The 69,630-nt window shown below is 40.3% G+C and overlaps 1 protein-coding gene across 1 annotated transcript; it reads right to left on the bottom strand.

The window, feature by feature from the left end:
- Positions 1–18,904: 18,904 nt before the first annotated feature.
- On the bottom strand, positions 18,905–60,388 carry LOC140496321 (cysteine-rich secretory protein LCCL domain-containing 2-like). The gene is made up of 15 exons (XM_072595930.1): positions 60,166–60,388; positions 59,140–59,424; positions 57,721–57,839; positions 53,328–53,460; positions 51,514–51,629; positions 49,220–49,320; positions 44,697–44,843; positions 35,168–35,228; positions 33,709–33,775; positions 32,900–33,033; positions 32,118–32,161; positions 31,189–31,261; positions 30,133–30,208; positions 23,925–24,058; positions 18,905–20,863 (listed from the first exon to the last, which is right to left on the bottom strand). The coding sequence occupies exons 2-15, from the start codon at positions 59,362–59,364 to the stop codon at positions 20,812–20,814; spliced, it is 1,482 nt and encodes a 493-aa protein (XP_072452031.1). The 5' UTR covers positions 59,365–59,424; positions 60,166–60,388; the 3' UTR covers positions 18,905–20,811.
- Between the last annotated feature and the right edge of the window lie 9,242 nt (positions 60,389–69,630).

Here is a 69,630-nt window from a genome sequence, read left to right on the forward strand (position 1 = left end):
TTACCATCAAGGTGGGAATCTCACTAGGGAGCAACCTAATTGCTTACATTAATATCTAATTATGACCCAGTTCCACCTCATATACATGCAGATTACTAATTTACCAGGCAATGGAGAGAAACGAGATGATGACAATTCCCAACATGAATGGTTTAGCGAGTGCTTGGTGTCTCCAGCTCGCCACATCCTCCTCCCCAACATCTCAGGGCACACTCGGTACCTGCACCTTTCGTCCATGGAGGTTGGCATCAGAGCCACACCTGCCTCACCACATCATCATGGCATGTCACTGAGTCAGTTATAATGCAGTTCACCACTTCATTCCTGCACTTGGGAGCTCACCAATGCTTTTTCGTTGCAATGCTGCTGCCAGGCCCTGTTGTACATAGGAGCAAGTACCCATCTAATGTACCACAATAGGATGCATCTCAGGGCACTTAAATTTCTCCCTTGGCATACACTCACTTTGCACTTACTTAGATGCTCTCAGCATCCCCACCTTGACTTGCCTTTTTATCATATTGCAGTTTCATTCAGAACTTAAAGGCTCCCAATATCTCTGTTTTAACTTGTCTTTTTTACACAGACAAAGTCAGACAGCATTTCCTCGTTGCCAGCAGTGCTTAATCAAGGGGGTGCACCATGGTATACCAATATCAAATTTATGTGCCGACCTCAATGCCAACCACCTGCACATTAAATATATTGAATCAAATCACTCTGTCCCAAAGTCTAAAGGGATTGGTCCTCAGTTAAGGGGGACTGACAAAGCTCAAGGGGTCCCCATTACATAAGTCAAGGGCATCATCAATTTCAGATTAGGAGTTTGGACATGGTCAGTTGGTTGTTTTGAGTGGGCAGGGTCAGGAGTTCCATATCATTATAATCCATGGATTAAACCACAGTCAGACATGAGTCCAGTGCCACCAGGGAGCTGCACAGAGATCTACCCCATGAGTCCGTGCACTCATTAGTTGGGGCTGTCATTGTTAATCAGTCAGGAAATGGAGCCATGGTTAGTCCTGATGGTCCGTCCACTGAAGGTGTTATCAGGATCCACTGATGTGCTGAGCCATTTGGGGAAGTCAGTTGTAGGATTGGAGGGAATATGTTAGGATGCAGAGAAGATAATAATTGTGAAGGATGACAGCTCAACTTAAGGAAGAAGGTCAATCTGTGAGACTCTTGAAAGGGCAATTACATTCATAATGCACTTACAAAGGACATCTTATGATATCTGCAATCACCAACTATGCCATCTGTAAATCCTGGTCACAAACATCGGTCATTATATTATTTACTATGACATTGGTCATTAGAAATCGATCACGGGCATTTCAGTGAAGCATTAGGAATCACAGGTGACCTTTAAGGTCTCACTTACAGGCCACATTTTAACAAGACAATCCAAATCTCAGTAGAAGGATACAAAGCTGACTTCCTCTCATTTTGAACATTATATGCAACTTTGGCATTCTTGGGGTGATGGGGGAAACAAGGTATTAGTCACTCTGATGCATTAACAGTCTACTTCTGCCTTTATGGAATATGACTTATGCTACATAGTTCAGAATAAGGTTCTTATGTCAAAGATCCATGTTGTGGCATTCCAGGACACCTCGTTGTTAGAGTCCTCCATAGCCCAATGGAGTGGGGGCTATGGTAAACTGTAATTTTGTGTCTAATGTGACAGCTGATTCTCATATTACAAACAGCCTTTTTTTTCTGATATTCCCACCCAGATTCCTGAGAACCGTGACCAATGGATCTGGTTATAGTAGATGCTATCATTGCCATTGCTGTGATGCAATGAAAACTCGAAGATATTGAGGAGGTATAGTAAGTCAAGGACCAACAGTAACCTCCAGCAGATGCTGAGGAACCTCCGCTTGGTGAATTTGCAGCTGAAAATTCTCTCAGAAAATCAGAGGAGCTGTAAAAAGCCCATGGTCTATTGTCCTCCAAGTCATTTCCTCCAGATGAGAAAGGCACCACAGGCTGAGACACCATCATAGAATTGGTGTCGTCTGCTGGAGCAGGATTTACAATCTGTAGGGGTGAGGGAGTAACCTACTCTGGTGGCTGGCAAGGTGAAAGCGGAAGTAAATTTTTATACAACTCTCTGCTTCCAAAAATCCAATGGATGCCTATGTGGGATCTCTCAATCCTCAAAAGTTTCAAGGCAGTTAAAGATGCAATTTGTGCCAGATTATACTACTTCATCTCCTTTCCCCATGATGAGGATAGTGCTGCAACCTGGGCTTTGCCAAAATAGCTGGCTTCCCCTCGGTGCTTACGGACTGTGCATGGATCTCTCTGAAGGGCACATTTCATAACATGACTGACTTCATCAAGAGAAAAGGCTTCAATTTGGTTAATGTAATTAATAGTACCACCTCTTAGAAATGTGGGCCAGGTATTCTGAGATAGCTTCTGTTTCATGGATGTCTTACAAGAATGGTTGCTCAGAGACAAAAACTGCCTTCTGCAGCTGGGTTGATGACTCCATTTCACAATCCCCAAGTGAGGACGAGCATAGACACAATATAGGCGAAAGTGAGGACTGCAGATGATGGAGATTAGAGTCAAGAGTGTGGTGCTGGAAAAGCACAGCAGGTCAAGCAGCATCTAAGGAGCAGGAAAATTGACATTTCGGGCAAATGCCCTTCATCAGGAATGGCTTTTGCTTCCTGATGAAGGGTTTTGCCCGAAAAGCTGATTTTCCTGCTTCTTGGATGCTACCTGACCTGTTGTGCTTTTCCAGCACCACACTCATAGGTACAATATGAGGTTTGGATTCTTAGATTGTTCTGGGTAGGCCACGCAGTACACTCCAGACAAAATGTGCCACATAATTCTTGTACACTGTGCTCCGCACAACCGCAGCAGGCAACGAGGGCATGCCAAGGACACTGAAGATCTAAGAGGGCAGCAGCATTCTTCCAAGGAGAAAGAAGAAGACATTGTGAAGGAGTTCATGACCTTCAGCATGATAGAGTGCTGCTGCATGAGGCATAACTAGCCGGAAAGAACTTACTTAAACACAGGAAATGCTGAGAGACCCAACAGGCTTGGCAACATCTGCAGAGTGAGAAATAGAATTAGCTTTTTGCATCTGATATAGCTCTTCTTCAGAGCCTCCTTTCAGTTCTGAAGTATGACTCAAGACATTAACTATACAGACAGACCTGGTGAGTTTCTCCAGCATTCTCAGTATTTTCCCTTTATTCAAGGACTTAATTGACATCTGCTAACAATAGACGAGAGTGGGGAGCCTTAAGTGCACGAATCTAGAAGGTTCCAGCAGCAGTGAATATTTCCATCACTGGCCAGCACACAAGAGTGTCATTGTGGTTGTGTACCTAATCAGATGGGCAGCAGATAGTTGCTTGTGAAAATTCATTAAGGCTCACAGAGAGAAGCCCTCCAAGAAACTCTCCAAAAGTGACACTTAGCCAAATTTTGGGAAAGTTCAGCTCACAAACTCTGTTGCTGTCTTCACAAATGCTGTTGAGTTTCTACAACATTGTCTAACTTTGTTTCAGATTTCTGGCATCCACAGTATTTTATTCTTAATTCACTCTTATTTTTCAGATGGACAAGTTTTCAGCTCATAACCTCATCAGGTCAAGGGTTTGATGCCTGGTCCACAGGCTAATATCACAGACATTTCAATGCAGTATAAAGGGAGTACCAAGTTATAAGATACACTGGAACCCATATACAACATTAAAGTGAGACCACAAATGCCTATTCTGATGGCTTAATTAAATGTTAAGAATTGCATGGATAAATCACATGATATATTGGACAAACCTTTCTCCTTCAGTTAACACCACCAAAGCATCTTCATCTATGTCTGTGTGCAAAGTTTCTGTGTGATGGCCTGTATAACAGGCATTCTGTTTCAAAACTATATATGAAGAGCTCAAAGCTGTGAAGACAGTTTGTATCAATCCAAGCCTTTTGTTATAATCTTCTCTTTTCTTATCTGAATGTTAAAAGACGTTGAACTTTTTGACAGTGATCTGATCAAATTTTGTGACTGCACTGGAAGGTTGTCAGAAGAGGTCAAAAAAAATTAGAGTTAACTCTAAAATTCACAGTGGATCCTCATCGAGAGAAAGAAAAAGATAGTGTAATAGAGTTTTGCCAGGGAACATAGAATCCCTACAGTGTGGAAGTAGGCTACTTTGCCCATCAAGTCCACACAACCCGGAGATACTAAACAAGTATTTTGCATTAATGTTTACTGTGGCGAAAAGTATGGAAGATAGGGAACATGGGACAATAAATTGCTTCCCTCCCACAAGCCTGATTCAGCCTTTTCCAAGGATGCCTACCTCTCACAAGCTTTATTCCATGTCCAAAACATCGATTCTCCTGCTCCTCAGATGCTTCCTGACCGGCTGTGCTTTTCCAGCACCACACTCTTCAACTCTGATCTCCAGCATTTGCAGTCCTCACTTTCTCCTCGTTGAATATAACCTTATTGCAATGTCTCTTTCAAGGATGCCTACTTCCCACAAGCCTCATTCCAGAAGGGCTTATGCCCAAAACATCGATTCTCCTGCTCCTCAGATGCTGGCTGACTGGCTGTGCTTTTCCAGCACCACACTCTTCAACTCTAATCTCCAACATCTGCAGTCCTCACTTTTTCCAATGTCTTGAAAAATGTCAATATTACTGAGGAGTAGGTGCTAGACATCTTAAAATGCATAACGGTGGATAAATCCATGGGACCTGATCAGGTGTACCCTAAACTCTGTGTGAAGCTCGGGAAGTGATTGCTGGGCCCTTTGCTGAGGTATTCATTTCATCAATAATCACAGGTGAGGTGTTGAAAGACTGGAGGATGGCTGGCATGGTGCCACTACTTAGTGGTAAGAAAAGCCAAAAAATTATAGACTGGTGAGCCTGATGTCAGTGTTGGGCAAGTTGTTGGAGGGAATCCTGGCGGACAGGATTGAAATGTATTTGGAAAGATTAAGGATAGTCAGCTTGGCTTCGTGCATTGGGAAATCATGTCTCACTAACTTGATTGCAGTTTTTGAAGAAGTGACGAAGAGGATCGATGAGGGCAGAATGGTGGACATGATCTACATGGACTTCAGTAAGGCGTTCAACAAGATTGCTCATGATAGTCTGAATTAACAAGATTAGCTTACATGGAATACAGGGAGAACTTTCCATTAGGATACAAAACTGGCTCGAAGATAGAAAACAGGGTAGTGGTGGAAGGTTGCTTTTCAGACTGGACGCCTGTGACCAGTGATGTTCCACAAATCAGTACTGTGACCACTGCTTTTCATCATTTATATAAATGATTTGAATGTGAACATAGGAGGTATGGTTTCTAAATTTGCAAATTACATCAAAATTGGAAGTGTAGTGGACAGCGAACAAAGTTGCCCCATGGTACAACGGGATCTTGATTAGGTGGGCTAATGGGTCGAGGAGTGGCAGATGGAGTTTAATTTGGATAAATGTGAGGTGCTGCATTTTGGAAAAACAAATCAGAGCAGAACTTATACACTTAATGCTAAGGTCCTGGGGAGTGTTGCTGAACAAAGAAACCTTGGAGTGCAGGTTCATAGTTCCTTGAAAGTAGAGTCCCAGGAAGACGTGATAGTGAAGACACATTTGATATGCTTTGCTTTATTGGTCAGAATATTGAGAACAGTGAGGACTGCAGATGCTGCAGATAAAAGTCAAAAAGTGTGGTGCTAGAAAAGCACAGTCAGGCAACATCCGAGGAGCAGGAGAGTTGACATTTTGAGTATAAGCTCTTCATCAGGAATCCGATTCCTGATGAACAGCTTATGTTAGAAACATCAACTCCCCTGCTCCTCAGACACTGCCTGGCCTGCTGTGCTTATCTAGTGCCACATGTTTTGGTCAGAACATTGAGTGTAGGAATCGAAAGGTCATGTTGCCGCTGTTCAGGATATTGATTAGGCCACATTTGGAATACTGTGTGAAATTCTGGTCTCCCTGTTCTAGGAAGGATGTTGTGAAATTTCAGAGGTATTCAGAAAGGATTTGCAAGGATGTTGCCAGGTTTGGAGGGTTTGAGCAATAGGTAGAGGCTGAATAGGCTTGAGCTGTTTTCCCTGGAGCGTCAGAGACTGAGAGTTATGGAGGTTTATAAAATCATGAGAGTCGTGGATAGGGTAAATAGACAAGGTCAGTTCCCCAGAGTGGGGAAATCTAGAACTAGAGGGCGTAGGTTTAGGATGAGAGGGGAAAGATTTAAAAGGGACCTAAGGGACAACTTTTTCACACAGAGCGTGGTGTATGTGTGGAATGAGCTGGCAGAGGAAGTGGTGGAGCCTGGTACAATTACAACATTTAAAAGGCATTCGGATGAGTCCATGATGAGGAAGGTTTTAGAGGGATCTGAGCCAAAAGCAGGCAAAAGGGAATAGATCAGTTTAGGATATCTGGTCAGCATGGACAAGTTGGACTGAAGGGTCTGTTTCCATGCTGTACAACTCTAAGACCCTCTGAAGAGCAACCCACCCAGACTACACCCCATCTCTGAAGCCCCACATTTCCCATGGCTAATCTACACAGTTGGCACATCCCAGGACATTTTATGGTCAATTTAGCATGGCCAATCCACCTAATCTGGGACGAATCCAGAGCACCTGGAGGAAACTCATGCAGACACAAGAAGAATGTGTAAACTCCACACAAACAGTTGCCTAGAGATGGAATCAAACCCAGGTCCCCGGCACTGTGAGGCAGCAGTGCTAGCCACTTACCTGCCTGCTAGACCTTGAGGTTACATATTGGATTGTCATGCGAAAACATTTAAAATGTGTAGTTTTCCTGTTCCTTTTTCAAAACAAGTGAGTTTGGCTCGTGCACAAATTTTGGGGAGAAAACATTTCAGGCAACGGCATTCACGGTATAATTGCAGGACTTTACGTGCACAATGGATGTTATCCATTTTATGAGAATGGGCTTTAGCTTTTAAAGGTGGAGTTGCTGACACAAGCAATGAATTAGAATGATTGACTTGGCCTGTTTAATACACCCAGAGAAAAAGGTGAATAGGTTTTCTGCTTCCAGCTCCCAGGGAACTGATACACCAAGCCTCAAATCAGCTATAAGAAGGCTCAGTGATCCAGTAAGGTTTGACTCACTTAGAATTTTTTTCTTTCCTGTCTCTCCCTTCCTCAGAGGAAATACCTTGCCTATTGTTGGCACCTAACCTTAATTCCAGAGCAGAACTCGGACAATCGGCAAATAGAGCGTTGTGGCTCTGAGTCTGTGTTTGACCAATTTGAGCCACACCACATCGGTACACCAATGTTCCATGCTACCAGCCCACTAGACATCATGAGGATTGAATGACATCCATTTCCTGGTCCCTCTGAAACACGTCTGAATCAACTAGAGTTGGCAAAAGAGGTCAACACAAGTTCAGGCTAAATGGATTGAAATTGAGTGTCAGCTGCCAGACAGTTCACAGAGTCGCAGAGTCAAAGAGTCCTATGGCACAGAGACATGTCCTTTGAACAAACAACAAAGAAAATTTACAGCCCAGGAACAGGCCCTTCGGCCCTCCAAGCCTGAGCCGATCCAAATGTACTGTCTAAACCTGTCGGTCAATTCCTAAGCATTTGTATCCCTCTACTCCCCACATACTCATGCATCTGTGCAGAGGCATCTTAAATGAATCTACCGTGCCTGCCTCTACCACCTCTGCTGGCAACGCTTTCCAAACGCCCACCACCCTCTGTGTGAAATACTTGCCGTGTGTATTCCCCTTAAACTTTCCACCTCTCACCTTGAAAGCATGACCTCTCAGTATTGAATCCTTCACCCTGGGAAAAATCTTGCCCCTGTCTACACTCTTCATGATTTTATAAACCTCAATCAGGTCCCCCCTCAGTCTCCTTTTTTCTAATGAAAATAAACCTAACCTATTCAAACTAATCCATGCCGACCAAAATGTCCATTCATGCTAACACCATTTTCCTGCACTGGACCCATATCCTTCTAAACCTTTCCTATCCAGGTATATATCCAAAGGCCTTTTAAGTGTTGTTAATGTTCCCGCCTCAACCACCTCGCTGGCAGCTCATTCCATATACATACCACCCTCTGTGTAAAAATGTTGTCCTCAGGTTCCCTCTTATTCTTTCCCTTCTCACCTTAAACTGATGTCCTGTAGACATTGATTCCCTAACCTTGGGAAAAAGGCTGAGTGCATTCACCCTATCTATGCCTCTCATGATCTTGTATACTTCTATAAGATCCCCCCTCAGTCTCCTACATGCTAAAGAAAAACGTCTCCTAGCTTGTCCAACCTCTCCCTATAACTCAGACTGTTCAGTCCTGGCAACAGCCTTGTAAATTTCATACACACTCCTTCCAGTTTAATAACATCCTTCCTATAGCAAGATGACAAAAACGGAACACAATACTACAAGTGTCAGCCACTCCATTAGTTGATCTGCCATTAGTCGCTATAAGCTTTATCAAATAAAAAATTTATTTTTAAAAATCAGCAGTTTTTCACAACTCAAGTCCCAGAGTTAAAATACAACAACAAGTTACATTATATTACCTTGAGGCTACAGCGCAGCAGCCACATTCAGACTAATGGTTGTATGCTAGCATTTATGCTCGACATGAACTGCCTTCTGTCCTGTCTGAACCCCCTTCCACCGTTTTAAGTTGTTTACATATTATATTAAAATATTGAGAATATAGAACTACTGCAGAAAAAATAATCAGCATTCTAAAATATTATTGAAGATGCCACTCGTCATTTCGTGGTTACAATGATTTTGAAACTCTTGAATGGGACCCAAGACTAGTAGATTGGTCTGATTGATTTGATTCATTGTCACATGTACATAAGCACAGTAAAAAAACTTTGTTTGTGAGCAGTACAGGCAGATAGTGAGCAAGGACATACAGATCATAGAGTGAAAAAAGACTTAGACAGACTAAGGCATACAGGTTACACCGTACAGGGCGTGATCTTTCAAGACTTAGAATTTAGGTTTGAAAGTGTACAACAGTGATAAGAAATGTTAGAGTTGGATAGGCTGTAAGGAGCTCACAAGGAGTCACCCGATATCGGCACCATCTTGAATCATTCTCTTTACTTCATATCGAAGCACATTTATTTGAATCTTTCATGTGTGGAGTTTGCACATTTTCCCCGCATTCGCGTGGGTTTCCTCCGGGTGCTCCGGTTTCCTCCAACAATCCAAAGATGTGCAGGTCAGGTGAATTAGCCATGCTAAATTGCCCATAGTGTTAGATGCATCAGTCAGAGGGGGTGGGTTGCTCTTCGGAGGGTCTGTGTGGGCTTGTTGGGCCAAAGGGCCTGTTTCCACACTGTAGGGAATCTAATCTAATTTAGAAAACTGCTCTTTACTCCAGTTCAACCATTCAATTGCAAAACAGAAAAACTGGCTTAACCTGACAGAGACTGCCTTGAGACTCACTTTTATAGAACGAGTTGATTTTAAGCAGATTTTGTTTCATAATCAGCTGTACTCAGCACTAGTCCCTTGTGGTATAAGAATTTTTTGAATCTAATGAAGAATATTCGGATGAGTGAATAATTGCTACTTTTTCTGTTTAAAAACATTCTTTTTATCTAAATGTATGTAGCTAGGCCAGGTCACCCTGATTGACCTGTAAAAAGTTAAAAATCACACAACACCAGGTTATAGTCCAACAAGTTTAATTGGAAGCACTAGCTTTCAGAGTGACGCTCCTTCATCAGGGGATAATGGAGGGCTCAATCGTAACACAGAATTTATAGCAAAAGTTTACATTATGATGTAACTGAAATTATACATTGAAATATAACTTGATTGTTTGTTAAGTCTGTCATCTGTCAGAATGACCATGTTAGTTTCACTTCTTTCATATGTAAATCACAAATCTTTTTTAAAACTTACATTCTCAGGTTACCTTTAACAATTGGTGTCAGCCCAGATAATGTGTTGAAGGTGTTCACCCCCTGTGTGCTGTTGTCTGTGCCATAATGTTTAGACTCATTCTAATCTAAAAAATGAGTTAACAGAGTCTTACATGAATCCATGCAGTTTTTGAGCAAAGTACAATGTAACTCTGCAAGTACAAATTCAGCCCACCTGATTCAAACCACAAATTCAAACCCCCGATGAAGGAGCAGCGCTCCAAAAACTAGTGCTTCCAATTAAACCTGTTGGACTATAACCTGGTGTTGGGTGATTTTTAACTTTGTACACCCCAGTCCAACAACAGCATCTCCAAATCATGACTACCATCGACACCACTAACTGCCGACTTAAAGTGGAGAGGATCTCCAAGATGATCGCACACATCGACACTGACATCAAGTTTCTACAGAAATGCAGGCAAGCAGGAAAAATCCTAAAAGGATTACGGATCACGAACCCATTCAAGTCAGACTAAACAGAGAAACTTTGACACCGCACCTCTTGCAAACTCCTCAATCATCTCATGCACCAACTCTACAGCAGACGCCACAACCTTGAAATTCAGATGGAGTTCACACTCTCAGCCTGCACTCAGGATACAGCAGTACAATTACGCGACATTGCCAAACAGACAAGGCGACAAAACTACACCACGTACATGCACACCAAGAACAAAAAACTGGAGAAACTTGGCATTCTCACCAATAGTAGTGAAGCCCCCCTGGGTACCACAGTGGATAACATTATCACCACGGGGAAGTCGATTGTCAACTTATAGGATCACACCCTTTGACTGGAAGAGATTGAAGTCCTGAGCAAGGATCTCAATTTCTGCCCCACCACCAAAATGGACCCCTTGGTTCTTGCAGCAGACACGGAGGAATTCATCAGATGAATGAGACTCCGGGAATTCTTTCAGGGTGCCTGCAGTGATCCCACTGAGCCCACTGATGAATTGGAACAGTCATCACAGGGATCTGTAGAGGAGCAACCAAAGAAGGTGTCAACATGGACCCCACCGGAGGGCCACTGCCCTGGGCTTGACATGTATGCTGAAACCGTCAGGAAATATTTAAATGGCAAGTTCATTAGCTGTACCTACAAGGTAGAGCAAAACATCACCCGTTCACAACGCAATGCCATCCAGGCTCTCAAAACCAATCACAACATTGTCATCAAACCAGCAGATAAAGGAGGAGCCATTGTCATTCAGATTGAACAGATTACTACAAGGAAGTGTACTGACAACTGAACAACCAGGAACACTACAGGCAACTACTGGCTGATCTGACCAAAGAACACATCCGTGAACTAAACACATTGATCAGGACTTTGGATCCAGTCCTTCAGAGTTCCCTATGCACACTCATCCCACATACTTCTTGCGTAGGCAACTTCTACTGCCTTCCAAAGATACACAAAGCCAATACACCAGGATGTCCCATCGTATCAGGCAATGGGACCCTATATGAGAACCTCTCCGGCTGTGTCGAAAACATCTTGAAACCCATTCTACAGGGGACCCCCAATTTCTGTCGTGACACTATGGATTTCTCACAGAAACTCAGCAGCCACTGACCAATCAAACCGGGAACATTCCTCGTCACAATGGATGTTTCAGCACTCTACACCAGCATCCCCCACAATGACAGCATCACGGCAACAGCCTCAGTACTCAACACCAACAAGTGCCAATCTTCAAACACCATCCTACAACTCATCCACTTTATCCTCGATCACAAGGTCTTCACCTTTGACAACCAGTTCTTCATTCAGACACATGGAACAGCCATGGGGACCAAATTTGCACCCCAATATGTCAACATCTTCATGCATAGGTTCGAACAAGACTTCTTCTCTCCACAGGACCTCCAACCAACATTATACACCAGGTACATTGACAACATTTTTTTCCTCTGGACCCATGTTGAGGAGTCACTGACAAAACTACACAGTAATATCAACAAGTTTCATCCCACCATCAAAATCACCATGGAATACTCTCTACTATCTGTCTCATCTTGGACACATGCATTTCCATCAAGGATGGACACCTCAGCACCACACTCTACCGCAAACCCACAGACAACCGCACAATGCTATACTTTTCCAGCTTCCACCCAAAACATATTAAAACAGCCATCCCCTATGGACAAGCCCTACGCATACACTGGATCTGCTCAGATGAGGAGGAACATGATGGGCACCTGGAAGTACTCAGGGATGCCCTCACAAGAATAGAGTACAATGCTCAACTCATTTACCCCCAGTTCCGACATGCTACAGCAAGGAACCATAATGACCTCCTCAGGAGACAGACACGTGCTGCAACCGACAGGGTACCCTTCGTTGTTCAGTATTTCCCAGGAGCTGAAAAATTACACCATGTTCTTCGCAGCCTGCAATACATTATCAATGAGGATGAGCACCTCACCAAGACCTTCCCCACACCTCCACTGCTCACCTTTAAACAACCACCAAACCTCAAACAGATCATTGTTCATAGCAGACTGCCTGGCTTTCAGGACAACTCCATACAACCCTGTCACGGTAGGCCCTGCAAGACGTGTCAGAGTGTGGACATGGATACCACCATTACACGTGGGGACATCTCCCACCATGTACGTGGCAGGTACTCATGCAACTCAGCCAACGTTGTCTATCTTATATGCTGTGGGCAAGGATGCCCTGAGGCATGGTACATTGGGGAAATCGAGCAGAGGCTATGGCAATGGATGAATGGGCACCACACAACAATCAACAGACAGGAGGGTTCCCTCCCAGCTGGGGAATACTTCAGCAGTCCAGAACATTCGACCTCGGACCTTTGGGTGACCATCCTCCAAGGTGGACTTCAGGACAGTCAGCAGTGAAAAGTGGCCGAGCAGAGGCTGATAGCTAAGTTTGGTACCCATAGGGAGGGCCTCAACTGGGACCTTGGGTTCATGTCACATTACAGGTGACCACCATTGCACTATAAACACACATATACACACACACACACACACACACACACAGTCATACACAGTCACATACACACACACAGTCATACACAGTCACATACACACACACAGGCACTCCTATACACTCACACACACACAGGCACTCACACTCACTCCTACAGACACACACACTCCCACACTCACACATGCACCCTCTCACAGACTTAGACCCCATTTACACTCACACACTCATATACACTCTCTCTCACAGACACTCACAACCCCCACCCCAGACACATACACACACACTCACATTCCTACAGACACACACACTCCAACATCCACCCTCTCACATACTTCGACACTCTACACTCACACACACACATATGCACTCTCTCTCACAACTCACAACCCCCCACTCCAGAGAGACACACACACACACACTCACACACACTCCTACAGACATACACTCCCACACTCATATATGCACCCTCTCACAGACTTAGACCCCTTTACGCTCACACACACACGTACAGTCTCTTTCACAGACACTCAGAACCCCCCACCACAGACACACACACACACACACACAAACCCACATGCACACATACACATATACGTTTGTGGGGTGAATTTGTACTTGCAGAGTTACATTGTACTTTGCTGAAAAATTGCATGAATTCATGTAAGACTCTGCTAACTCATTTTTTAGATTAGAATCAGTCTAAACATTATTGCACATACAACAGCACACAGGGGGCTAACACCTTCAACACATTATCTGGGCTGACACCAGTTGTTAAAGTTAACCTGAGAATGAAACTTTTTCAAAAAGGTTTTGTGATTTACATATGAAAGAAGTGAAACTAATATGGTCATTCTAACAGATGAGAGACTTAACAAACGATCAAGGTATTTTTCAATGTATAATTTCAGTTATGTCACACTGTAAATTTTTGCAATAAATTCTGTGTCTGACAATTGTGTCCTCCACAACCATCTGATGAAGAGCAGCACTCCGAAAGCTAGTTGTCCAATTAAACCTGTTGGACTATAACCTGCTGTTGTGTGATTTTTAACTTTATACACCCCTGTCCAACACCAGCATCTCCAAATCATGACCTGTAAAAGATAGTCTTCTTGAAATTTGACACTTATGAATGACTGGTCAGAGAGCTTAGGAGAACAGTTAAGACTTAACCACATTAACTTGGGAGATGATTCACATTGAGATCAGCCACATATGGGCAGTAGGTTTCCTTCCCTGAAGGACGACACAGTTTTACATTAGCCAACAGCTTCACAAATAAAATTTTCTTACAATTTAAAACAAATAAACATTCACTACGATCATTAACAATAAAAATTATAATTTATTTAAAATTTCTCTGTTTGACAACAGTTATCACAAGTAAGGAACATGCAGAAAATGCAGACTATTTATCCATTTGTTGTACCAAGATAATAATAAAGTAAGTAAACTTTTATATAGAAAATAGTCATGTACAAGTAACAACAGAACACCAGGCTGAGGTAGCAAAGAGCCCAACACTAACCAATACCCTGAAAATGCTTCAGACAGAAACATTATGTAGACATACGGGAGAGAATTTCTTACAATTTTTGTGTTTTCTCATCAGTTTATATAAATCCTACTTTTATCATGAAAAGGCTTTTATTTTCAATCTGAACACTTAACAATTTTAAATGATAGGAGAAAGTGAGGACTGCAGATGCTGGAGATCAGAGCTGAAAATGTGTTGCTGGAAAAGCACAGCAGGTCCGGCAGCATCCAAGGAGGAGAATCGACGTTTCGGGCATGAGCCCTTCTTCAGGGACACCTCCCACCATGTACATGGCAGTTCCTGAAGAAGGGCTCATACCTGAATCGTCGATTCTCCTGCTCCTTTGAATGCTGCCTGACCTGCTGCGCTTTTCCAGCAACACATTTTCAGCAATTTTAAATGATAGTATAGTTTACGTCTTCAAACATGCTCAAGCACAATTAATATTTGTAATGAATAACATTAAGGTCTGTCAATTAAATTATAGCCTTTTTAAAGCGTTGGAAAATACATTTATTGTAAAACTTGCAGTAGCCTGGCATTTCTAAACTGTCCACTGCTTGAAGGCTGGAGATATCTAATTAAACTGATTCTTTTTAGTGGAATGATATCTGTGACATTACATTAAACCTTGACATAGCTAAAGGGTTCTGTCACTTTTAACATATAATTACTTGGGCCAGATCCAGCAGAAATGTTAAAAGTATCGAAACACTTAGCAGAGGACGCACTATAAAGCAAACCTGTTGGAAACAGTCAAATGTAATTATGGGAATGATGAATTTATAGGTGGTTAAACTCATGTCTAATGGTTAAGATGGTGACTCTTAAAATAAATAGGAGTACAACTGACTATTGCCCTGCAGCCAACAGTAGGTAGAATTATTCTAAAGTGAAAAAATTTAAATACTGTTAGGAACGAATAATCTGAATCTACATTCTCCCGTGGAAGTGTGCACTATCCTGAATTTTGGGCTGCTCACAAGTTCTAGGCTCCCATTTTCTCAGACTGTGAGGGAAAACTCGTAAAACTTGTGAATGGATCCGATTTGGTTTTGTTTTCTATACTTCAGAGTACTGCTCTAGTACAACCAGTACATTCATTTCCAAGTATTGCTTCATTTTTAACTCTTTTTTTGCCTCTGGTTGTGTGCTGGCAATGGAGGATGGCTGTACTGGAGCCACAGGGAGAGGAGGAAGTGTTGGCCAGTGGTTGGGAATAGGGAATTCCTACAATTATGCAGCCAGGAGAGTGTTTCACAACCTTGGGAACAGATCATACCTCGCATCCACATTCCAGATCACAGGGGCCCTCAAATTTGCGTGAGACATTTTCATGCTTTGCTCCCCACTGTCAGTCTGCTTTAGCTATTTACATTTCCACTGGGAAGATAGGTCCTATTTATCATCCAGTTTGTATGAAAGGTCATCAATCTGAATTGTTAACTATGTTTTCTCTCCACAGCTGCTGCCAGAACTCAAGAGTATTTTCCAGCATTCTCTATCAATTCAGATTGATACTTTGCTCGTGTTCTCGTTTAGTTAGTTGATTTATATGAAGAAGGAAGAGTTTCAATGGGTCTTCCCTCAACCTGGACACTTTTGTCAATACAATTTTAGAGTGTGACTGGGTAGAATGCTGTGTCAGGATGCTGAGGGGGGGGTGATGAGATGGTTGGTGTTGGTGGGGTTCTGGAGGTGGGGGAGAGCATTGAGGCAGGTGGAAGGATGTTGGGTGGGTGGCAATCCCGTCACCTTCCCAACTCCACCCCGATTAAATCTGAGACAAAGGGGCAGTAGATGGGTTTCCTAACTCACCACTGACTCACATCAATAACAACTGATTCACTACTTGGTCAGCAAACAGGAAGAAACATGCCAGTGTTGCTTGCTGGATCCCACAGGGCAGGGGGATGCCATGATGGTACCTCCTCCTTAGGTGCTCAGGCTTGTTTGAGGGACCCGACATTGAAAAAGTGGGTGAGATGTGTTGCCTGGTCTGCTGAGACCCACTCCCCCGGGCCTTGCAGCTGAAACCTCACCCTCTCCTTCCTTTTGAACCCCCATTCTCTGACCCCTCTCTGGATATCACTCACCTCTGGCCAGGGATGGGTGTCATTTCAACCGCAGTCAATGCCTTCCCAGTTTCACTAATGCCACTGGCCTATATTTAAATTCTTTCACAGGATGCTAAATCTAAGTCTAAACAATCTAATGTGGCAAGGTGAGCATTTATTGCCCATCTCTAATTGTCCAAAGGGTAGTTAACAGTCAACCACATTGCTGAGGGTCTGGAGTGAAATGTAGGCCAGACCAAGTAAGCACAGCAGATTTCCTCCTTTAAAGGACATGATGAACTAGATGGGTTTTTGTAACAATGGCTATATGGCTAGCTTTTAATTTTATTAAATTCAAATTTGAACTTACGTACCCCAGAAAATTAGCCTGAGGTTTTGGATTACTTAATCCAGTGCCAATACCATGACCCTATTGCCTCCCTCTGTTTGGCCAGTAGTTCCTGTTGATTTGGATTTTGTCTCTGGTCCTTGATCCTGTGAAAGGCCTAGCTTTAGTTGGCTGAGTTGAACAACATGCAGTGGGCCTTCAGGAAAAGAGGTACTATCGGGTCCTCATCTGCTCGCTAGCCCATAGTTGAGATCTTGATTACCTCAACAAGAATCTACCATGTACACATTATATTTTAAGTGCATCATGAACTTTGAGCATTGTTCAATTTATTTTCAATACCAGAAAGATAATTTGGTACCTTTTATTAAACAAAACTGGATACTCTCTCCTAAAACAGCTTTAATGAAGAGCTGCTTATAAATTTTAAAATGAACTGTTCAAGGCATTAGGTAATTTTAAACTATATTTCCAGCAGTATTTTCTGAGCAAGTTCAACTTGAGTCTTCCATTCAGCATCTACAAGCAACTAAATGGGTGGATTTTCAATATATTCCACTTTAGTTCATGTTTATGTCATTAAAAATAGTTTGAAGAGCACCCATTTAAACTATAGCTAGATTTTATTTGTGTGAAAGTTTCAAAAATCATTGGAGATTAAAAATAAAGGAATTATTATTAAACAGTGAATACCATTCATACAATCACCATTAATCTTTGGAGGTAAATCACCAAGTCTCTGTCAAAATTTATTTATATCTGGGGAAAACATGGAAAATGTTGAACAGAAGTGTCAAATTTTCTTTATTTCCCAGATTTCTTTTTCAAATTGTGCAGAGTATTACATGAACTAAGATAGGAAAAGCGATTTCAAATTAATTTAATATGCCCTCCTTAATAAAGTAAGTTACAAAATAAATAAATGTGCTATTTTAGCATAACACCCTTTTGGTCACGATAAACCTATTTGTTACACTGAATATTTGAAAATAATGCACTGCTTGTTTTTGTTTGTTCATGGAACATAAGCATCAATGGCTGGCCCAGCATTTACTATCAATCATTAATCTCCCCATGAACTGAATGGTTTGTTAGAATCAATTCAGAAGACAGTTAACAGTTGCTATCGGTCTGGAGTCACACTTGACCAGATGAGGTAAGGACAGGTAAGGGACCTTCCCTCAAGGACTTCTGTCAAATCACAGTGGTCAACATTAGGCTAACTTTTAAGAGTAGACTTTCTTTTAAGGTTGAATTCAAATTTCAACATCAGCTGTGGTGGGATTGAAAATTGAATGGCAGAGTATAAACCTGGATCCCCAAAGCATGAGACCAGTGACATTACCAAAATGCCACTACCTCCTAACAGTAACACTGAATGTTTGCAGAGGCACTGTATCTGCAGCAGTACAACTCAGTTGACAACTATTGTACACAGACAACAAGCACATGCTCGATCACAGTTGCAACAATTGTAGCTGTGTGCAAATTTCCTACAGGTGGTTGGAAAATGAGAAAAATACCCCATGCAACTCAGAATGACTAATCACCTGGTTCCCTTGCTTGGAAATAGTGTATGCCCCAGAGATCATAAATAAGGGACATTGTGTTTTTAATAAGAGTTACAGAAAAAAATTGTAGCCTCTGTCAGGTGTTAATGGACAGAGTACAAAATAGAAAATAACACCTCCAGGAAGTCTGTTAGAAACTCTGCACAATTGGAAAGATTTGATGACATAAACATGGCAAAGTACTTTATGTAACCATATGACTTGAGCTCCCTTCCAAACACAGTTTAGTTTCTTAATAAACAAACTTGCTATCTGCTAACCCTTTTACACTTTCTTTTCAATTCGAAACATTACAGCCAGCAAATCTTTCCATTTAATTCCAGCTCATAAAACTGGTACAGGTGTAAAAAATGTTGAACCAAGATACAAAGGGGTCGCTTTACAGAAAAATGACATTTTATTGTGAAATAATGCACTCTATTTTATAATGTATTAAAAATAGCTGTTGCAGGTCATTAGTCTATATAGTTTTATATGTATTTATTAAAAATATACAATGTAATGCCATAACAAAAATCAAGTGGTTGAGCAGCTATCCTCATCCCTGTTGTCAGAATACAGCACAATAAATTATATTTAATAGTAGCATCAGAACTTGCACATGCAAAAATTAATTCCAGAAACATCTTACAGATGGTTTGCAACAGAGAGAAAAAAAATTACATTTTTATATTGAAGAAATAAAAGAAAATAAAGCTACAGTGGTGAATCCAATACATTAATCCAATATTCATTTAATATTGCATCTGTTTGTCATCGCATTGTCATTGTTTATTTTCTTAAAAATTACTCGTTACTGAGAACTTGGTTTTGAAATAACATCCCTGCTATCTCCTCCTCACTCTCAGCCTTCCAACCATAACAACAGCTTGAGTTAAATAGATGAACTGTTAAGTCCATAACGGCATCAATTACACATAATTCTTTACTGGAAAATGGTGTGGCAGGGTCTCTATGACTGAGCAAATTGTGTTTTAAGTATATGTAAAAATGTTTTGACAAGCACCAAGTAATTATATAGAATAGGAATTAAAGTTGTGAAAAGAATATTTTTGCACAAATAGTTCTGACGAAAGAGCACAGGCCTAAACTATTAACTCTTTGTTCTCTTCACAGATCCAGCCAGGCCTACTGAGTATTTCCGGCACTTTCTGATTCTATTTCAGATTTCCAGCATCCGCAGTATTTTGCTTTTGTAAGACTTCGCATAGATTTAGTTTACCTTTTAATCAAGTTTACATGTGGAAAATTAGATGAACAAGGTTGAAGTTCAGACTTGTGTGTGGTCCTCATTTAGTCTGAGCCAGTATCTACATAAGTGGCACAGCCACAGGACACTCACAAGCTCCAGTGTTATGAGGCAACATCCATATATCTGTATAACTCATTCCTTGTTCACTGTAATTTGTATAATTTACAAATTTCTTCCTTTATCTTAAATCACGTGCCATGGCCTTGCTATTAATAATATCATGACCTCGTGGTTGGCAAGTTCAAAATGAGCCTGTAGATATCTGATAGTTTGGGGCACATTCCGATGTCAGCACAGATTGCAAAGATACAATTTCTCTGAGTTGATAGACTGAGAATAGAGTTTACATACATTAGAATCTTACAGTTACATGTTACAATAACCTTTAGCACAACTGGTTATTTGTCACGAAAATTGTTCAAGGCAAATGTCATGCTAATAACTTTGGAGGTGTAACTCAATCTCCAAATATCTTCAAAGAAAAGCCACCATTGACGAGGTGTGTAAGTGGAATTAGCATTATTAACATTTTGGTACATTAGCCTGAATGTGCACCAATATTTACCAGGCTTCATACCCTGTGTACTTGCAATTAAAGGAAAAGCTATCATGGTTTCAAACCTTTTTGAAGTCCTGAAGGCCTTCCCTTTAACTGTTCTCTGGAATTTGTTTCACAAAATGAACACACATGGTACATAGCCAATTCGCAGTGAAGCAAACAAATATAAAAGAGACACACAAAATCCTAATTCCAATAGATTGCACCGAAATATATATCAAACTAAGAGTAAATACTAACTCTATTAATAATGAGCAATTTAAGTTATAGACTTACCAGCACTGCTGTAAATAACTATATTTCTGCCTTTAAACAAAATATTAAATTTATTATGTACAAAAAAAATGATAGGAATGTTCAAACCAGAGTCCATTTTTTGCAGCAGATGAGATGCAACATATGTAATCTGAGAATGTTGTTTAATTCTTCATATGATGAAGATGATGATTATTGTCAAGTGTGCACAAAGTTTGTTCATGTTCCTTTTGCTCATGCTTTCTGTCCTCGGAAATCAGTTAAGCAAACTCAGAAGAGTTCTCTCACAGTTGATTTTTAACTCATGCCACAGCGAATATTCTGAAAGCTTTCCCATCAGGAGGATTTTTTATACTGGAAGGAAACAAATAACAGGATCATCAGCATTAATGTCAAATGAGCATTTTGAGTAATGTCCCTAAGGGTATGACATTGCGCCACACTTTTCACAATGAAGGTGAAGTCCCCATTTACGCACTTCCAGAGTTTTCAGCATAATTTCTGAAAAGTGCGGTGACACGAGTCCAAAACAATTCAAGGCCAATGTTGATTTTTACAAAAACAGATTTATTTCTTCCCACTAACTTCACATTATTTGAAAGCCTATTTAGTTCCGTTTCTTTAACAAAGCTATTATAGATTGCATGTTAACTGATTTCATTGGTTTTCAGTCAGGTAACAGGATTTTTCCTTAAGATACATTTATGAGATGCAGCTACTGCTGGCAAGGACAACACTTATTACCCAACCTCAGTTTCCCCTTGAGGTGATGGTGGTAGACTTCCTTTTTCAATACAACTGAGTCGCTTTCTAGGACATTTCATACAGTAGTTAAGAGTTGACCACATTGCTGTGGGTTTGGAGTCACAAGTAGGATAGACATAGCAAGTTTCCTTCTTGTTACTTTAGTGAACCAGATTGATTTTGTGGCAATTAAATAGTTTTGCTGTCACCATAGAAACATAGAAAATAGGAGCAGGAGTATGCTATTTGTACCACTGAACCAGCTCCACCATTCAACATGATTTTGGCTAATCTTCTATCTCCTCCTATGCTGTTTCCATAAGCCTTGATACCTTTAAGCTTCTAAATGTTTATTTCTTTCTTAAATATATCCAGGGACTTTGCCTCCATAGCCTTCTGTGGAAGAGAATTCTGCACAGTCCTCCAACCACTGAGTGAAGAAAATCACCTCATCTGAGTCCGAAATGGTTTACCACATATCCTGAGACCGGGACCACTTGCTTGGAATCCCCTGCCCAGGAGAAATGCCATAGGCAACAGTCACAGAGTTCTACAGCACACAAAAAGGCCTGCATCCAATCAGTCTCCCCCTGTCAGAATCTTGTGAGTCTCAATGGGACTCCTTCTTGTTCCTGACATTCCTGATGAAGAGCTTATGCCCGAAACATCGATCCTCCTGCTCGTCAGATGCTGCCTGACCTGCTGTGCTTTTCCAGCGCCACACTTTTCGACTCTGACTCTCCAGCATCTGCAGGCCTCACTTTCGCCGAATTGCTCTTGTTCTTCTAAACTCCACAGAATACAGACCTTGTCAGTTCAATCTCTTCTCTGATGACACATCTGTCCTCTCAGAAAGCAGTCTGGTATAACTTCACTGCACTCTCTCAATGCTGAATTTCTTAGGTAAGGAGATCAAAACTGCATACAATACTCCAGGTGTTGAGACTAGCTTTTTATCCTGGCTTTACTTAATTAACTGAACTGAAACTCCTGGAGCTACCCTGCCTGGATTGGAATTCATCCCTGGTCAATCCTGGTCTTTCTGAATTTCTTCCCCAATAACATACCATCATGTCACTGTACTCCTGAGAATTGATGAGAGTCATGTGATTGTTTTGGTACATGCAGGCTTCCGAAAGGCATTTGATAAAGTGCCACAATAGAGCAGAATCAAAGCCATGGAGAAATTGGGAGTGCATGAATGCAAAGTTAGCCTAGTGATAATAAACAGCAAACAGACATGAACTGTTGTTTTGATTGGTTGGTAAAGAATCAGCTTCCCTCCTGCCTTCCCAGGCCATTATTTGGACATCTATACAGTTTTAAAATTTATTCATTTGTGGGATGTGGGCATCGCTGGCTGGCCAGCATTTAGCCCTTGTTGCTTTCAGAACTGTTTGAGGAAGGGTCACTAGACTCGAAACATTAACTCTGATTTCTCTCCACAGATGCCGCCAGATCTCCACAGCTTTTCCAGTAATTTCTGTTTTTATTTGTGTTTTATTCGTATTAATGATCTGGAATGATTCTGGGGTGGAATTGCAGCTGGCAGAAAACTCAGATGGATTGTGAACCACGTGGAAGATAGTGATGGATTCAAACTAGGGACTGACACAAAGGTTGACAGAGTGAGTGGGCACATGAAAGATGAAATGTAACACAAAGAAGCATAAGTGGAACATTTTAATAGGAAAGGTAATCGAAAAGGTAATCTAAACAAAGTGCAAAGGCAGAGAGGGGGTGCATGTGCACAATTGTTGGAGATATCTAGATCAGTTGAGAATGTGGTTAACAAGTAATCTGAACATTACAAATAAGGACGACAGGTATAAATGCAAATAAATTATTGTAAACCTTCTAAAAATGCCACTTCAGCTTCAACTGGAAGATTATGTTTAATTCCAGGGTTCAGCATAGGAAGGATGTGATTGCATTGGTCTGGCTACATTAAAGATTTGCATGAACGATTCTGAGGATGAGAGATTTCAGCTACATGGATAGATTGGTAAAGGTGGGGCTGTTCTCCTTAGAGGAGGTCAAGGAGGTGGGACTTTTGAAAAAGGTTTTCTAAATTGGGAGCCTCTGGACAGAGCAGATTGGAAACAATTATGCATGTTGGTAGATGGATCAAGAACCAGAGGGCACTGACTTAAGGTGAGTCACATAAGAGCAAAAGATGACACGAATAAAAGCCTTTTTAACCAGCAAGTGGTTCGGATCTGGAATGCACTGCCTGAGAATTGGATGAAAGTAAATTTGACTATGGCTTTCAAATGGGAATTGGATAATTCTCTTGAGAGAATAAAAAAATTGCACAATCTTTCCATGATGTAATCCTTCTATGACTTTATTTAAAAAAAACTTCTCCTCAAACAGCCACTCATTTATCCAGCACAGACTGGTGGCGAGGTGTGGGGCAGGCTGCTTAAAGGATTGTAATGCTGAATTTCTTCTTTCTTTGTTTTTCCAATTTATTCCTAAGATTTTGTAGCTTGGTATCTTGTATCTAGGATGGTGTGAAGTGGTGACTTTGTAACATTTTCACTGCATTTATGTGAGTACATGTGACAATAAACCTAACTCTATTTTTTTCCTACAAAACAGCCAAAACCTTTAACAAGCTGCAATGGATAATTAGTTATAATGTGTCTTCTCTTTATCCGAAGCCTACCTCTCTGACTGAATTCCATTTTTGGAAGCTGCTGTGTATCGGTTCTTCTTTTCCACTGGTTTCACATCCACAAGTCCCCCAATGTGGTTCTTAATTACACCAGCATGTACCGCTGTTCGACAGATACTGGATCTCTAGAAAATTAGCAGAAAAATGACATGAATCCTTCAGTGCAGCTCAAATCTTGACCGCATCTATATATGACAAAGATAAAACAAGCTTTCACATTAGAATGCACTCTCAGAAAAAAACTTTGTTAATGTCATTTATCTCTAACTACCTGTTTCATGACTAACTGCGACAGGGGGAAAACATTTATCAGTTTTAGTACAAAAATAGTGGTGGTTCTTATAAACCCCTTTTCCAGTTTTCATTTGCAGCAGTACTAACTGAATCACTTTATCCTCTCAGCTCAGTTAATAGCTGAGATGGTCGTAGCTGTGTTGGAAACAGAAAGATAGTAGGAAATACTGTTGGTTTTCTTCAAATTGGCTGATAGAATGGGGGAGAGTAAATGAGAACTGAGGTGTCCTCATTCCAAATGGAAAAGATGCTGGTCATTTGACAATGACAAGGAGCTTACCACTGCCATTGAGCTGAAGCGAATGAATATTGTTGTTGGGCACTGATAGATTTTATGCTTCATATCAACCAAAAACAGTCTTCTTAGACTGTGTACCACTTGCTACTCAATCCTTTGCAAACACTTTCTTACAGCAAGTACAAAAGCCATTACTCCATCCCCTGAATCAGTGTTATACTCCAGCTGATTCATGGCACCATCTGTGAGCCATGCAGTGTCAAGAATCACAGAAGCTAACAGGCGAGTCAACTTTGCAAGGCTAAGACCCACAGCATGTAGCTATTTAAACTGCTGCGCTACCAGATCAATCCATTTGTCTAAGCTTCCAGTTGTGTGTATTAATGTAATTTCTGGACATCTGGAGTCCTTCTGCTGCCTGCAGGGAGCAGTATGAGTCTAGATGGAGCAGACTAAAGTTCCTCTTAATGTGCACTCTAATCCACTTATGTTATGCCTTCCTTATAACTCTGACCAAAAAGGAAGCACGTTTGCAATTAATTTGTTAGAAGTTACTCCCAGCACGCAGAACAGCTCATTGATCACAAAAGGCTTAGAAGAAGACAAAGTATCTGTGTAGCTACTTTAGTTGAGCAAAGCTTTAAGCTTGGAAATTAGAACTCAGAAAAACCTAATTCTCTGCAAAGTCAGAAATGGAAGGCTAATTCTAACATGGAACTCCAGCTCAGACCAGGGCCTTTATTTCTAATTTGAATATTTTTTTTCTTACTCTTGGTCATACATTACTACATTAAAGGAAATACATCAATGTAAAAGGCTGTTTCAGTAGTGCTGCAGAGATAGGAAAAGGTTCTGAATATGAATTTTTTTACAGGACAATAAAGACTCTGCATTTGGCAAGTTGGGAAAAAGAGAGCAGATGGAAATGACAGGACAGATATGGGACTCAGGCTTAACATGAGGTAAGATGTGAACAGCAAAATTTCAGATGAGTCATCATTTACATGAAAATGCTGACTAACAAGGACAGAACTAATGCAGTCAAGTTGAGGAGTGTTGAAGACTTACATCAGCGTATCTGCAGCCATGAGACTGTGCAAAGGGTTGCAGTTGACAGTGCTGCATCTGAGGGATTAAACAGCTTTGGACCTGGTTGGGATGAGAGGTGCAGCAGATGGAGGAGGTTTACATTAAGGTGCAATGGTGAAGGGGCACCCATGCCTGTCACCTACCCACACCTACTGAGAATTTATCAGCATTGAAGGAGGTTCAGACACCTTGCCTCTGCCTTCAAACACCAGATCCAAATGCCAGTCTTCACAAGTGAATCCATTAAATTCCAACTTAAATGTAAAGTCACACCACTTTCATCATTATTAGTAGTAAGCATTTTGTAGCACTTCTATCCTCCCAAGATCATAACCATCCGAAATAATTGTTTTCTTCAATCACAGATTTACCTAACCAGTAAATACTATAGGGTAGCTAAGGTTCCTAACTGTACAATGACAAAACAACCAGCCTTCAGTCAGTAGGCCACCAGCCTGTATGTACTGCAATAAAAGTACTAGGCGTATCCTTAAAAATGTTACTACACTCAGGCTAGACAACATCACTGTCTCATTGTTATTTTTCTATCTTGAGCACTCATGAAGATGCTGTACTCCAAAGTTGGCAATGTTCCATCTGTCAGTCTTGATTTACTGCCACTGTATATGGCAGAGCTCTCTGGAGATGTGCAGGAATGCGTTTACTTTAGCCGTAGTCACATAATGTCTCCATAGATTAATGTAACCTGGTTTGTTGAAGAATCAGAAGGATTTATCACATCCAGGCCCTTTCCCTGAGAGCCTCATAAAGTTTGTATGATAAACTGGATTGCATCTTAACTCAAACACTTGGTTTTACAGTGACATCCCTATCTTCTGCCATATTGTTGGGATCATTAAAATGATCTATTTAAAATGTCACAACAAATGCTTTTCAAGCATCAGAGTACATAAAAGAATTACATTCATGCAAGTATTACTCAGTTATAACACATTTACTGTTATTGTTACAAAAAGTTAATGCATAGGGTGTGATTTTCCCCTCCCTGGAGGTGTTAAGAAGAGGAACTTCTTATCTCTCTCCCGCCCTTTCTTCTGCATAAAAAACATTTTCCTAGCAACCATCAATTCTGAGGAAGGTTTACTGCACCCGAAACATGAAGTCTGATTTCTCTTCAGATCTGCTGAGTTTTTCCAGCAATTTCTGTTTTCATTTCTGATTTCCAGCAGTTCTTTCAGTTTTTAAATAATGGGTTGAGTTGGCCCTGGAGAGAAACTCACATACATCTCACTGTCTCACTAATGAAATTCTGGGCAAGAAGGACCATGGGCTTCTTGAATGGCCACCAATTTGGGTCCTTAGGTAGTCAACTAATGGCCATTTAAGGGCCTCAACCTTTCACCTTGCAAATTACCTGCCTCCTTAGGAGGTGGTATAAGAGGCTACTCTTCTGGCTGGGAAAACATACAAGTCCTGCCTGCTATGTTTGGTGGGGCTTGGGGCCTCCAGCTGTCTTACTCTGGAGGCACAGAGAGGGGGCAAAATCCCTGTCTCCGATCCCTCTGAACAAGCCTCTGCCTGTGATCCTGAAGAAGGGCTCATGCCCGAAACGTCGATTCTCCTGCTCCTTGGATGCTGCCTGACCTGCTGCGCTTTTCCAGCAACACATTTTCAGCTCTGCCTGTGATCTGCCTCCTCACCACCCCATGTAAAGAGTATCATTAGATTTCCCCAGGAATAGTCTCAAATGGACACTTCATGAGCTTTTTTCTGGGCGACTGGGCACATTTTCTCATCAGTGGGGGGGGCATGTTAGTTGTCATAATTACACTCAATGCTAAAGACAAAGAGGGGAACATCTGCTCAGGGAAAGAAATAATACTTCTTTAAGAAACTCTGTGTTTGGCATTTTCTGGATTCACCTGTAGTTCATCCAGACTGTAGCTGAACATATCAGTTGGCAATCTCAAAGTTCCAAGCCTGCTACACATGTCTAGTCAATGGCGCTACTTGGTCACAGCAGTGGATTATAAATCAAAGAAATCTATGATCAAACCTCCAGTGCCTTTGTCAGATCACAGTTTGAGCACTGCGTCCAGTTCTGGTCACTGTGACACAAGAAACACTAAAGATAGTGGGGGGGGTGGGGTACAGCAATTAGAATGTGGAATGTTCAATTAAATGGAATGGTTAAGGCAAACAACACAAATGCATTAAGGAAAATAGTTTGAGGGAGAAAGGAATTGGCAATTCTTCTGATAATTCTGAAGCAGGGAAATAGCAGATTCATTGTGAAAGCTTGGACCAGCTGGGCCAGCCAGCCTTTTTCCCTCTGCCATCACCTCTCTGTCATTGTACGAATGATGAAAACAAATCTGGAATCTGGAATTTAAATGACGACAAGAATTCACAGCTAGGTCCAAACTAATAAAACATCAATTAGGAACATTTTCTACACACAGAGAGTGGTGAACATACAGAAGAGTTTTCCAGATTTGCCAGCAGAAATCCCTGGGAATACTGTATGTGGCTATTACAAGGGGAGAATTTTCAGATCTGTGCAGAAGGATGAATTTTCCTGGGATGAATGACCATCCGTGTGTGCACTGTGAGGGTACAGTCAGCACAAAGCTGCACTGAATGATAATTTAATTTATCCAGTTGATCTTTGTACCAGTATTTCCAGGATAAAGCTAGACAGCCAACATGAACATTTATTTATGTATACCCCATGCTAAGAACAAGTACTTTGTTTTTCTCAAAGCACGGCACAATAAGACTTACTGGGATTCACTTCTAACGTAGTGCATGGATAAAACGTTCACATAATACTTACAGGTAAACCCATGTTTAAAATGTCTGTTTCATGAAGCTTTAATTGTCACAGGGTGAATTCAGTGAATGGCAAAACACATATTCCACCCACTTCCAGCCCCCACTTATACACCGTAGCTCTAATTCTTGCCTCATCATTTAATGCTTCTTTATAGCAATGCTTATTTGGTGTAATCCGTCCATGTGAAACTTTTACTGCTTTCCTTGTTCCTTCTTTACCCTTCCAGTCACATTAGCTTGCTTCCAACCTGATGGTCAAGTGATTTGCCCTTCCTCTTTCTTTGAGTTCACAGCTGTGCTCGTGATTTTCTTTGGCAAATCACCACTTTTTGAATTGTGTCTGAGACATGGTAAACCTTTCCTTTCATCTGCTCTGAAATGTATGTATTTTGACACATAATTAAGTAAGTCCTGTTAAAGCTGCTCATTAAGTGGAACACAGACATTAACTCAAAGAACTTTGATGGTTATGTGTCTATAATTGAGACCAATGCCACCCTAGTCGCCCCTCTCAAAGTAAAATTGACCCTGTTGGCATTATCAGAATGTGTGATCATTCATGTGGTCTCCACATTCAAGCAATTATTTTGGTTACAGTTCTGGTTGTCTCATAGTCAAGTTATACAAGTGGAACAGAAGTTAATGATAAAATAGTATGAAGACATATTCCATAAAGGAACCTAGGCGCCTCTAATGAAAGGGAGGGCTAACTAATCATGTACAGCCCTGAGGGCAACCAGTCTGCAAGCATAAGGGAAAGTGGGGAATGAGGTCTCCATGAATTACCACAGCCAGGAAGTGGACTCAACCCACTCTGGGTTGGTTTTATGCTGAACTCTATGCTCGGAAGCTAGCCAATTGAGCAAATTGACCTCTCTTCCCTATGAACCAAAAATAGACTTATACTAAGCCTCAAATTCTGAGTTTTTACATGATTGACTTGATATCTAAAGGAATTAAAGAAACCACAAAAGCTACTTCGATAAATTAATAAATCTAACATGTCATCTAATGAATCAACTTTTACCATTAAGTTGCAAAAAGGAATTGTTAAAAAATATTAGAGAGATTATGGAAGTTTTTGGTCAGAAGTTCATTAGAGTTGGTTATTATATCAAAGCTCATTAGCATTATTGCCCATAAAAGTACTTATTAAATTCAAAGTTTGGCTTGTCTATTTCTATGCTGATAGGCTTCATTTCCTATTCTTTAATGAGCTTTTTGTGGCTTTGTTCTAACTATGATCCAGCAATGTGATTGTTGAGTCTAATTCCGAATGTTCCCTTACATTGAAAAGTGGTTCCTCGGAGCAAAATAAGAACAAAAGGATCTAGAAAACAGAACACCATGGAATGAATGAGCACCAAAACCGCAACTTGTCGTCAAACAGAAAACTAAACTGAGAAAGAGATTAAACCCCAGGAGATTGTGAGCTTTCTGTGGTGAACAAAGCAACCACAATAGAAATTTCCTGCACTGGGTTTTCTTTTTCTTATTGTTATTATCCAGCTTTTAGAAACACTGTTATGACATCAATGGAACTATTGTACATAATGAACAACAGAATACTCAACAAAGTTTTCACTTGGATGAACAAATTTTCTTTTCTCAATGGATAGTACATTGGATTAGTGTCAGGCATTGCAAACATAAGCTGCACAATCCACCCCACAAAGGTGGCACCTTGGCTTCCAGTCTCTATGCTACTGCTTGATCCAAACGCATCTTTTTTCGAGCCGAATCTCGGCAACGCATAGCTTGCAGGAAGCAATAAACACTTACGTCAGAATAAATCTTGTTACCGATGACCCGTGCCCAGAAGGGAAACTCCTCCAGACAGTTTGGTGGGCAGTTAATCCTGAGGATCAAACAAATTTAGTCTATACTTCGGAAGTTCACAATAAAACAGTTATCATAGAAATTAATTATCAATTTATCAATACAAGCCTGTAACCGGAAGTATAATAGTGATGTAAAAAATACTCAAATTAAATAAATATGCTCAATACTGAATCTAGTTTCTACGAAGAGCTTATCTGGAAGGGAAGGATGATGTAAAAGGAACAATAGAAAGTGACAAGTGGAAACAAGGACAAAGGCTGTTCTATTACACTTGGGATCTGTAAATGGGTTGTGTCTGTTTGACTATGTATTACAGTCAAGCTGCAGCATTTTACTGGTGCCTTAGCTCATAGGATTGCAGTCTTCATGTTAAATGGTAAAACCAAATCCAGAGGAACCTCAATTATCCGAAGGACTCGCGCAGGGAGTATTTTGTTTGGTTAATCGAATGCCGGATAACTGAATTTCAGATAACATTGTTTAGCCAAGCATCAGGACCTCAAAACCTTGCCAGATAATTCGATACTCGAATAATAGAATGCCAGAAAAATCGAGGTTCTTCTGTGTATTACAGTGAGTGGTATGACTTCCACACCATTGTGCACTGAGCTGGCAACCTTAGAATGATAAATGGGTATACATAAGAAAAGTGAATGTCCAGCCTTTCAGGAAAATCTTAGCCAAAGTCAGCAAAATTTGATAAAACAGATTGATTTTGGGAAGGTATGGAGTTGAACTGGAGTGAGAAAGGATGCAGGTCAGGAGTTCAGGGACTGAGCCTGTAGAATTACAATTACTGGATACTTTGATTGTTCTCCCAAACGCATTACAAAGCCCAGTCACTGAGGGAGACATTCATGACTTAGAAATAAATATAATTCTCAGTTAAGAAATCTCAGGTTTCTTAAGGTTTCAAGCATATTGTATAACCTGTTAGTTTAAGTGATATTTATGAGTTTATGGAAAAAAGAATCTGCTGAACCTGAACTGTCTTACCTGGGACAATGAGTAGCTGGTTTTTTGAATGGACACAGTTCAGCCACTGTAGTGTAACAGTCAACTGTCTGAGCTAGCAAAACAAAATAATTATTTTATATTCAGTGCATGCTTTTAAAGATTGTCATCCTGCAGTCATCAGGACAAATGCAAGGATCCCAATGTTCAATGGGAACAACAATTTATGTTACATGCAAAATAGGAAGCTTGGTTTGCAAATGGACTCTGATCAAGTCATTGTCCTTAAAAATGCATCAAGGAACAGCTGCCACAAAGATTTTACTTAAATTCATAAAAGACAAGTGAACTCTGGTCAAGAACATACTGTGCGGAATGCACCAAGAGAACAGTATCCGCCCAAGCTTCTGCTTAATTGAAATGGTTCAATTCCTGGACAAAGACACTGGGGTGGCACCGTGCCTCACAGCGCCATGGACCCCAGTTTGTTTCCACCATCAGGCAACCATCTGTGTAGAGTTTGCACATTCTCCCCATGTCTGTGTGGGTTTCCTCTGGGTGCTCCGGTTTCCTCCCACAGTCCAAGGATGTGCAAGTTAGGTTGATTGGCCTTGTTAAATTGCCCATAGTGTCCAGGGATATGCAAGCTAGACGGATTAGCCGTGGAAATGTAGAGTTACAGGGATAGGGTAGGTCTGGGTGGGATGCTGTTTGGAGGGGAAGTGTGAACTCAATGGGCCAAATGGCCTGCTTCCACACTATAGGGATTCAATAATTCTAAATATCTTTTGTCTGCAGAGGATTGGTCCTGCATTTGTATATATGCATGTTCTAACAAGCATGGATGTGCTACATTGTGAGACTAACAAATTATCTTATATCAGTTGTTAGTGACACCATTTAAAGTGATGGTTTTACCCAATAAAAGAAAACATCTTGAATCATATGAAAAGTTGAAGAACTGAACTTACTAGTCACTTTGGATACACTAAATCCATTTGCTGACTTAAATTTGCTGTAAATAAATACCATGTGGAGATTAGTGATGGATCTTGAAAATCAATAATCATCATTAATATCATACTTTCTACCTCAATTAATCCAATATCATGCAGCATATTGGAATACAACCAAAACAAAATGCCAAAAAAAGTGTTAAATAACCATTTATCCAGCGTTTCCAGAGATTTTGACAATGAAAAGGCAAGCAATTGGAAGAACTGCACAATATTGTGTCCGAAAACTTTTGTTTGCTAATGATGTACCATTTAAGTAAAAACAATTTTTTTGTACTTTTAACATGTTTCCATGGTAATAGATTAAAAAGTTAATTTCTTTCATCTCATCTTCTGACATTTAAACCTGATTTTTTTTCGCCATTTAATGCCATGATACACTAAATATGTACTCATGTCAGATAGATCAAGGTGCACCGTAATTTTTTAAAATCAATCCTTATCTAGTCTGCTTACTTTGACGTCCAATAAATGAATATACTGCAAAAACCAATTACATAGCATTATATAGAACTTAAAATATGAAAATAGCTGGTTCAGTCTAACCACTCCTTTGTTAGTGTTTGTCCTCCAAATAAGCAGTAATTCCAAGCCACTTCATTTTATAATTTTAATTTTTGTCTTTAGTTCTACAGGTCTTGAGAAAATTAAAATATCTGGTTAACCCTGGTTGATTTATACAAAACAGTTAAGTCAGTAAATATCTCCTTTGTGTTGAATACTTTGAAAACTCTCACCTTAGAGACTGAATACCATTTCGAGAAGATTTGACAAAAAATGGGATTTTTCCTCTTCGAGTGATATCCACAAGCCCGCCTTCTTCATTACTGATAATCCCTTGGTGAATTGCAGCCCGACAAATACTGGATTGCTGTAAACAGGCAAAAGAAATGTATTTTCCATCTGCTGCTTGACTAGACTAAGCACAGGAAAGTGACAGGCCTATAAAAGGAACCATCCAGTTCCAATAAACTCCATCGGGAGGCTGCGGGAATGACACAAACTTGGCTGGGACTCATTGCCTTAAGTCAGAGATTCCAAAATGGTCCAGTTAGGATGCAACCATTGACTGTGCCCAAAAAGGACATCAGAGAAAATGGAAACACCAAACATCAGATGTCCCCGCGCCATAGCCTTCCCATGGGATCCAGCATTGCTCGTACTGGAATAGCCTACCTGGAGTTCCACTGGGAGGATGAAATTAATTGTTGAAAACTATATTTATAAGTACCCTCCTTACAAAGGAGATGGGTGGGAGTGAGGGGGAGAAGGAGAGAACCAACCAAGACATTGCACAGGACCTCTAGACCATGAGAGTGGCAGGCTCACTTTGCTACCAACTTGGCTGCATAGACCACTTCCATTTGAAGTGGAGTGGGCGAAAATAGGGTTCCAAATAATCAGACACCTACTTCTCCTTGCCCTCCCCATAATCCTTGGCAGGGTCAGCGGGCAGGGTTAGGCACATACCAGGAAAGGATTCTCTATGGATTTGTAAAGTGATGTTGTTTAACATATCAAAATAAACTAAGAGACGATCCCTTACCGTTTCATAATAGAGGGTCCCAATCACTTTCGCCTTTGATGATTCACAATATCTTGGGCACATATACCTAAACAACAAGAACTGCCTTAATCAATATTTCTACACTTAGATACAACATGGAGCATTTTGAAGTTAAACAAATGAATTGACCAACAGGAACTTTAAACACAATTAATTACAATAAATGTTCTCGCTGCCTATTTAAAAATTCATACTGTCTAACCTTTGCTGATGTAAAAAAACTTCTAAATTGGCAAATAAATACTTTGGCATTTAGCACAGTGCAATTGTTAATGGCAACACCAACTAGTCTATAGCTAACCTTCTTTTAAATGTTTTATTATCCAAGTACAAAAGTAGAACTGGCACAAGTGTGTGAAAAATGACAGATATATTTGTGTTACAAATCTACAAAACACTCAAAAGATTCGAATGTAGTCCATCCATTTGCAAGGTATCTTTCTGAGTTTTGCAACTCCTACTAAAAGAATTTCATTCTCTAAATATTACAAGTGCCAATATGGCTGACAGCTTTCTCTTGAAAAGGAGAATTTTTTAATGATTTATCATTTTGTTATAATGACAAAGTAATGCTTCATGACATTACTAATTATCTAGTTGTGTCTTGTAATTACATGACAGATAATGGTCCCTTGGAGAGATATCCTCTTTGCATCAGGATCACCATGTAAATCCCTTAACTTGCTGCTCAAACCTTTGACAATGTGATCCAGTTATGACTGGGTAATGATTAGACATAGATGGCTAAATCAAGTTGTTTTAATGGTCAGGCCAAGTTCTTGCCAAAGGTATGCAACATATTGGAAAAACCAACAGCCAAAGATAATGGAGTTAAGAGTTTTTTTATTCATTCCCTGACTAGGACAACATTTATTGCCTATCCCTAATTACCTAGAGGGCAGTTAAGAGTCAACCACATTGCTGTGGGTTTGGAGTCACATGTAGGCCAGACCAGGCAACAGCATCAGTTTCCTTTCCTAAAGGACATTAGTGAACCAGATGGGTTTTTCCTGATAATCGACAATGGCTTCATGGTCATCATGAGACTCTTAATTCCAGGTTTTTCCTTAAATTCAAATTCCACCATTTGCCATGGCAGAATTCAAAGCTAGGTCCCCAGAACATCAGCCTGGGATTCTGGATTAATAGTCTAGCGGTAATATCACTATTCCATCACCTACCCATTGAGATTACTTAACTTCAAATATTTAGTGTTTAGTTTTTCCGGGATTGCAGTTGTTGATGTGGTAAGGTCTGCTCCAATCCTCTTGAACTACTGAAATGAATTTCTAACACCTTACTAATGTACGTATTTGGAATCTAGTTCAGGAACCTCATGCTTGGTATTCTTGTCTATATTGTACCCTGGGAATTCATTCATTGGAAATACAATAATAACAGACAGAAATAATGCAGAAGTAGGAATCAACAACGTTACCTGTTGCATGTTGTTCCTTTGCATCTATCTCTCATTTTAGTTTCGCACTCGATGACTTGAGCTGAAAAGTAGAAAGGCAGTCAAATTTTATATGATGCTCCGAAAGCAATGTAATGTAAGTCAAACAGGAACTGAAAGCTGGCACATTTAACATTGAGTTGTGCTGGTGAATCTACATCAAATCTTAGTAAAATCATTCTTGCTACAAGGTGCTTTGAACTGAACATTTTAGGAAAGATGCTGTGACAATTGATTAAGCACAACAGTCATTATGACGCTGCCTGACTGTGAGAAAATCCAAAGAGAAAGATGAGTTTAAAATGTTATGGCAGGTTTCATTAAAAGAGATTCTAGGTAACTAGAAAAGGGTGCATAAAATTATGAAACAATGAGACAGGGTATTTAGAAATTGACCATTATTTTAATTCCAAGATACACGAGACATAGATACGATATGAAATTACAGAATGGTTACAGCACAGTCATGTCTGTACTAGCCTTCCCAAAGGAGCACTTTACTTAGTTTCACTGCCCTGCCTTCTCTTATAGCCTTGTACATTTTTCCTTTTCAGATAATAATCCAATTCCCTCTTGAAAGCCTCGACACCACATTCGCAGGCATTACATTTCGGATTCTGAGCCACCTGTTGCGTGAAAATGTTTTTCCTTATGTCACCATTGCTTCTTTTGCTAATTACTTAAATACTGCGTCCTCTTCTCAATCCTTTCAATACTGAAAATCATTTCTTCACCACCTACTTTGTCTATACCTCTCCATACGGTCTCCTCTCAACCTTCCCTCCTCCAAGGAAAACAGACCCAACTTCTCCAATCTACTGACAGAACTGAACTGAACTGAAACACTAGAGATTGAGGGTACACAGCAAGCGAAACTTGGTCTGCAAATCAAAGCGCGGCTGTGGAAATAACCACCAGAGTCAGTAACTGAAGCAGAGATTTTTCCAACATGTCAGAATTAATAAAGCAAATGATTGAGACATGCAAACATGATGAATGGATGGCATTTGGAAATATGAGCAACAGAATATGCCAAGATCTATCATGCCAATCAGTTCATGTATTGTACTTCGTGGCTATTCTAGATTTGCCCTGTCTTTTGGTGAGGGCTGTCTAATTGATTCTGCAAACCTGAAAAGACATACTTTACAGCGACAACTTGAACAGTTTTACATTGCACTACCTAATGAATAATCAATTGGAACAAACTGCCTACCCCATTGCAGAATCCAGTGTCATAAATTCAACAGAACAAAAACTGGGCAGCTTCTATGAATGGGCAGATCGATTAGATTTTTGAAAAAAGCAATTAGTTTATTTTACCTTGTTACTGCCCTGTTCATGTTGATGAATCACAGAATTGTTACAGCACAGAAAGAGACCATTCAGCCCAACATGCCTGCACATTCTGTTGCCCAGTGTCAATCGCCTGCCTTTTCCCTAAATCCCTGAACAACAGATTTTTTTAGAATTAGAATCCCTACAGTGTGGAAACAGGCCCTTTGGCCCAACAAGTCCACACCGACCCTCCGAAGACTAACCCACCCAGACCATTCCCCTATGGGCAATTTAGCCAGGCCAATTCATCTGGCCTGCACATCTTTGGATTATGGGAGGAAAGAGCTGAAAATGTGTTGCTGGAAAAGCGCAGCAGGTCAGGCAGCAACCAAGGAGCAGGAGAATCGACGTTTCAGGCATGAGCCCTTCTTCAGGAATGAGAAAAGTGTGTTCAGCAAGCTAAGATAAAAGGTAGGGAGGAGTGAATTGGGGGAGGGGCGTTGGAAATGCGATAGGTAGAAGGAGGTCAAGGTGAGGGTGATAGGCCAGAGGGAAATGGGAGGAAACCAAAGCACCCGGAGGAAACCCATACAGACACAGGGAGAATGTGCAAACTCCACACAGACAGTCGCCCAAGGCTGGAATCAAACCCAGTCCCTGGCGCTGTGAGGCAGCACCTGTAACCAATGAGCCAGCGTGCCAACCTAAGTTCTGTCCAAATAATCACCCAATGCCCTTTTAAGTGCCTGAGTTCAACTTGCCTCCACTATGTATTTAGGCAGTGCATTCTATACCCTAACAACTCATTGTGTGAGAAAAGTCTTTTTTTCTCAAATCACCCTTGCTTCATTTGCACGTCACCTGAAGCAATGGAGACACAAAAGTCAACCACAACATCATGTTTTTTAGTGCTGAACCACACCACTTTTACAATGTTTTAAAGCTGCTGACCTTGTGGGAAAGACTGCAGGGCATAATTTTGGTGTATTTTGGGTACCATCAGATGAGTAGGCAATTTGTGAACAAACAGTCATTCTCAAGATATTTCATCTGTTCTGGCTGCAGGCAGTAGGAGTGTGAAGAGATCACTGCCTCTCATTACATTAACCAAATTACAAGTTTAGGTTTGTGCACCTAATTGAGCCTTACATAATTGATAATATTTGACCAAATTAAGCCATTCATAACATAGCCTTCATTTGCACAAAGCTTCTTTGATCTGCAAATAACTCCACAGTGCAAATTCTAATGTGTCTCTTAACTGTATGTTGTAATACAATAAGTCACGCAAAAAAATTCCACATAATCACACACTCTATGGAAGTGTGTCTAGGAAATAAAATATATTTAGATCCACAACATTTTGTTAGAACAAATGATTGCTAATGACAAAACAGACCAGAAAAATAAATGAATTTACATAAACAATAGTTAGTATCAGAACACTAACCCATTATGTAAAAAGTACCTTCCAACAGGCTATATTTATTTTAATATCAGGAAAAGTTTAGCCACATGCCTCCATCATTTGTCATAAGATTTCTCTGTTTTGTATAGGGAGTTTTTGACAATTTTGCTCTGGGGTCTCTTGTGGTCTTTTAAACTTAAATCGCTGTCTCTACGACACATTATGTAGCTGTTAACAGGGCAAGGGGATAAATATTGGATTGTCAAGAGCAGACCAGGCAGACTTATTAGTCTCAACAAATAATCACATTCAAAGTCAAATGCCTTATTTACAACCTTATTTTCACTGTAAGTTAATCTATTTGACTCAGAAATGCCAATGGCTCCCAGCCAGTCTGAAACTCTCTGCAGAACGTCTTGGATCTTCTTGAAAATATTGCATTAATGGAATTGTACAACAAACTGAACCCAAACTGACTTGGCCCTAGAGCAGGGGTTCCCAGACAATGGCCTGAGACCTCCAATGGGTCAGAGGCAGTTTCTGTGGTCACAGAAGCTGGGGATGGGGAAATGGGTTACAGCCTGCAGGCTGGTGGCAGTTGAAAGATGGGCTGATTACTGTGGGTGTGGTGTGATATTATTGAAACATACATGATTCTTTGGTGTCGCGACAGGGTTAAAAACTGTGAGATTGTTTGGAAATGTCCAGGACCAGAGGGCATAATCTCATAGCAAGGGATTGCCCAGTTAGGTTGGAGGTGAGGAGGAATTTCTTGTTCCAGTACACCTGTGAAATTCTTTACTGCAGAGGACTGGTAATGCTGGGACATTAGCATATTCAAGACTCAGATGGACGGATTTTTAATCAGTAAGGGAATTAAAGGTCAAATGGGGAAAAAGCAGGAAAGTGGAGTTGAGGATTATCAGATCAGCCATGATGTCACTGAATGTTGGAGCAGACTTGGTGAGTCGAATGGCCTTCTTCTGCTTCTATGTATTATGTTTTGATGGCCTGGTCAAAGGCCTTCCAAACCAAATCAGCAAAAAATGCTGAAATGTAAGAGATTAGAATCAGTTAGCCCGACACAGCAATCCTTCGTGGTGGCACGGTGGCACAATGGTTAGCATTGCTGCCTCATAGCTCCAGAGACCCAGGTTCAATTCCCGCCTCAGGCGACTGACTGTGTGGAGTTTGCACATTCTCCCCGGATGCTCCGGCTTCCTCCCACAGTCCAAAGATGTGCAGGTCAGGTGAACTGGCCATGCTAAATTGTCCGTAGTGTTAGGTAAGGGGTGAATGCAGGGGTATGGGTGGGTTGCGCTTCGGAGGGTTGGTGTGGACTTGTTGGGCCTGTAAGTAATCTAATCTAAAAAAAAACAGAAAGCATGGTTGCAAAGAGAAGGGAAAGGCTGAGCTATGAGCTCAGTGTTCTGTTTTGTGATGTGAGCTTATGAAAAAAATGTGAGAATAGGAGGAATTATAAACTCAAATTGCAAATAGGGGTGATGACAGGCTATAAAGAGCTGAAGCCTGGGTGCGGAGAAAAGGAAATGGAGATAGCAGGGAACAGACAGTAGAAGTAGTTTGGAGGGTGAGAGTCTGGCATTCTTGACTGACGATGAAATCCATGAATGATTACAACACAGCCCATTGGGGTCTGAGCCTGCTGTCTGCAAGGGCAACTCAACTATACTAACCCCTCACCTTTTGCCCACAGTCTTTGTCTTCAGATGCTAATTGAGTTCCCTCTTGAAATTCAGGATTGAATCTGCCTCCAAAACACTCTCAGCCAGTACATACTGGATCCTAAACATTCACTAGGCCAACAGGTTTATCCTCATATCACCACTTTTTATTTTGTCAATCGTCTCAAATCTGTGTTCTCTGGTCCACAGCCCTCCAACACTAAGAACAAACATCTCTTTCTCAGTTTTCCCTCATGATTGAGAAGAGATTCTCTGAGGGGAACAATCCCAGCTTCTCCAATCTATCCTTGTGACTGAACTCCCTCATCCTTGGACATAAATCTTTTCACCATCCTCTGTAAACCCTTCAAGCTTTCCTGAAGAAAGGCAAAGAGCCTAGAAAGTCGACAAAGAATCACAGACATCTCTTTCCATTAGAGAGAGACATTGATTCTGTATAGTTTGAAAGTAGCCACTCTGCAAGCATGAGGTACAGTGCCCAGCATTGGACACAATACTGCAGGTGGTTCCCTGGCACCCCTTCCCTCTTATTCTCTTATGTCACTTCCTTCAACTAATAAAGAAGAAAGAGAAATGTTTTTGGAAGAGTTACTGCAGTACTTTCACAGATGTCTTAAGAAATGCAAAGAATTCTAAGTTGATTTTACTGAGTGCAGCTAATTTCAGGTATTTAAAGATAACATTGAAATTGGAAAAAAGGATAAATTAATAAGTTAAATATTTATTTGATTCACAGTTGTCTATTTGAAAATGCGTGTGAAACTCCATTTTCTTTGCATGTAATGGTATCTAGCTCAGCCGTTTTCCAAGCTACAGCATTACCCCTTTATTAAGCCTCAATTTAGTTTACTTGAAAATTTTCAACAAATATGTCAATGTTTTGTTTTCCTAGAAGACAAATATTTCTAATTTTAATCTTTGTTTTCCTGAACTGTTTATGTGTATACAAGCACATGTGATTTTGAACTACTGACTTCTTGTTTTTTGAATCAGGGCTGCATTGCAGAAACTGAGATTAATTTAATCAATTTTACAAACAGAGTGTCTTTTCAAGTTATTAAATTATGAATACTGCTTTTCTCTACTGACAATTGTTAAAACTGGTCAAGTAAATTATCTGAATATCCTCTGGTTCATAATCTGGGATTGTCACTTGGCAATTGGCACTTTTAACTTCATAACCATAAGAGGGAATCAATACTCTACACGGTAGATAAGAACAAATAAGAAGTGAATGTCATGTGATTATGATAATTTGAATCTCTAAGTTGAGTGTCGGAAAATGTGAATAAAACAGTGTTGTTCTATTTTTAAAAAGATGACCAAATTATATTTCGCTCATTGCAACAGTATTGTGTTATACAGAGTAGATTAACAACAGTTGACAAAGGGTTTTACCATCTAATGGTTTCTGTTGTTTTAACAGTTCTGAATTTATTAAGGATGCATGTTCTTTAATTTTGTCAATTTCTATTAGTTTAAATATAAAGCCTTTAGGTGTTTTTGCTTATGTTTGAATGTTAGAAATACAGGAAATCTTTTGTTTGAAAATCAAATGTATATTTTAAACTAAAGATGAGTAGCCCAGATTAACTTAGGTTGAAATTTGTTTGGCAGAATTCATATGCATGTCATTAAATAAGTCATATTTTGCTTTAAAGATCATTGTGCAGATTTACTTGGACCTAAATTGCTGCAAATTTAATTAACTCCACAGGAAACATTTTCCACTGTTAAATACGCAAGAAATTAATTAATAAAGGGAGTTTGGAGAATTACACAGTTACAGGGCTATGTCCTTTTATGGTGAACAGATTGAGAAATTGTTTCCTTTCCAATTTGGTCATGATTCTTTAAATTTACTTGCTATCTACCCAGGTCTGGAGCTGGTACGAAACTGAGCACATCCTTTTCTGCATTGTTTTTGCTGTAGAGAACTTAGCTTCTGTACGTCCATGAACAGTGTGATTTTTAAAGAGCCTCCTATTATCACTAAACAACCACTTTCACTAAGTTGTCATGCTGTGCATAAGGTTATTGTAATTTATTGATTCAAATCAATATTTAGCAACTGCATTCTTCAAGTGACAGAAGAATATCAGAAAGTGAACAATGGCATTGTGTATCATGCAAAGTAAACCATTTAAAGTCTGTCCAGAAGAGGTGTAATTGATTTTTCAGACTTTATTATGAGTGATTGTGATTCTCAACATTGACAGTGACAGGGCACCGCTGAAAGCATTTCTTGCACACTTTGGCAACTCTATTGAGTCACAGAACAGGCTTTGCCAGAAAAGGTATCGATTTATGCAGCAGATCCAATAATATTAACACAAATGATTGATAACCAAAGAACAGATAGATCAGAAAAGCACATTCAAACAACATTTTGAAGAATGATCAAAAAGGAAGGATTGAAACATCAAGTTTAGAAAATGCCTGACTAGTTAGCATAAGTAGTGGACATAGCAGAGGTTCAACTGGAATATCTTGACGATATTGAAAGTGGACCAAAGAGTGGATGTGAAGTTATTAAATGAAGCTTCGACCTTGTTCCAGTTTTTTTTTCAGTTTCACTGCTCCTACTGTGCAAAAGGTCCTGTGTTCTCAAAAGTGTAAGCAATTTATCTGCAAGCTATTAAACTTACAAAGCATCTCTCTAATCAGCGTAACCTGGATTGTGACCAAAATAGGAAAATAAGGAGGGATTTAGGAGAATGAACAGGAATAAGAACAACAATAGATAACGCAGCTTGGAACAAGACAAGTACTGAATCACTGTGAGAGCATAATATGGCGATGTGAAAGTAAATAAAGGGAGTAACTAAAGCAGAATGAAGAAAAGGCAGTCCTGGAACAACAGAAATGCATTAATAACCTTGAAGGGGGTAGCAGAAGATGAACAATATTCAGGATAACAGTAATTAGCTGATTAGACTCATTACTATTCAGTATAAAACAGTGCTTCCCAAAGTTCCTTCTGTTTTCACTCTGTTTTAATGAGTTGCACTTGACATAACCCCGATGGAAAATTGTTAGGAGGGTGCCACAAGGTAAGTTGCTATGCAGGGTGGGGATTCAAAGAGCAGCAATAAAGGCCCAAAGAAACTTCTAAGACACACACCATTTGCACGCTCTACCGGTGTCAGTGATAGGGCCTCACAGCTCATTGATTTAATGGCCAAAGGCAAAAGTAAAATGCTTGTTTAAAGGGGCCTTATATTCAATCATGGACTGTCAAATCAGTTTCCACCCCAAATCTACTGCAGTCTACTCCAACTTCTCATCCCAAGGCACCAGACAGGGTCACAAGCCACAGTGTGGGACTCCTTTTTAATAAGTAGTAAATATCAAAAGTCAGAATGCAATGTATCAATGGAAGTTTGCTCCAAAACCAGTCTAAAATGAGGTCTAGTTAACAGAGAAGACAATTGGATCTCTCTTATAACAAATAAACATAATCAGATCAAAATCAATCTAAAGGAAGGTGGTACAGAGCTCCTTACTTATCCTGAAATGCTTGTAGCCAGATTATTGATGTCATTGGAGTTCAATAATGGTAGCTATTCCAGTGCTGACAAAGAACAATAAATGTTTAAAGTAGAGGTTAGGAGAGTTTCTGGGTATTCAACACTATGAAGTAATTTTAATCATCTTGATTTGTCTGGTTAAATACTCGATAAGGTGGATACAATGAGGGAAGAACACCATGGGAACTACTGGTTTAATAAGGAATAGGGGGGGCTAAGGAATACAACTGTGAGGTGTACAGGTACTCAGGGGCTGAGAGGTGAAATAAAGATGGTCAAACCTTTAGGAAAGATCCCACAATTCCAAGCTGGGGAATGCTGGCAGCAAATATTTTAAATGATCTGCTCTGAAGAATATGGAATTGCAGAAAGTTACAGCAAGCTGTCTGTGCTAAAACGTTAAACATCCTCCCTATTTACTCAATCACAACCATTGATAAATTTGAGCACCTCTATTAAATATCCTCTTAACCATTTCTGTTGCAAGGAGAACAATCCTGGCTTCTCTAGGATCTCCACTTGGCTGAAGTCCGTTATCCATATGAAAACAAAGAACAGCTCTGATGAAGAGTCATCTAAACGCGAAACATGAGCTTGCTCTCTCTCCAGGGATGCTGCCTGACTCACTGTGATTTCCAGCATTTTCTTTTGTTCTCAGTACAGATTCCAGCATCTGCAATTACAGTCCTTCATCTATTTCCATTCTGATAACTTTTTTCTACAATATGTCCAAGGATTTGACATCCTTCTGAAATAGTGTGGTGCCCAGAATGAAACACAATATTCCCATAAGGCCTCACAATGATTTATGAAGCTTTAGAGCAATAGCTTTGCCCTTGTATCTCCTGTTTCTGTTTCTAAACTCCAAGGATTACGCATTCTTTTCAAAAAGGTCAGACAACTTCACAGTTTAAACATTTCAAGATAAACACATGATTGAAAAACACTGGGTACTGTTACACAATAATGACTAGAAAGCAATAACTTGTGCTTATTACAATGAGAATGAAAAAAAAATTACTGAATATTATGGAAGTGCTGAAAGGTTGACATGAGAGGAAAGAGAATGCAATAAAGAACATGTGAAAAAAACATTGACCAGCAAATGAAGGCAGGAGTATGAAACCAAAACTAAATAAAGATCAGCATAGTCAAAGGAGGAAAGCTGACATTTCTGAGTACTAATGAATAATAACAATGTTTGTGTTTCTTTACTATTTATAAATATAAGGCGCTGACAAGCAACTACAAGGTCCCTATCCTAAGGGTCCTTGAAGCCATCTCCACAGAGGTTCCTAACAGACCACTGTTCCTACACAAGCAGCTACAGTCATCTCTCACTACCCTGATGAGAATTCCTTTTGTACTTAAATGAATCAGCCGTACAAACATTTATTGCCACATTATTATGAGGCCCTTTCAGCTTCTGAATCTTATTTGCAATTATGCATTCCAGCAAAGACCAATTTTCACTTGTGCTCCTGAGGTAAAGAGCTGGAGAGATTTTGTTTACAAAGCAGCACATTAAACTCCTGATGCTTTCTGTAGCATTCAAATGGAGTAGTCATAAAACTCAAATGCGTCCTTACTCATGTACTCCATGTTGTTGGGTTCCTCCTTTGGCTGTGGTTGTGGTTGGGAATACGGCACTGTCCATGGGTTTAATACATCTGTATTGATCTGGGGAGGCTCCACTTCATTGGTTTGTTCGTGCTGCGGTCTTCTCACTGCATTGTCTAAGAATACATGTTGAAATAATGTTAAATAACATTTTGCACGCATTTCGGCAGAATTCCAATTCAGATGCAATGAATTAAAATATTTTTCCACTCTTTGTTTTTGTTTGTTTCTTTGTAAACTCCCTAGTTTCTACCCTTTCACTTCCAAGCTCCTCTTGGAAGTAGATTGAATATTCAGCATTTGGTCTCATTCAGTTTGCACACTGATAATACATTTCACCTTAGAAAATAGAGGTCTATGTTTTTGAAAAGCAAAAGAACTGCTCATTTTTCCCTGAAAGATTAGGATGTTTAACTACTAACACCAAACACTACTTGCATAATATACACAAGTGTTAGTAATTAGATTTGGACATCAGATTCTTTTTGTTCCACTGGCTAAATGAGTACTTTCTGATATAATACCTGTGACTTGTGCACACCATGGTAACTAGTTATAAAGTTACAATTCCTGGCTGAATCTCTCCTATTTTTACACATCAATAAAGAACGGTTCTGTATATAGAAATACAACATTAACTGTCTAATTTAACAGCCAAAATGCTGAATGGAAATATACCAGCAAAGTTTTTTGTCTGAATAATTTTGAAATATTGGTTAATTGTTAATACAGTAGCAAGTACATGATACCAGCAGGAGATTAGGCAAGTTTGTCAGTGTTAAAGCTATGCAATAATGTACCAGTAAACAGAAACCCTTCAGCAAGTTTGCATTTGTTATGAAAATAATTGTTTGCCAGTTCCTAAAAATTAGGTCCCTCCTTCTGTCCCCACTGACTATAAAAAAAAGCTTCTCCTTATTTTCTCTCGCCAAGTTTCTCCCACTTCTCCTGAAAGCATTAATTTGCTCCTGGGCCAGAGTCTGATGAATACTGGCTTCTCTCCAGCACCCACCTTCCCTCAGTCTATTGTATAGCTGAGACACTGAAGTCTGCCTTGCAGATGCAGCTTTGGAGACCAAACAAAAAGCAGAAGAGGCCTCTCTTGAGAGGTGGACATGGGAAGCTTGATGGGGAGAGCATATCTCCAGTTAGGGTGTGATGTGGCAGTAGATGTCATCAAGGTTTCTCTTGTTCTCAGTCACAATCCTATCTACCTTTGGTCAGGAGTAAAGTGTACAATCCTGGCCACAGTGGAGGGGCAAGGGGCTATTCCAACCACAGGAGGTAATATTAATCTTGACCACATCCACTTTCAGCAATGATGTTTGCACACCAGTATGAGGCCGAAATCTTTTCACTTCTATAAAAGACAATTGAAGTGCCTCAGCTGATAAGTAAGAGCACAACGAACAACACAATATAAAATGGGGACTGGATGTCAGTGTCGAGACTGTGGTGCTGGAAAAGCACAGCAAGTCAGGCAGCATCTGAGGAGCAGGAGAATCGATGTTTCATGTATAAGCCCTTCATCAGTAAGTCCTGATGAAGGCCTTATGCCCGAAACGTCAATTCACCTGCTCCTCGGATGCTACCTGACCTGCTGTGCTTTTCCAGCACCACACTCTCAACTCTGATCCTCACTTTCTCCTAGGGGCTGCGTGTCAGACCTTGCTGGTTATGTAGTTCTATCAGGTCTGATCCACTGAGAGAATGCAGGAATCCTTTACCTAATTAGTTGATTTGATTATGTTTCCTTCCATTTTGATGTCACCTCATCTGTCCTCAGCAAAAATAAACTGAGAGCCCTATAGCCTCTCAATTCTGCTTTTACAGTTCATTCAATGCCAAAACAACTGTTAAAAAGTACCTGGCAGCTTAAAATGAAAGGTTCTGTTTAGAAACAAGCAGCTATTCATCGCAGAAGTGGATTACTCAAGCCAAAATCAACTGGATTAAAATTAGTAGACCAAAAATTATATTAATTTAAGCTGAGTAGGGCGACATTGAAATCTTTTACTCAGAGCAAATACAAAAATAAATTGGAAACCACATAACGTGATTTTAACTGTGTCAGTTCTTTTTCTCGCGGCCATATTTATGTATGAACTAAGATAAATTGTAAACTCCTTTAGTAAACTAGATATTGCGTAGCCAATATAAAACTGCAGTGCTGCTTATTCCAATGTTTGAAAAAGTGAACCCTTTCTAAGAAATGTAGTAAATTGTTAGAATGTTCAACTCGAGTAAATTTATACTGAGAGCAAAAAAGAAATAACTATAAATGATTACAGCTAGTAATGATTTTGGTTAATGTATTTTTAAAATTTCTATCTTCAGCACCTTTGCACAAATGCTATATGGAATTTTCTATTCAAAAATTCTATTTGACTACATTCGTTGGTATAAAATGGTATCCTTTCTTTTTCTTATTCATTCATGGGATGTGGGTGTTTTTGGCTAGACCAGCAGTTGTTGACCAAAGAGCAGTTAAAAGTCAATCACATTGTTGCCAATCTGGACACTAGGTGAGAATGGCAATTTCTTTCAAAGGATATTAGTGAACCAGATGGGTTTTTACAAAAATCGACAGTAGTTAGCCTAATGGCAACCATTTATCTTTTTATTCCAGACTTTGATTGCATTAAAATTCATCATTTTCCATCGTGGGATTCAAACCCAGGTACGCTACATTGGCCTGGGTTCTGAAATACTGGTTCAGCAAAATTACCACTATGCCACCACCTTCCCTATCCTCCTTCAATTAAACTTCCTTTTCTCTGTTCTGTTCTCTCAGTTTGATACCCCCACATTGGTACGAAAGGGTTGGGTTTTTTGTCTCCAACAAGATAGATGGCCATTTCTCATTTTAAACATTAAATGTTTATTTTCATATCCTTGCTAGAGGCTTTAATTTCTTCCATTTCACTTGTTTTCATTACCATGTTGTTTCAGGTTTGAACTTAGAGTCATAGAGTAACGTCTTTGAACCTGAATCTTTCCACATCCACGTTCTCTTAGGTGCTTCTGCTTCACATTTCCCCTTATTCTATTCACCCAAAGACATACTTTAACTAGGGCTTTAACTGAATTCTATGGGATGTCTTAATTCCCCACCACCCCATGTTCCCAAGGACAAAGTTGGTTAGGAACCCTTTTCACAAAAAAAAGTCGTTGTGGCGTTAAATGGCTTTGGGTGAGCCTTTTGCCTGGGTATGAATTCCTAGTTTAAGGGTCCTATTGGCCATTTGATTGGCTGGCAGCTTGGTAGTTGCTGCAGCGCCAAGTTCAAACAGTGGCCACTGCTGGGATTTCAGACAGAACCAAAGAAGAGAAATTAAAAAGGCCAGACTGAAGAGTGGTTCAGGCCATCAGTGAGGTGACAGTGAAAGGGTTTGTGGGAGGCTCAGTTTGAGAGTCATGGAGTCATAGAGGATTACAGCACAGAAAAAGGCCCTTCGGCTGATTGAGACTGCACCAATCACCTAACTATTTTAATTCCACTTTCCAACACTTAGCCAATTCCTGATGAACAGCCTATGCCCAAAACATCGATTCTCCAGCTCCTCGGATGCTGCCTGACCTGCTGTGCTTTCCCAGCACCACACTCTTGACCATAGTCCTCTATGCCTAGGCATTGCAAGTGCCCATCTAAATACTTCTTAAATTATATGAGGGCTTCAGCCTTTACCACCCTCCACAGGCAGTGAGTTGCAGATTCCCAGCACCCTTTGGGTGGAAAAGACGATTTCCTCTTAACCCCTCTAAATATCTGTCCATTACCTTAAATCTATACCTCTTGGACATTGAACACTCCACCAAGGGGAGAAGTTCATTCCTTTCTACCCTGTCTATGCTCCTCATATTTTAGACATTGCAATCATGTCCGCCCACCTCAGTCTCCTCTGCTCCAAGGAAAGTAACCACAGTCTATTCAATGAGAGGTCAGGGTTGGGAGAATATCTTTGATGGACAATGGGCCCGAATGTCACAACCAGCTCACTGAGTAAAACTGACAGATCCTGACCCAGGTGTAATAGTGGCAGGGCAATAGGATGCACTTAAGTGACCATTAATTGGATACTTAAGGGGTTCAATGAGCCCAAGGGTAAGTGGGCCACCCCATACCTCCAACACCACCGCCGACACACCCATTCAAATAATGGGACACAGTTTAAGGGCATTGGAAGGTTTGCAAGCAGGCTGCAGGTTGCATTTTGCAAGCCGCCCCCATCCCAGCTTCAAACAGGCGAGCTGATGGCCGTTCAATCCTTTTGGTAATGTTTGCAGCCACACTGATGGCTCAACCACACTAACTCAGGGTCCCCTGCTGTTTTAATGGAACAGAATATACAGCTCTGCAAAACGTAAGTGGACACTCATTTCCACTCAAACACTCCTTATGAAAGAAAACAAAGATTATTTTTGGGATAACCAGGAACAAATTCCTTTAGCTGATCCACATTATTGGGAGCAGTGCAACAGACTTATATACCTTTGTAGCAGAGATTGTTTTTACAGCCGCCGCCATAGCTGGGTGGACACTCTGAGCATGGCCGACCATGTCTATAGGGAGCTTCTCCAATCCAATTTCCCCTGGTGAGTTAAAAACAGAGAAAAATTTAGTTTAATCCATTACCAGTTCAGATGAAAATAAAGCTCGTTGATGCACATGTGTTTCCTTGATTCTTAAATGAAAGAGTTAATAACCAAATACAGGGTCCAAACCTGTGCATAGTCCTGAGCAAGAATAGTCATGTCATGCAATATGAGGCAGTGCTCCAATCATCAAAGTGATAGATGGGAATGGGACAGAAGAGAGACCTCTTATTTCTCGTTGCTTTAAGACGTGGTTCAAGGTGACAGGAGGACGAGGATCCTACAGACTATCTCCTAATTGCTGCACTTGTCCAAGTGGAGAAGTGAGTCTATGTCAGAATGTAAAGCGATGGCAGCTGCTCCCAAGGGTTCTCTTCCTTCCCCTGCAATGACTGTTGCTGAGTTCTTAGTCCAGATCAGCGGCACTCCGATACCTTACCCAAATGGCTATTGGTTCTGGCAATGTTGCAGGTCATTCCACCATGTAAAGTATCAGTTTAAAAACCAATCTGGCTGTTTGCCAATCTAAACATATGCAAATTTTCAAGCAATGTGACTGAAATGTTAATGGATCCCTGACTGATTTCCAGCTCCCTAACATGCTGAAGCTAATGTGTGCACTCCCTCCATCAGTGTGAGTATACCATGCACTCCAGCAATTCAAGGAAGTGACTTAGTACCATTGTCTCAAGAGAAATTGAGGATGCATAAAAATTCTCATAACCTCATAGACATTTACAGAATAGAAGGAGGTCATTCAGTCCATCATGTCATTGCCAGCCAATAAATATCTGATTACACTAATCCCATTTTCCAGTTCTTGGCTCATAACTCTGGAGGTTATGGCAACACAAGTAAATTTCTAAATAGTTCGTAGATGTTTCTGACTTAGCTTCTGACTTTGGCAATGAGTTCCAGACTCCCAACTGGGTGAAAAGGCTTCTCCTCAACTCTCCTCTTAATGCCTACTTCTTATTGCCTTCCTATCCACCCTATTTGTGCTCCTCATAATCTTACACATTTCTGTCAGTTGTCCCTTCTCAACCTTTGCTGCTCTAAGGAAAGCAAACATAGCCTATCCAATCTATTCTCACAGTCAGACCCTCCAGCCCAGGCAACATCCTGGTAAATCTCCTCCGCACCCTCTCTAATGTAATCACATCTTACTTATAATGCAGTGATCAGAAATGCACTCAATACGTCAGTTGTGGCCGAATCAGCATTTTATAAAGTTCCCCGTAACCTCTTGCATTCAATGTTTTATCTAATAAAGCCAAGTATCCTATCTGCCTTAACAACCTTATCGACCTACCCTGCTACTTTCAGAGATCTGTGGATATGAACACCAAGGTCCCTCTGATTTTTCCGACTTTCTTACCTTCACACTTTTCCAGATTGGAACTTATTTTACACCATCTGACTGGACCATTGATATCGTTATGCAGTTTATGGTTGTCCCACTTGCTATTTACTATCCTACAAGTTGTTGTGTCATCTACAAACTTCTTGATTAACTCTCTACATTAAGCACATTAATGCACACGACAAACTGCAAGGGCATCAGCACTGAATCCTGCTGAACCGCACTGGCAACAGACTTCCAGTCACATGAACATCCCTGTACCATCACAGTCCACTTCCTGCCCATCAGCCAATTTTGGAACCAAATTATATTTTGACTTGAGTCCCATGGGTTATCACTTTCTTAATCAGTCTGCATGAGGGACATCCTCAAAAGCTTTATGAAGGGCCATGTAAACCACATCCAATGCATTATCCTCTTCTATATGCCTTGTTGCATCCTTAAAAGCTTCAATCAAATTTGTCAAACATGACATTCCCTTGACAAATCCCCATGACAGCTTTGTCTTCATTGCAAATTCCTGCCTTGCCACCAATGCTCACATCCCAGGAATGGTTAAAAAAATGTATGCCACCACAAGGATTATGATAAGGGTTTTTCCCCTCGCATGTTTCTTTGACCAGGTAGGTAAAGCACTGAAAAGCACATGCATAATTCATTAAGAATAAATAAATTTTAATTACTTACTTAAATAAAAATGTATTTGCCAATTTCATTTTACAAGTAACGCAAATATTAGAAAAATTCCTAGAATTCCATATTACAATTCCAGTTATCAACTAAATAGCAATAAACTGAAGTAAATGATATGATGTTCAACAGCTTACTTTGGTGAATAATTGCAGACTAAGTAGACAGCATTCTCCCAAATTTCTCCCCATACGTTCATTCTTCCACAGACATTGATGGCACAGCCAACTCTATTCGTTGTTGCCCACACCAACTAAAAATAAATACAAAATGAATGTTAAACAAAGCACCAAGCTTTAAGCACATCTTGTGCACAGAATACGGCTGACTGCTAACCAAGTGAAAATAAACACTGGTAACTTTATTGTTTTGATTTGAAAAAGGAAACGCAACTTGGTTGACTAGCTTCGCTCATTTAAGACGTGAGTTTGATTTAGAAGCTTGCAAAGTAATCAGCAATGTACAATCTCTACTAAGGGATGATCATAGGAGGAAATGGAGTTGAGGGTCAGTAAGAGTACAAAATACACACACGGGTTTAAGAAAGACAAAACACTGAATTATCCTTTGATAGAGGGCCAAGTTGGAAGAAAACTGAATGGTTAGTGGTCAGATCTGAGAATGTATGGACTGCAGCTGTTGTCTGCAGCTGGTCCAGATAGTGGATAGGTGAAATACAAAGGCAGATGATCTGGTGAAATCTTAGTTATGAAATGAGCAAAGATATAGCTGATGGTAAGGAACAATAACTTTTAGACAATGCATACGAATAATATATACCGGTCATTCTGCTACAATGCATTTTTCGTCAACATGAATTGGCTATAACACAATTGACGAATTGTGGACATTGTTTGGATAATGCAAACTGTATACTGAACAGGTGTGGAAATCTTCTACAGTGATATCCTACAGTGAGATTTTCTAGAAAGACTTTCCATAGTGCGATTTTTTATAGCGCAAGGTTTCAGAGGAATACACTGTTGTGTTATAACAGACTGACTTATATATCAATGTTCGTAGACTTGGAACATCACATTACAACTGCCCAAACCTCCTTTATTTAAAATTAAAGAAGAAAGTTCCCGTGGCAAATTGAGTTTAAAAAAACTTGACAACTGCAAAACATGCTTTCATCACTGCCTCGAGGGACATTCAGAAAAAGTGTCATTTAAAAATTTAATATCCAGTTCTGGAGGAAACTGCTTTGTGAAATTTACTTTAAGTGACAGTAAATGTCAAGTCCATGTTCTTTGGAACAGTGCACGTGTCAAAAGTCTGTGGTAGGTTTCACCCTAGAGTGGGATATTGTGGTGATTAAAGTATCATTCACACTCTAATAAAGGTTATTTAGCCACTCAAAAACCTGGCACTAAATTAACAAGTTAAAAGTAACTTTGCAAACCAGAATGCTGTCTGGACATAGCACCAAGTAAAGGATTCTACTTGCTTTCTCTTACAACCTGACCCAGACAGCTTCTATCAGATCACCTGAATTTCAGTATTTCCTCTTCACTTTCTGATGGTCTGTACCTTATTTTGTGCTGATAATAGCTATTCCACATAGTGCTACCACTGCTAACATATCACTTACTTTGCCCCAAGTACTTCAAATCAGTAACAGACAATATTGTAATTAACAAATGTGTTATACGCATATATGCACAAAAATATTAGAACAACATTACACAGTATTTACAGCACTCACATTCACCAACTTCTGGAAGCTAATCAAGCTTGCACATTAACAGAAAGCTTCTTAGTCAACAGTCCATAAACATTAATGTTGTTAAAAAAAATTTTTGAGGCTTCTAATGTAATGTAATCCATCAATGATCCCAATCAGAATAGATAAACATTTCCCTTTTCCCAATAATAACTCTGTAAAACATGTGTTTTGTTTTGTGTATTTGTTTTTAAATGTATTCTCAAACTTGGGCATTTCACTTACTTGTGTGTAGTGGGTGCACATTGAACCAGAACATCTTTCAGGGCACCAAGGATTGCATTCATGTGCATATGGGTATGTGTAATCTTTGACTTCGTCATACCATGCCTGCACATGGGAAGCTGGAGACCGATATCTGAAACCACAGAAGCACAAATCTGTCACACCTATCACTTGCAAGTCATATTGCTGGTCAATAATTCACAAATACCTATTTAATACCACACAAACATCTTCAAGTTATGAGAATATAAGAAATAAGAGCGGGAATAGGTCATGGAACCCTTTGAAACTGTCCTACCATTCAGTAAGATCATGTTTTATCTGATCATAGCCTCAAATAACTTTACTGCCTGTTCCAAATAACCCTTGTTTTGCCTATAGTTCACAAATCTGTTTATTTCAGCTTTAAATGCATTCAAAGATTCAGGTTGCATGGCTCTCTGATGTAGAGAATTCCAAAGATTTACAACTCTCTGCGAGAGGAAATTCCTCATCTCCAATTGATTTCCGATGGTATTGTATATGACGAGTCATGGTTAAGTCAAATTTTCAAATGAATTAGAATTGAAGTGCGGGGTATAGTTTGAACAGGGAAGGTGCAAGCAAAATTGAGTGCCCCATTTAAAGTCTTAAATTGTGTCTTTAATTTTGTAACTAAATAATAACATAAAATCCAAATTATAATGAGCAAATTTTGCAGCAATTTTGATTCATATTAGACCTGAAGAACTGAAAAGCAAAATTGAGAGTCTACAATTTCATACTGATGATTACAGAATGACATATTTACGCAAAGCATATCCATTGTAAAAGGGAGAATTTATAAGTTCATGCAAAAGCAAGATTTTTAATATGCCAATTGTTGATCATATGTTGTGTAACAGATAGGAAGTCAGAAAATACAGGCCTTTGCTTACCTGTCTCTTATTTTGTTTTAATCTTAGGGTTTGAGAACGTATTGACCATTTCTCCTTGCCTTGAATTATTTATAGCACATACAAAAGGCAGTATCTTGTTGGGAACCATGTTAGGATTGTAGTTATATCTAATCTGAGCCAGTTAAGGATGATGGATCTTATAGCAATTCCAGCATTTTAATAATTCTTCTAGCATTCAAATTCTTAACTGTAAATAATAATATTTAATTGAAATTATATTATCTCAATTACTAGTCCAGCAACATAATCCATTCACAGCCCAATCTTCTGCTTCTTTCTCTCTTCTTCTCCTATTTCTTTCACTCTACATCTCTACTTCACTTTCTGTTCTTGATTTCCTTCTTTCTTTTATGATCAATGGTGATGGATGGTGGGGCCTTGGGTGTGTCAAGGAAATGAGCAACCGTAGGTGCAAGCTACTTGTGGACTGGGATTTGAGAGACGCTATGCTCCTCAGCAACTCCCTTTCACCAATCATTCGTGTTTGTGTTTCCATTGTGTCTCACCCACCATCATTTGATCACCTTAGCTTTCCTTCTTGTCACTCTCTCATCTCTTTGCCTTTGATTGACACAATCTGCCTCATGCAACTTCCCTTTTTAGTGCCCACTATGAATCCTCTTATGAGGAACCTTCCATTTAGACCTTACCCACTCCAATCCTGACAGAAATAGCCAGAAACCAGTGATCTCCTTTTTCATCTTATTTGTTTTCCTCACTATAGCTGTATTTGATCTCACAAATCAACTTACTTAGTGACTTCCCTCTCTGACTGGCATTAATAGTTTCAAACCTGGTAACACATTAACAGTTACACAAACAAGTGAAAGCGATTTACAGCATCTTTTCTAATGTCGGAAAATATAGATGTTGGCTTCAACTAAGAACAAAAAACAATACAGCACAGGAACACGGCCTTCAGCCCACCGACCCATTTTGTCTTTTCAGATTATAACTGTCTTCACTGACACTTCACAATAATTGTTTCTTTTTGCAAAGATTAGCATAACGAGATATGACTTGGTACCCAATATTGCTAATTTTTTCTCACTTATTTTATAACAACAATCTCCATTCCTCAGTTTAAGACACTGAATCCAAAACAAAAGCTACAGCTGGAATGCAATCATTATTCTGATTGTCTCACTCACAGTCCTTGTTTTAAAAAGAAACATCCAATATAAGATTTCTTCTTTTCTCAAGGCTGGTGGCATATAAGGCAAACAAAGCTTGTTTCTATTTCCATAGCTTGCTTTTCCTGAAACAAATCACTCATCTGTGACCAGAGGCATTACTCCACACCAAATACGGCTAACCAAGAGTAACATCTACTCTTACTGCCAGCACTTGGCACATCAGCAGGACTTACAGGCCGATAATGGATCTATTTGGTCATGTTATGACAGCACCTTCCATGGCCATCAACAATTCTTGTGGGACTTGAACTGGGAGCTTCTGGGCCAGAGATAGAGATACTCCAGCTGTATTGCAAGACTGTCCCTGGTTTTTCAAAAAAGCAAGAGGCCAAAAAATGCTGGAAACTGAGGGGAAATGATCCCACAATGCATCTGGCAATGTACTGTAGGAATATTGTAAATTAAGTTGCAATGATTCAAATAGCAGCATCAAATCTCTAGTGAAAAATATCAAATCCAATGCTAAGCTTTTAGGAGAAATTGAGGTTTTCAATAAAATCTTGAATGATGACACATTGGGAAATTAATTGTTTTAATTATTTATTAAGATCTTTATTTTAGGGATTAATATTTTCAATGACTATAAAAGACGTTTCAAATGAAAATCATTCAGAAAGCATTTTGTTTAACTTGTGAGGCAAAGCCACCAGCTGGTCAGATGGTGCAGGTACAGGAATATGAACTTAGGTTGGAGATACCTATTACAAATGCGGATATAGAAAGCTATCTATTATGGTGAGATATAAAAGCAAAAGTGTAACAATGTGTATAACTTGGTAGAAATTATGGGCATTATGTAACTGATCTAAAATGATTTCTACTTAAATGGCAAATGTTTATGGCAATTTGGGATGCCGTGTGGTGAAGTTGGTTGAAGCAGAAGCAGTGCAGGTTGAGGAGCTGTGGGAAATGTAAAAGTAAGGTGTTACTCTGCCACCACTGGATGAGGGATTTCATTACAGAATTACAAGCTCATGTTTGTAGTTTTCATTATGAATGCAGACACAAAAATATGCAGTGTTACAGAAACAGCTGACAAAACATGTACAGTTTCGATGGCAGGAAATGTACATGGACATGAGTTTTCTTAAAATAATGCAGAGCAACAACTGATCCCAACATTTTTTAGTACAAAAAATCATCAATAGGAAACTGCAGAGAGAAATTTCTCTCATATTAACTCTCCCAAATTAACATGGGTTTTTTGTCTGTTTCTTTGTTTGACCCATGAGTTCTCATAATTTTGCTGGGCAAGTGTAAACATAGCAACATAGAAAATAGAAACAGGAGTAGGATATTCAGCCCTTTGAGCCTGCTCTGCCATTCACTATGATTGTGGATGATCATCAAACTCAACAACCTGTTCCCATCTTTCTCCATTATCCTTTGATCCCTTTAGCCCCAAGTGTGATATCAAACTCCTTCTTGAAATCATATAAGGGTTTTGACCTTGACTGCTTTTTGTGCCAGTGAATTCCACATACTCACTACTCACTGGGTGAAGAAATTTCTCTTCATCTCAGTCTTAAATAGTCTGCCCTGTATCCTTAGACTGTGACCCCTGGTTGTAGATTCCCCCATCATCAAGAACATCCTTCCCATGTTTACCCTGTTTATTCCTGTTAGAATTTTAGAGGTTTCCATGAAATTCTTCTGAAATCCAGTGAATATAATCGTAAGCTATTCAATCTCTCCACATATGTTCATCCTGTCATCCCAGGAATCAGTCTGGTAAACCTTTGCTGCACTCCCTTTATAACAAAATCTGCACACAATATACCAGGTGTGATGCAAATAGTGTTAGACAATTTGGGTGCGTTGACCGTAAGATCAGACAGCATCCGAGGAGCAGGAGAATCGACGTTTCAGGCATAAGTCCTTCATCAGGAATGAGGCTTGTTGGTCGGGGGGGGGGGCGGGGAAGGAAACTGAGAGAAAAATGGGAGGGGTGAGGCTGGGGTGAAGGTAGCTGAGATATCAATAGGTAGATGAAGGTAAGGAAGAAGGTGATAGGTTGGAGAGGAGGGTGGAGGGGATAGGTGGGAAGGAAGATGGACAGGTGGGACCATTCCAAGAGGGTGGTGCCAAGTCTTTGACTCTGATCTCCAACATCTGCAGTCGTCACTTTCTCCTGACCATAAGATCAGATCCACTATCCTAACAAACATCCTGTATTGTTCTTGGATTGATCCAAACTTTAAAATATGGTATCTGTGTTTGGAAATAAGTACAATACAATGAACCTGTGTAAGAGCTTACCTTCCCCAGTGTACTGCGAGGTTCTGACCTATTGACTTGATCAGATGGGAAGGACCATGGTCCCAAACGCATTGCTGAGCCCAGCTCTCAGCAGACCGTTCCAATTCATAATCCCATTCCTAAAAAGCAACACACATAGCATTAAATAATATCAGACAAATAACAATTTATTCTGTGTCAGGAATAGCACCTTGAGTTAAAACATTCCATATAACAGCCATCCTTAAGTTTTACTACAGACTTCTACATGGACTGTTCAATCATTCCCACATCAGTGCAGTAACAATGATTGACAGAAATCTGAATTAAAAGTTGAAAATGTTGTAACTCCCAGAGTGATGATGTTACAAATTTAGGTTCCTACTACCAGATTAAAGATCCCTTTTTCTGTTGCATTCATTTTGTATCTCATTTACCTAAAATTCCAGTTTTAAGAATTTTAAGATTACATTTTGTTGGTAAGGGAAAGCAGGAATAAGAGGAGTTTGCAGGCTCGTTTGAATATTTAGAATCAAAATGACTAGTTTTCTCAATTAACAGTTCTGAAAATAACTGCATTACTTAGACAAGTACTTATCAATTTTCTGGTTTTTTAAAATGTATTACCTACTCCTAATTTCTATACATTATTTAAAGTCCTGCCCACAGTTAACTTGAAATAGTCACAACAGGAAAATATATGTTCCGGAAGATGGAAATCACAAACATTGAAACAATGTTGTAAAAAATTGATTTAGTGGCTGTTTCTTCTAGAAGCCAATAAACAAAAACATTCCTTCACATTTTCCTCAACATGTAGTCAGCTACCTTTACATTATCCTCAGGCTGGACAAATCAAACACATCAATGTGATGCTTACATCCATATTTATAGCGAGGATGGAGCCAGCCTCCTGTAAGGTACAGGGCAAAGCCAAGTTCAACTTTGCATGGAACATCCCAAAAAAGTGAGTGCATGGAGCATCCCAAGACTAAGCAGAAATACTTGGAGCAGCCCATGTCATTTTTCTGGAATGATTGATAAAAGCCAGAAATGACAGTAGCAAAGCACCTTTTTTTCCTGTGACATCTGTCCAAGGTGCTTTCTGTTTAAATTTGTCAATTTGAAAAGTTCCTTTCCCCAGTTGAGTGTCCCATGATGGTGAAAGTTCTGGCAGGGCTTCCTGAAGTGGGGATGGAAACCCAAATAGGGTAACATTTTCAGGGCTGTTAGTTTCAGGACAGGAGGAGCTGCCAATGGAGCTCTGACTGAGTTATAGCACCTGTGTTTGGTGCGAACAGATAGCCCCATTCCTTAAGCAGGATTCCCTGCTGTCCCTCCACACAGTTCTCCCTTTGGGATTACAACAATTCCAATGCATCCAAATAAGATCCCAGATTGAAACATGTTGGGAAGCACTGATCTCTGGCACCTACTCACCATGTATTCCATGTTGGAAGATGATGGATAGACCTCTCCCCTCAGGTGGTTGTGAAGTTGCAAAATCTCATCTTTGTCAATTTGGGAGATGGATCTCTTGGCCCTGGAGTGGAAACGTTTGAGCAAATGTTCGAAATGCGTGGCATTGAGCACACTCCGGCAGCTCGAGTCTTGCACCAAGGCTATTAATGTAGCAACTAGGATCCAGGAGTGGCAAGGACTCATGTCTTGAGGAATGATCGGTCTCAAACAACGGACTAAAGCCAAACACCTAATGGGCTCGGTCTGGAATAGTAAAAAAAATGTCAGACTCATTGGCTGTTAAAATAATTGGGCATACATTTCAGGGAATACTTGGCCACTGTGTTAATTCTTTGAAGAATTATTCTACAGCTCTAAAACTATTCGCGAGTAAGTACTGATGCTGAAAGATAAATGACTAAAATACTGAATATAAATATATAATTATCTTGGCTCTAACAGTTGAATGCTTCACAGTGCAAATTCAAACTCAGCAATGACGTTAAGGCAGAGGGTAAACTGGAGGTCTTTGCTACTTCAGCTGTTTGGACATGGCTGGATCAGAAACGAGAGTGCCACGCGATCATGTCAATGAAACAGTCAATTCCAGCGACTCGATTAAAGATTATTTTGTTCATCTTTGATGAACGCGTCTCTGGTCTCGTCTATCAGCCGGAATCAGTTTGGCCCTCCAGCCTCCCTGTAATCCAGAGAACGGTTCCCGGCAGATGCCCGGTGTGGGGAAAGGTGTCTCCCGGAGTGAACCGCCTGGACATCCAGAGAACGACCCGGGGGGCGACGCCTGGGGAGGTCAGAGCAACTTTAAACTCTGAACCCAGAGCTTAACCCTGAAGGAGTGTGGAAACCTTTCGCGTCGCGACAGTAAATAATGCCAAACAATTCAGCAGATGTCTTCTGTTTACGTTCTGCCTAAAACAAGAACATTTTTGGATTGTAAACTAACAGCATACCCCCTTCCCCAACCACACACAGACAATTACTCACCTTGCAACAAGTCCAAGTGTGGCCCAGAGGCAGAGGGAAAGTAAGAAGAGGGGTAAAAAAAAACCTTTACTTTCTTGCGCCGCCTCAAATTCGCTGCTGTCTGCTCCTTTGAAGCGGAGCTGGGCTGTTCTGGGTCGGTTTGCAGGGGTCTGCTCCTTACTGTAGATGTCTGTCTCCCAGCCGGACAGTGAAGCTCAGGTCGGCAGCGCCTCTCTCCGTCTCTGCAGAAGCCGGTCGCTGAATTTATATATTTCTACTGGGGGCAGGACGGGGGGGGGGGGGGGGGTAAAAGCCAGGCTGGTCACATCCTGTAAAATGATGTTGGCTCCAGACCTGCCTCTGACGCTGCTTGAAGTGACAAGCCGGCTCTGATGCAGATCGAGTTTGCAAACATCTGTTGTGTTAAGTTCAGACTTTTTTCTCTCTCTCTCTCTGTCTGCTTCATTGCATCCATTCACATGTTTCACTGATGCTGCTGCAGGTTTGCAAAACAAAGATAGCACACAAAATCGCGCCTTTGAGCTTCAATGTGGGCAGTCGCAGGCTTTCCCCAGCAGGTTTTGCATTGAGTTCCTGAAGTAGACGGGGAATTGGTAAGCAGAACTAAATAAAAAGCGGAAGAACCGCGGATGCTGTAAACCAGAAACATTGGGGAGCTGCACTGCCTGCCTCTTTGCCCGCAGGTCTGTCCTCCCTGCCCAGAGGCGAACTCACTGCCGATGCAAACACTTTCAACCCCATTAGTCTGAGCTTGGGGAGAAAGGAGGCATTGAACACTGCAGCTAAATCAATTCAACAGAGAGAGAGAAAAAAATCAGCCGTGCACTTTCACAACAAATGGCTTGAAATGAAGAATAGGTATCTTTTTTTCTCAGGTGTTCCCAGGAAGGATCGATACTGAACGTAACTCTTGATTTCTCTCCACACATGCTGGCAGACCTGCTGAGCTTTTCCAGCAATTGCTGTTTTTATAGTTTTACTAACATGATTTTCATCCAATAATGCAACTGAGAGCAGGGGATTCCTTTGAATCGCACTGCATTGCAAATATAATTTATTAGTATTTTCAGGTTTAGTGCACTGGAAATTGTGGTTCCGTTTCAGTAATGAGGTGGTGTTTACATTTTGGCAGTGACAATTTTTAAAGGAATTTCAAATGCTCAAGTCTGCTTAGTACCCCCAGATGCAGGGGTTAATAATACCTACATCAGTCAGCATGAAGGGACTAGGAGGGAAAACGTTTTGCACAGGGATCGACTTAAATGATCTTACGGCTAATTCACAGCACCCCTTATCCCAAGGTAATACTTGGAAATTTAATATCATGTTTTACAACAGCAAATGGATGGTCAACTTGAAGTTTTACTGTTAGATTTAAGTTATAATTTCCTTAAAATGCGAAGTGGTTTCTTTTTCAAACTTTCACATTTCCATTTATAACGCCATGTCTCTGCATCTATCATTAAAAGAACGACTTCACAAATCTTTCGGAGTTTCTCCATTTATTCAGAGGTACAGTACTGCGATGAATAAAGCGTAAAATATTGATGTCTTATAGAAACAAGTTAAAATTGAAATAATCATCTGTTTCGAGATATGTTGCCTGAAATAATTATGCGTGGGTAAGGTTACATTTGGATCGAAAATGTACAGTCGGACAAGCCATTTCGGTGGATGAGGGACTTTTGGAGTCCGTCAATAGTTTTGTTGAAGTAACTCTACAAGTTTCTGTTGGGGTGCCCTCTAGCGATAAATTCGCGCTTTAAACTGGAACTTTGAAAATAAGTCAAAGGTTTTTCTGGTTGACTGACACTGTTATTGCAAACGCACAGACACCAGGAAAATGGTTCATGTGGAATAGTTGATCTGCTTTCCCAATTACAGAGAAACTTCCATGAAAAGGTGGCCACATTGTCTAGGATGGTTGCCTCACAGCACCAGGGAAAAGCAGGAGGCTGGAAGAACACAGCAAGCCAGGCAGGTCAGACGGTGGAGGAGTCGCCGTTTCGGGTGTAACCCTTCTTTTCAGTCCGAATGCTGCCCGGCTTGCTGTGTGCTTCCAGCCTCCTACCTGTCGACTTTGGATTTCAGCATCTGCAGTTTTTTTAAAATCTCTCACAGCACCAGAGAACCGGGTTCGATTCCACCTTCAGGTGACCGTGTGCAGTTTGCACATTCTCTCTGTGCCTGTGTGGGTTTCCTCTGGGTGCTCTAGTTTCCTCTCACAGTCCAAAGATGTGTGAGCTAGGTGGATTGGCCATACTAAATTGAGCATAACATGCAGGCTAGATGGATTAGCCACAAGAAATATAGAGGTTTGGATACTCTTCAGAGAGTCAGTGTGGATTCGATGGGCCGAATGGCCTGCTTCCATACTATAGAGATTCTATGATACTAAGCTGAGGTTCTGAAACAAGGGAACACAGATTGTTTAATTGGGTTCACATCGGATTTAACTATACTGGGTATTGTAATGCCGAAGGACACACACACAAATCAGAAGTACTATTTAACATTATTATGTTGAGCTCTGGGCAGCAAGCAGGTAAGTCTAGTGAATTGTGTAGTTATTTTAAAGATAAAACACAGACATGACAGGTCCAAAGAAGAACCATATCAGACTTGAAACATTAACTCTGTTTCTTGCCCCACAGATGTTGCCAAACCTGTTGAGTTTCTGCAACACTTTTTGTGTTTATATTGTAGGTCTACTTGTGTGTTACAAGGCTCTGGGAATCTCTGAATAGTTAGTCTGTTGTACTTATTATCTCAATCCGCTGCCCTAAGTGGAGTTATTTGTTTTGTACTTTAACAAGATTTTGCCCACTACTTATCTCTGATTATTACAGACTTAAATTGACAAAATCAAGCTAATATAACACATGAATTAGAAGCAGGTGGAGGCCTTTCAGCCCTTCAAACTTGTATGACCATTCTATACCATTATGGTTGATCTGACTGTAGCCTTAAATCCACTTCTCTACCCCCGATACACAGAAACTAGGGGCAGGAGTTGGCCCTTCAAGTCTGCTCCACCGTCCAATATGATCATCGCTGACTATCTAATTCAGTGCCCTGTTCCTGCTTTATTCCCCATACCTTTTGATCTCTTTAGCCCTAAGAATTATGTCAAACTCCTTCTTGAAAATATTCAATGTTTTGACCTCAACTGCTTTCTATGGCAGAGAACACCATAACCTCACCACTCTCTTGGTGAAGAAAGTTCTCCACAGTTCATTCCTAAATAGCCTACCTCACATACTTAGACCATGACTCTTGGTTCTGGACTCAACGATCATCAGGAACATCCTTCTAAAGATGCCCTTCCAAAAACTTGGTCTACCTCTGCCTTAAAAATATTCAGTGCTCCTACCTCCACCGTTCTCTGGCATAAAGAATTCCACAGATTCTCAACTTGCTGAGTGAAAAGAATTCTCTTTGACACTGTCTTCAGTGTGAGACCTGTTATGTTAAAATTGTGTTCTTTAGTTCTAGCTTTCCTATAAGGGTCAGCACCTTCTCAGCAGTCACCCTATCAAGTTCTCACAGGATCTTACCAACGCCAGCAAGATCATCTTTAATTCTCCTCAAAACATATCTTTGTGACAATTGAAAGAATAAAGAAATCCACTGTTTATAAAACTATTTATGTAAGTACTAAAAGTGAATAAGTAAGCAGGAAGTCTCAATATGTGGATCTTTAAAATCTTGAAACTTCTTATAAGATTCAAAATATTTGACTTTTTAGACTAGGACTTTTTTTTAATAAATTATACTTATATTGCAATTCATTGGGAAAATATGACTATCCCCAACTTTAGCAGTACCCCAATTGCACATTACCATACTCCTCTTTTTTCTTTTCTTAATCATCTATGTAGACTTTTCTCAATATTAACATGGTCATTGTGACATTCTCTAACTTTAGTAATTCAGCATGGTCACAATGCTTTGCATAAACATTCTCCAATTCCCTGTCCTAAATTTCTTGCATTAAGTTCCTGCCTGTCCTCTATGAGACATTTCAAGATTAGAAAACACTTTTTTTGTCTACTGTGTCTCATCCTTTCATATGTATAAATATCTCTGACAGGCCTCATTTCGAATGGGTGATTCATGGACTTATTGCAAAGCCCAGATACATGCCAGTGATCAATTCAAACTACTTACTATGCAACTAGTGTCCTACACAGGGGCATCAGCGGTGACATACAGACCTAACCTTTCAAGATTATGACTGGAAGACCCTACTGGCCCCATAGGGACCAGATCAAAATTAAAATTCAAACTGTTGACCTATGTACAACTTCCACACAATTCACAGTACGTGGATGCCTATAATTATTATAATGATTTGCAGCATGTAGCGTAGTTTTGTGCAATTTTAGATAATGCAGAAATAAATCAGGTTCCATCAAAATCTTTAGTTCAATCTTCAAATAGCTGATAACTTATGTCTTCAGTAACATTTTCCATATCCTGTTCCTATACATTCATATCCAGCTGCCACTTTGTAAAGTGCTTTTGCATGTTCTATTTTAGTAAAGGTGCACTTTGGTAATGAAGATGGTAGCCATGATGGTGGTACAGTAGCTCAATAGTTTGCACTGCTACCTGCCAGTGCCAGGGACCTAGGTTCAATCCCTGCCTTGGGCGACTGACTGTGTGGACTTTACACATTGTCCCTGTGTCTGCGTGGGTTTCCTCCCGGTGCTCCAGTTTCCTCCGACAATCCAAAGAAATGCAGTTCAGGTGAATTGACCATATCAAATTGCCCATAGGTGCATTAGTCAAGGGTAAATATAGGATAGGGGAATGGGTCTGGATGGGTTATTCTTTAGAGGGTCGGTGTGGACTTGTTGTGCCGAAGGGCCTGTTTCTATACTTTAGGGAATCTAATCTAAAAAAATGCGGAGATGCCAGGGGTGGACAAATGTTGCACGACCTAAGATTATAGTCCAAAAGGTTTATTTAAAATCACAAGCTTTCAGAGCACTGCTCTTCGTCAGGTGAAGGAACAAAGGAGTAATGCTCTGAAAGCTTGTGATTTTAAATAAACATTTTGGACCATAACCCAGTGTTATGTGATTTCTGACTTGGCAGTGAAGTATTGGTATGAATTACCAAAACAGGAGAAGTTATAAACCAGATTATTTTGTATTTTACTCACTTCAAGTTCTCAGTTTAGTGTTGCCTCTGCCTGCTAAGTTATTAAATTGTTATAAATCCTGGGTTCTGAGGAAGAGTCACTGGACCCGAAGTGTTAACTCTGATCTCTCTCCACAGATGCTGCCAGATTTGCTGAGCATGAATAGGAAGCGTTTGGAGGGAGGTAAAAACAATAACTGCAGATGCTGAAAACCAAATACTGGATTAGTGGTGCTGGAAGAGCACAGCAGTTCAGGCAGCATCCAAGGAGCAGCAAAATCGACGTTTCGGGCAAAATTCAGGGTTTGGAGGGATATGGGCCGGGTGCTGGCAGGTGAGACTAGGGTTGGGATATCTTGTCAGCATGGAAGGGTTGGACCGAAGGGTCTGTTTCCATGCTGTACATCTCTATGACTCTATAACTTGTATTTCATACTCCTGTTGTGGAGCACATCTTGACTTTTTATATGCAATACACAATTGACTAGGTTGCTAAAGGGTAAATCAGGTCTCTCTAAACTGACAGAAATTTTTGAAGAGTTAGCCAAGGGAATAGAAAGAGGAACGTATGTGGATGTGATTTATACAGACATCTAGAAGCCACTTGTTAAAAGTCCCTCAGAAGAAACTGTTAGGTAAAGTTGAAGCCCATCAAATTGAAGGCAAATTATTGGCTTGGTTCACAAGTTAGCTGAGCAGTAGGAGGTAAGAGTATAGATCATGGTAAAATTGATATTCTCACTGATGGCGTGTGACTTAATGATGTTCTGAAAGGATCTAAGTTGGATCTCAACAATTTGCCGAATGTCACTAATTCAAATTTATAAATATGCACAAAGGTAAAATTACAACACCATTAAAAAATTCAGAAAACGTGTCAAATGACTTTGAATGTGTGCAGATATGACCTCATCCCCATTGAACGAAAAGCAGATCACCTTCTAAATGATGAAAATCTAAAGCAGTGAAAGTTCACAGAGGTTTGGGGGTCCTGCTATGTAGAGTAAAATGTTGTCATCAAGTACAAAACCCAGAAAGGCTAATGGATTATGTCTAGAGGCCTAAAATCCAGTGAGTGGTATGGGTATGGAATGAGCTGCCAGAGGAAGTGGTGGAGGCTGGTACAATTGCAACATTTAAGAGGCATTTGGATGGGTATACGAATTGGAAGGCTTTGGAGGGATATTGGCCAGGTGCTGGCAGGTGGGACTAGATTGGGTTGGGATATCTGGTCGGCATGGACGGGTTGGACCGAAGGGTCTGTTTCCATGCTGTACATCTCTATGACTCTATGACTTTTTAAGGTCAAGGTCATGCTTCAGCTATACAAAGCCCTGATGACAGCACACTTGAGAGCAGTTCTGGACACTCTACCTTAGAAAGGATATATTGGCCTTGGAGGGAATGCAAATTTACCAGGATGATAGCAGGATTCCAAGTGTCAAATTAAATGGGAAAAATGAACAAGGTTGGATTGCATTTCCCTGAATTAAGAAGGCTAAGGGATGCATAGCAGTTGCAGTGTATACCATCAACATGATGCAAAATAACTTCAGGGTTACTTCCTGTGAGACATCAAAGTCTGAGAGAATGTATAGGATGCCTCTGTCAACAAGGGAAGAACAATTCTGCAGAAGTGTGGAATTTCTGCTGGTTATTCTTCACACAGCACAAGAAGCCATTTGATCTATCTTACTTGTAAATAGTCACTATATTCTGACCAGATCATAGGGCCAATCTCTTATTAGAGATAGATGACTGATGGTAGTTTGATCTGAAGGATACCAGACCTCAGGTGAGGGGAGAAGTTGAGAAGGACGTTCTTCATGGTAACCTCATCTGATGTAGGATTTGAACCCACACTGATGATGTCACCATCCATTGAGAAATCAGCTGACCAGCCAACTGAGCTAACCTAATGCCTGTCCCTACCATCTGAAGGAGATACCAATCAGGCCCACTCTGAGGTTCTTTCTTCATAGTCTAGCAAAACATTCATGTACAACTCCTTTTTGAAGGGACAATTGATTATTTTATCATCACCCTTTCAAACAATGAAGTCTGGATCATAACTTAATAAGAAATAGATACTTCCCCTTGGCATCATTTAACGATTACTTCAATTTTGTGTTCTCTGCCTGCATGGACTCATGCTCCTCCCAATCTAATCTATTTAAACCACACAATGTTGAATCTTCACTTCTATTTTTGCTCTAAGGAGCTTCTTTAATTTCTCCATAAAATCAGAGTGTGGAAGCTGGCTATTCAGCCCATTGAGTGTACACCGATCCTATGAAGAGCATACCATCCAGATTCAACTCCCCACCAACACCGCACCCCTCTCCAACCCTTCCTCTATAACCTTGCATTCCCCATGGCTAATTCACCTGGTCTGCACATCTTTGGACTGTGGGAGGAAGCTGGAAAACCAGAAGAAACCGATGCAGATACGGGGAGAATGTGCAAATTTCACATTGTTACCCAAGGGTGGAATCAAACTTGGGTCCCTGGTGCTGTGAGGCAGCAGTGCTAACCACTGATTCATCATGCCACCCCAACTAAAACAACTAAAAATTCCCTCATGAAAACAACAAATTTTGGAGGTCACAGCGAGTCAGACAACATCCATGGTGAAAGAGCAAGCTAACATTTTAAGTCAAGATGACTCTTCATCGGAGCCGAAGAGACGCAACGTTAGCTTGCTGTCACTCCATGGATGCTGTCTGAGCATTCACTGAGTCACGGCACTGCCCTGTCTTAGATGACAGAACAGAGAGCTATGTGTTCAAGTTTACTGATGACAACCCAGAAAGACAGGCAATATGGTAAAACAGTCAGCAGGAGGTTAAAATTATAGATCAGACTATAGTTAAGGTGGCAAAATGCTAGACCCACTGTGTTGTTGTTTTCAGTACAGGTTCCAGCATCTGCAGTCATTTGCTCCAAAATTCCTTCATTCTGGCCACCATGTAATAAATGACATTTTTCTTCTAAAGTGTAGCACTAAAAACTGGACACAATATGATAGTTGAAGTCTTACTCTTATTTTTATTCTAATTCTTAATAAAGATTCAGTTTAACTTCCTTACTTTTGCAGAAGATTTTCAACAAAGTGCCTCATAGGAGACCATTGTTAACAAAGCAGCAGAAACCAAGGTAGGTATCCTAACTGGCAGGATATGATTAAAGGGGACCCACAGAGAATTGTGTTGGGGCCTCACTGATTCACCATATTTGTTAGCAACTTAGATTAGATTGCCTACAGTATGGAAACAGGCCCTTCGACCCAACCACAAACCCTCCAAAGAGTGACCCACCCAGACCCATTCTCCATATGTATCCCTGGCTAATGCACATCTTCGGAAAGTGGGAGGAAACCAGAGCACCTGGAGGAAGCCCATGCAGACATGGGGAGACAGTCACCTGAGGCTGGGATCGAACCTGGGTCCCTGGCACTGTGAGGCAGCATTGCTAACCACCGAGTCACCGCACTGACCAGTCTTAGATGACAGAATGGAGAGATATATGTTCAAGTTTACTGATGACAACCCAGAAAGACAGACAATATGGTAAACAGTGTCAGCAGAAGGTTAAAATTATAGATCAGACTACAGTTAAGGTGGCAAAATTCTAGAAGGTATGGAGATCCAAAGACTCATAAGTAAGTGGGTTAAAATATCAAAGTACGAAGGAAATATCAAAAAAGCAAATGGGACATTAGTCTCCATATCTAGAGGGCTAGAATACAAGGGATTAATAATCATGTAGCAGCAATACAAAGCACTGGTTAGACTGTAAGGTATAGGAGCAGATTTAGGCCATTTGGCCCATCAAGTCTGCTCCACCATTCGATCATGGTTGATGCATGTCTCAACCCCATTCTCCTGCCTTCTCTCTGTAACCCTTCATCACCTTCCTCATTAAGAAGCTAGCTATCTCTGTCTTACATACACTCAATGACTTGGTCTCCACAGTCCTCTGCAACAATGAGTTACACAGATTCATCACTGTCTGGCTGCAGACATTCCTCCTCATCTCAGCTGTAAAGGCTTGTCCCTTCATTCTGATGCTCTGCCTTGGGACATCTTCTCCATGTCCACTCTGACAGTCAGTATTCTGTAAGTTTCAATCAGATCCCTCTTCATCCTTCTAAAGTCCATTGAATACAGACCCAGAGTCTTCCACTGCTCCTCACATGACAAGCCCTTCATCCCTGCGATCATTCTCGTAAAACTCCTCTGGACCCCCCTCCATTGCCAACTGTTTTTCCTTAGATATGGGCCCAAAGATCTGTTCACAATATTCCAAGTACAGTCT

This window comes from Chiloscyllium punctatum, chromosome 26 (assembly GCF_047496795.1).
Source record: "Chiloscyllium punctatum isolate Juve2018m chromosome 26, sChiPun1.3, whole genome shotgun sequence".
Classification (NCBI taxonomy): domain Eukaryota; kingdom Metazoa; phylum Chordata; class Chondrichthyes; order Orectolobiformes; family Hemiscylliidae; genus Chiloscyllium; species Chiloscyllium punctatum.

Coding starts and splice junctions, on each gene's coding strand:
- LOC140496321 (XM_072595930.1), bottom strand. CDS start 59,364: ATGAGTCCTTGCCACTCCTGGATCCTAGTTGCTACATTAATAGCCTTG. Junction 33,776..35,167: donor AAAGGAACAACATGCAACAG/GTAACGTTGTTG, acceptor CTTGTTGTTTAG/GTATATGTGCCCAAGATATT. Junction 32,162..32,899: donor AATGGTATTCAGTCTCTAAG/GTGAGAGTTTTC, acceptor ATTTATTTACAG/CAAATTTAAGTCAGCAAATG.